The following is a 72,089-nucleotide window of genomic DNA, read 5'->3' on the forward strand; positions in this document are numbered from 1 at the left end:
TGATTTTAGCTCATCTACTGTAGCATACTGCTTCCCTTCAGCATAAATCTTGCGAACCATAATTCCCCACAGGTTTTCCACAGGATTCAAATCTGGGGAGCGAGCTGGCCAATCGAGTATATCGATTTTACGGTCCCTGATCCACCCCTTGGTTTCCTTGCTGGTATGAATTGCTGCATTATCCTGCTGAAACGTAAACTTTTTACGTCGAAATCGTCGCATAAATGGTTGCAGACACGTTTCTAGCACCTGGATGTAGTCCTTGCTATTCATTTTAAATGAAGTGAATGCAAGGTTGAGCTTTCCAGATGCACAGAATCCTGCCCACACCATACGTGAACCTCCCCCAAAGTTCCGCGTCGTGAAATACTGCTCATCTTTTCGCAGATCACGCCAATATCCATTGAAACCATCAGGTCCATCTAGGATGATTTTTTTCCCATCACTGAAGATCACCTGGAAGTGAACAAAACAGTTTTACAGCTTCCTGTTAATAACATACCATAATCATGTTCAAAATATTTCAAGATAATAACTCCTACGGAATACTTACCATAGTCCACTGTCGATTCATATTAGCTTTTGCAAAGTTCAAGCGCCTCTCAATGTGGGAAGAAGTAAGATTTGGAGCTTTTGCCTTCTTTGCTCTTTTTATGTAGGGACTTTTAACCAGAACCTGACGAATAGTCTCCCATCTAACGTCCAAATTCAGTTCTTGCTTAATATTCTTTAACGATTTCGTAGAGTTCGAAGCGATTCTAACAATTTTCCGTTTTTCTCTTCCGGAAAGTTTTGATTTACGGGGTTTCTTTGAAACTGTGCCATATTTTGCAGGATTTTTTAAGTAATTCAATACCACTTGATGCGACCGACTAATCCGACGGGCTATTTTCCTGATTCTAACATTTTCTCCATGTAATGCTTCTATTTTTGCCTTTTTCCTAATCCGTTAGAGCTCTTCCCTTCGACATAATGGTAGTTTGTAAGCCACAAAACACAAAACACTTGCAAACACTAACTGGTCTTAAATTATCTGGACACCGTAAAATGCGATTGTTTGTTTATAAACATCAATGTGAGTATGGGTAGCAGGCACCACTGGCTCATACGACCGCTGTTACCAATACAACTAAAATGGCATATAGTAGGCAAAAAGTATTAATGTATCTCTTATTAGATTAGAGAAATAGTAGGTGGTCTTAAGCTAATTGGACAGTGTAGTTATTAAACTAACATTTGCTTCCCTTTGGCGATCGTAAGGACATGGCCAGGTGTGCAGTAAACTATACTATTGTATAAAAAGATGTCACTGTATCAGCCACCCATAATGAGTGCGGTCGTTTTTGCTATGCTATGCTAAAGTTACATCTAATGGAAGTATTTTCGAAAATTCATTGATTTTCATTAAAGCCCCCACCAAACCGAATCTCTGGCTACGCCACTGATTCTAGTCGTCAAGGAATACCTAGGTTGTTCGAATTGCCTAATCTAAATAGGTTGCAGTATTTTTAGAAAATGTCTATTGAATTACTATGACGTAACACCATTTTCAAAAGAAAGCTAAAATTTCACCTCAATAGACCATATATTCTACATGCCGAATTTAACATCAGCGGTGGACATGAATGCCGATTATGGTTTTTATTATATTTATTTATATTTCATGGAATTTTTTTATCAAAAGAAATGGTTTCAATATCCTTGGAATACTTGGCAGGTCAAGCTTCTGTGAAGTCTGTTCTGAATTTAACAGATCTTGACTAGATTTGGCTACCTGTCTGTTTTACCCCATCCCCCCCCCCCTTCTTGACAAAATGGGTACTAATTCACGGATTCTTCATAAAAGACATTACTGGAACCTTAAACAGAAATATTTCTGAGTGTAAATAGTCCGATAGTCAGTGGAAAGTACATAATATCCCAAACAGATAAAACATAACAAGTTTCATCTGAATCAAAGATATCATGCCTATTACATGATATCTTTGATTCAGATGATACTTATTATGTTTCATCTGGCTGGAATTGCCCTAGAGGTTCACTGTCGTTATACGCCGAATTGTTTCACGTTCTTCACGATTCCCTATATACCTACATAGGAAACTTATGCGTGGGACGGCTGTACAATAAAATCACAAATTCTTCCATAACGCAAATGACAACACTGCTACAGCATCATGTTGCTACTCGCCAAAATTTACATAACATTCGACAACCAGGCGAACTTTCACGGAATTGCGTTGCGGTGGAAGTACGGTCGAATTCGCGGAAAGGCATCAGAGTTCAGAAACAATTGAATTCGCACGCGGCCAAATTTTCTTGTAGGACCACTTTCGGCTGTTCGGTAATAATTTCGCAATGAAACCGAGTGGGAACATGACAACACGCACCTTTCGCTGCCCACTTCGCTCGAGGGCAGTTTTTTATTGTTGTTGAGAGTAGGGAACTAGGGCAAACTTGACGAGGGTGGCCAGGGTGACTGGTGAGAATCATTCATTGTGCGTTGAACTGGGTGACCAGGAAAATTTCACGACCTTTTTTCGCCCACTCTGCTAGGGTTTTCAAAGGGTCATTAATCTATGGAACCTTGCTCGGAGGTTTGATAATTCGTTATGTCAGCAGAGTTGAAGGGATTACACAGTGACACAATCGTTGTCTAATTTCTAGAGACAAGGTTGCTGGTCCAATTCGGAGTCCATTTTGAACTAATTGGATTGATCAATTGATCGCACGAACGACTGTTAGGTAAGCTGAAGTCATGTAATTAAATAACAACAGCGATTCAGGAAACTGTTACGCCAAATGATAGCCGAAAGATTTGTGACTCAACTTTGCAGTACAATCAACGGAAAAAAGGCCGACCGAACGTCTCGGAGCACAGTGCTGCATAATTATCGCGGACAAATTCGCCAACTTTTTGTACATCATTCGAGGAAAGACACCGAAAAAGCTTTTCTTTGCAAGCCTCTTCTAGCACCGTGAAGCGGTGGTGAGGGGACTGTGCTTTCGAGTAACGACGATTAATTTGCAAACAGTTAGACTGTGGCGGATTGACCGCAAAGATTATTAGGAAGGAGTATATCTGATTTGCACCTCTTACGGTGTAGCTGAAAGTTTCCATCTTCTTTGACTCACCGCCGGATGTTATTTTTGGGCGCACAAAAAATAGTGCGAAATCGCACAGATGAACGGCAAGTGAAAGGGACTTGGTCTATTTTTTCAAAATCATGAAAATGACGTAATTCTCTTAGTAAAAACCAAAAAAGATAGGATTGTCGCTATTCCAACTATGCTCAGTCATAATGATTTTACAGTCGAACTTTCCTTGATTGAAACGTCAAAAGGGAGAAGTATGTGGTCTTGCGATTCTAGCTTCTTATGACTTAGTATTTCAGAATCCTAAGCTTTAAGCATTCCGTTTGACCCTTTAGCCCCCCTCCGGTTTGATGGATAAGTTGGAGTATATCAGACCAGGAACTACACAGAGTGAATATTTTCTTTCTTCTCATACGGGACGTGAGTAGTTTCCCATCCTGCCAACAAAGGAAGCCCGACAATTGCTGAGTTGCTGAGCACCGAGCAGGCTGTTGTTAATTGTTACCGCATCGCTGGGAGAAAATTTGTGCAAAATTTACAACGTATTCATTCAGTGTAATTCGCAAAATCCGGATTTTGGCACACACCAAACCTGGGCAGTCATCGGCTTAACAATGGTGGTTTATCGTTTGCAAAGATGAATATCAGGCAAACTTTCACTTTCCCGTGGCGGCCAGTCGCAGTTCTCGGTTTACGTTTCTGGGTCGGAATGACTGCTCACGTAACGATTTGTAAAGGCTTTGTTTTCTTTACTAGGGGAGAACAGGGTAAAATGCACCCTCTAAGAAATTATGATCATAGCTTAGCTATAGACCGTTGATTGGGAGCATTTGATTAATGATATTGTTTAGCCAACAATTTACAGTTAACTACTACAATCATATTGCTTTGTGAAATATTCGAAAACATGAAATATATTCAATTTTTCAAAATCATTTAAAATTACTCTTTGCGCGTTGCATAAACTTGCAATTTAAGGAAATAAACTTGTTTTATGGCTAATCTTTCAAAGTAATCAATTTACAAACCGAATGAACAGGGCCTACAGAACACATTTTGAGTTAAATTTCTGCGAATAAAAACTTATTAACTCAGAATTTTATACAATGATCGGTAAATGGGTCTTTGAAAATATGTACACGGAAACAAATTGTTCCCAAAATAGTGAATAAAGTGCCATGAATTCTGGATCAATCACGTTTTTACGTTACGAAAACAGGACCATGAACAAAAATCATGGCTTTTATAATTTTGTTCAATTTCCCTTCAGTAACGCCCGCATAACGCTTTCATTAGTGGAAATATTTGTGCTTTGTCAAATTCGGTCACGGTTTCCGTTACGAACTAGTTCACAACTTTATGAATATTATTCATAAAACCAAAGGTTGACTCATGATTTTTTCATAGATATAGGAACATAAGTTCACAAAATCAAAATATTCTGGCTATTTTTTCATGAACTATTTCACTAAATTCGGAATTTTATTCATAAATCCATTCAATCCTCGTGAACTAATCCATGATCCCTAATATATTAGTCACGATCCAATATCCGTGCTCGTGAAATGGTTTTCAAAATCATCCAACATTATTCATACATTCGTGCGCTGCTTCATGATTCCTAATCTATTAGTTACGATCCAATATCCGTGCTCATGAAATAGTTCACGAAATCATGAAATATTATTCATGTATTCGTATTCCGTTTCATGATACCTAGAACAATAGTTACAACTTATAATTCGTTTTCGTGAATTAGTTCACGAAATCAAAAAATATTCATGCATTCGTGAACTGGTTCATGATTTCTAACATATTAGATACGATCCAATATCCGTGCTCGTAAAATAGTTCACGAAATCATGAAATATTATTCATGTATTCGTGAACTGGTTCATGATACCTAGTACAATAGTCATAACTAGTTCGTTTTTGTGAAAAAGTTCACGAAATCATAAAATATTATTCATGTATACGGGAACTGATTCATGATTCCTAATGCATGATTTACGATCTATCTAGTATCTATTTGCGTGCTTTTGATATTTAGAAGATATCCCTAATCATTTACAATTTTCATGCAACATTGTAATAAAAATTTTACGTGAACTCTTTCACAAAATTTGAAGTATTATTCGTAGAATCATTTTTGTTCCATGCACTTTTTCTTAAAATACCCAGCTGCTAGCGACGAGTAATAGGTACGAGCAGTAGATATAAAAAAAACTATTAGAACCTCTAACATCGTTATTCATTTGATAAGGTTCATTGTGATGTCCGGACAAAAAACAAAAACAGCACTGAGAACTCCAAATAGTGTGTGTGACATAGTTCACAAAACCAGATATCGTGAATGAGTCTTATTTTAATGAACCAGTTCATATTGTCACATTATTCCGGGTAAAAAACGTTAGTAACCACAAAATAACAGATCACGATAAGGCGAAAAGAATTTACGACTACCATGATCAAAATGGTGATATCATGAACATTAGTTACATTGCTCTTTGAAAGTAAGCTCTAAAATAAAATATCATGATAACATGAACAGAATTTACGAAAATCGTGACTAAGATCCAGAAATCATGAACACAAATCACACAGCTCGTGACAAAAATATCAAAAACCGCATCTAAGATCCTGAAATCATGAACATGAATTGCTCTATTCATGACTAAAATATCACGGTAACATGAACAAAAGTTACAAAAATTGTGACTAAAATCCTGAAGTCATGAAAATGAAATGCTCTATTCATAACTAAAATATCACGATAACATGAACAGAAGTTACAAAAATCGGGACTAAGATCCAAGCATGGAGACAAATCACACAACTCAAGACACACGTATTTAAAATCATGACAAAGATCTTGAAATCATGAACATGAATCACTCTACTCATGACTAAAGTATCACGAAAACGTAAAAATTACGAATATCGCGACTAATATCTTGAAATCTTGAACTTTAATCCCGCTAACGTCATGAGAATTCACAAGAATCGCGGAAAAGCTCATGAAATCATGAACAACGTTTTACTGTCGACTAAGTGTTCCCAAATCATGAACAAGAATCACAACAAAAACTAAACATGTCCACTGAACAACAACAGTAACCCAACCAAACATTCTAATGTAACGCCATGTATATATTTGGGGCGAACTAGTTTTAAAAAACACATAGTTTCATGAATACGAGGTTTATTATTTATAATTTCAGGAACTTGGTCACGGTTTTCGTAAATCGTTCAGTTCACGAAATCGTGACCTTTTGTTCATGAATTTATGAACGGATTTTTTCTTCTATTTACCGATCACGAAATAATTTTTTTTTTATTTTCAAAGATATTGGAAATTTTTTGAAGAACTATAGTTTTTTTTCAAATCAGATATAACACTGCTGGAGACAACGAGAGACAAGTGCTTTTAATACTTTAAAAAAAATGTATCAAATATCTCACTTCAAGGGGGGTTGAACTATAGCTTAGAGTGACAGAAAAAAATGACCCCTATCGGCCCACCCCTGAGTCGATTCCTAGTCCCACCAGGAGTACTTCCACCAAATTTGAAGCAAATTGGACAAGTCTAGCTACCGGACCAACGTACCTGAAGTTTGTATGGGATTTGTCAACCATTTACATGGAGAAAACCCACTAGCTCGCATTTTCACCGCTAGGTGGCACTGTATGCATCGTATTATCAGTGTAAGTGAAAATAAGAAAGATAATTTAATTGTCTACAACTTTGCCGTAGACTGCTAGTCAATCCGGCTTTGTTAAAAGAAGTTATTGAACTTTTAACGAAGTGATGGTGCATGGTAGTGTATCAGTACTCGATTTGCACGAACTAAACATTTTTGTGAAGTAATCGGCAGGTTTAGCTCAATGGTATGTTCATTTGAATTATAGTAAATAATACGAGTCATGTTTTGATTAGAAAATTTTAGTTCCACATGTTACCGCATAGAGGGCGCCAACACTAACTTTTCAACGGAAAGAGATAGAAAATTGGTGTCTTCTACAAAGTTATAGAACAGGCATTTTTCAGTATTTCTTCCGAGCATCGTGATACTCTATCTCTCCTCTATAAAAAGTTAGTGTTGGCGCCCTCTATGCGGTCACATGTGGAACTAAAATTTTCTAACCAAAACATAACTCGCATTATTTACTACAATTCTTGTAAACTACTATTCAGCTAAATCTTACCATTATTTCACAAAAATGTATATTTCGCGGGACTCGAGTATTGATACCAGAGTCGGAAAATGTTTTTTTCATTTGCCAAAATCAGGCGAAAATGACGAAAGAACGAAGCTTCTTTCCATACCACTAGCACTTTGCGAAATCGAAAATGAGACAACAGGCTAGGACAAAGCAAGCATGTAGCAGAGCGTTTTCATTATTTTCTCCACACGCTCGTTTTCACTTTGAGATTCAGAATGATATTGGTACATTCGATATTGAACTTACTGCTGGGGAAACGAACATACACTAGCAATGATATTTATTTGTCGATGCTCGATTCTGTAGATTTGCGAGCTAATGATGGTATTGTAAGACGGAAGCCTGATCGGTGTGCATATTTCTTATTTTAACTATGTTCTAGTTGCATTATTAGATGCACATTGCATTAATTTCATTTAATGAATGAAAATCGCAAATTACTGACCATGCATCAAAACGAAATTGCAACTTCGGATTGTCATAGGAAAACGAAAGTCGCTGCTTCTGCTACTCGTTTTCATAGAATCGAGAGAGGAGGGGACATCGCCTTTATTGTTTTATTTTTTCATGCAGTTAGCAACGAAAGAGGCAGGGAAAGGACGCAAATGAATTCTCTGAATTTCGTCGTTCATTGAATAGGTATGAGAATTTTAGGCTCTGATTGATACACAACCATGCACTGCGAGGCCCCATGCAAAACTGACTCACACATCACTTCATTAAATGTTTAATAAATTCTTTTAACAAAGCCAGATTGACTAGCAATCTTCGACAAAGTTGTAGACAATTAAATTATCTTTCTTATTTTCACTTACAGCGATAATATGATACATACAGTGCCACCTAGCGGCTAAAATACGAACTAGTAGGTTTTCTCCATGTAAATTGTTGAAAAATCCCATACAAAGTGCAGGCACGTTGGTCCGGTAGTTACACTCGTCTGATTTGCTTTGTCTGAAATCAACTCAGGGGTGGGCCGATTGAGTTTTCAAAAATTCATCATTTTTCTGGGCAGTCTACTATAGTTATATCACCATAATGAAAGTCTTGGATCATTATAAAACATCCCAGAAGACATCATTTTGCTTCAAAAATTTTTCGAACTTTTTTGGCGAAAAAAATCCACTTTGCAATGCACTATTGCTAAAAACTTCAAAAGAGGAAGAAAAGAGTTCTGTTTTCTCACATCTAATGATAAAAATCAAGCCATAATATTATTATGCACATGGTAAAAAACCTTTCAATTTTTCATGTTGTGTTTGTAGTACTCAAAATTATATGTGATGAGAGATATGTTGAAAACAATTAATACAATAAACATAATTTGTTGGACCAAAGGCAAACCAATAAATCTTACAAAAAACATTTGTTCTTCGTGCTGATATGACTGCCGCAGATTGGTTTCTGGCTTTCGATTCTTCTTACGAATTGGCAAATCTCCAATGTAACACATGATTCAATAGCCAATATTCCACTTAAACAAGACCATGCGTATTCCCAATGCACATGAAATGCTATATGGATTTTTTTCCTAATTGAACAAAGAAACAAAACACAAGCAAAGAAAACCCCACCTACGTATTTGTCCACGAACCACGGTCTGACACTTTAGCGGATATAAAAGTTTTCTTCTGCGCTCACACACATGTCATTTCGTGGACTCCATTGTTCAGCAGGGAATCGTTCACAATCGAAAAATGCACTGAGCTCTAGCGTAATCCGAAACTAAGTGTTTAACTCCGATTGCAGCCTCACGCAAAACAAACGAATACTACCTTTCACCCCCGAAGCCTTCATCGTCGTTTGCTAAACTCCCTGTTGAGTTCTTTTTCGCAATAAGAGAAGAATCGGAGGCAGGCCCCTTCACAAAAACTCAAACAAAGTAAATGTGGACGATTAGTAGGAAAAGCAGACAGCATTATGTTGCATATACAATACACTCTACGGAGTGTATGGTACAAAAGTAGGTTTCTTCCACACAATGCCTGACGGATTACAAATGTCAATATTGACATGATCAAATATGAAGTAGGTATTTCACTCAGGCAAAACAATGCGCATTTTCCCCGCATATTCAGCACCTATATCTCTAGTTGGTCAAATAAACACTGCACAGACAAACTAAATATTAATAGATATTTTAGGTATACTCATTCATCACTATTATGTGAGTTAGCTGTTTTAAAAAATGAGTTTTCGGATAATTTATTTTTTTTATGTTATAACCCCTATCAGAATGCAATAATAAGATTGTAACAGAATTGAATTTATTATTAGGAATAATTACACAGTACTTAACACAAAAGCTTCAAATCTGATCACGTTAGTAGTTAAAATAACAGAAAATTTTAACAAGCAACAGCACGAGATACAGCTTTAAAAAGTTTTTGTTGTGTGTTTCTTATCAGGACGTCATTCAATTCTTTTGGTAATATAAAGTATGCATTGCCATTTCCACACTAAGCATTTCTGCATCGTTGAAACCCTTGAGCGACGGTATGAGGGATGGTACTAAGCTATTATATATTGTCCGGGCATGTCGCAGACTCAGGTGATTCGCGTTTGATAAAAATCCCAAAACATCCTAACTCCTGCGGTAGAAGACAAAGGGTTAAGTCGTCAAGATACTCTAAACTAGCTCATATCACTCTATGGCACGCTTTTCTAAACTTTCTTCCTCCACCTCCTTACTCTTGCTAGAATTCTATTATTCTTAAGGGGTTGTGTATGTTACGGATCGAAATTTTTAGGAATTTTCATCATTTTCTTCAATACAGGTAGCCACATTTTATTAAACAAACCTTACGTTATAATGTTGGGTATATTATAAAGTACTTGGAAATAATTCCTCAACGAAAAATTTCCACTATCATCGAAGATATAAACTTTGCCTCAAACCACTGCTTTTTCATCGCTTGCGGTTCCCACGACATCTTGGGAATCACTGAACTGAAAATTATAGGATTTGGTAACTCATTAGTTCGCAAGGGACTGGAAGATGTGAAATATTTTTCAATATTAAGAGCCATAGTATTTAAGGAAGAGCAAGAACTTGAAGGAAGAAAGTTTAGAAGAGCAGCTAATTGGGTCATATGAGTAAGCTTAGAGTTTTCCAACGACTTCACCCTTTGTCTTGTACCGCAGGAGTCAGGATATTTTGGCATTATTAAATGCAAATTACAGTACTATGTCTCTTAATATTGAAAGAAAAAACGTATCTCATTAGGTTATAGCATTCTGGAGGTGTACAATCGTCGTAGTACAACACTAAACACAAATGAGCCATTCCTATCCCGACAAGTATAAAAGTATCCGAAAGCATTGCCTCTTCTCGCTGTGGTTAATAATTCAATTAACCAAAATCTTTGCTACAGCCAATCGCCAAGAGGATTGAAGCAAAGTGGAATTAAAGGTCCTCCTTGGGTGATAACTGCATAGACTTATGGGATCGCTTGTGGTTAGCAAGCCGATCGGACAATATTTCGTCACCATTTTTAGAAAGGTTACAAAGAATTTTGATCATTTTTTTAAGTTAAAACTAAAGGATCTTTGATAAACAACGGAAACACAACTAGTTAGAGTGCAATCGAATACCATTTCCGTCGCCAATGTCAATCGAAAATGTAGGAAAAAATTATCCTAGCTCTTGAAAAAAGAAGAACATATTTTGAAGTATGAGAATCTCGTTGTTTGGCGAAATAAATTAGGTTTTAGATTACGACAAACGCAACAATTCAGCCTCCATCTCTGTCCGCGTAATCGAATCCATCTTCTACCGAATCATTCAATATGTATGCTAGCTGCCAACACCAACAGAGCGGAATTGGATCAGACTTTTGGACTCGTCACAGCACCGCCCGGCTCGAACGGTGGCTCTATGGGTGTGTAACGCCGGGAACGCGGTTTCGGTTGACAGCAGTTTTCCCACGCGACGCGCAAAATACCATTGTTTTGTTCTCCGCCGTCTTGATTTGACGAAAATTGGAGGCAAAAATCAGCAAAGCTTTCAGTTATATATACAACCGCAGCCAACGGCAGGATTTTTAGTTTAAACTGAGAATCCTAACCGTGAACAAGTTTCGTTGTGTCACCCAACCAACTGTTTGGTGTAAAATTTCACAGGAAGTTTGTGCTGTGCTCCAATGCAAATTTAAAGGACTGCTCTCTGTGTTATAGTGATCCGTAAACTGCGACGACCATGATTCTCCAGCACGTACCTCTACTCGGAGTAGTCGGATCATGGCTGCTGGTGCATCAAACATTACTGAAACAGCCAGCATCCGCCGAGTTGGAAACGTTCGACTACTGCATCAAGGCGAATCCATCGGTAGGGTTACTGCAGTGTGCCGGGCAGCAGGCACTATCCTCGTTGCAGTTTCTCGAAGAAGCCAACAACCTAACGCTGGCCAATGGGCTGCTGATGATCAAGGATGAGTCGAATCCCTCGGCTCGGATATTGCCAAACTTCATCGACCATGATCCGTTGGATTTTCGGTAAGTGATTTTCTGTTTTTTTTTGTATCGATTACATAGCTTTTTTTGGGTTAGAAAAATTCTAAACCCTAAACTGGAAATCAAACCAAAAATCAAATTGTTCTTGTGTTGCCTTTTTTGGTCGCTGAAAACTGATGTGTCCACTACCAGGGGGCTCTCTGTGCGAGCCTTTTGGTGTGGGGGTGAGAGACGGGCCATTAAAAAAAATACGTATCCGTATAACGTAGTTAGTTAACTAAACTTCTCAATTGTGACTGATTCTATAGAATAAAATCAGCAAATCACCCAAATTGCATCAATAACCAATACTTCACCACTGGTATCGAGTGCAAATCACGTTTCCTATTCTTCTGCCAGCAAATTTACTCACATATGTAACCAAACAAAACCATAAGCGGGCAGCGCGAATCGTAACGGATTATCTCTGACATTTACCGATTCCAGTCACGAACCAAATCTAATGTGATTGAATGTAGCTTCCGTGCTGAATTCCAATCCCAATGCACACCAGAACCACACAGTACGGGTCAGTCTGGCTACTACTGTGGAAGAGGGTTGATTTTCAAAACAAGCTAAACTGCATTTCCGCCGGCTTCGGTTTACCCTGATGGTTGTTGTTCCATCACCAACTGAGCGGCCGTAGCTCTGATTCTATTTTTGTAGCACTGTACAACATACGTGGTGTACCACCGCGATGCGGGCACGATTCAGAGGAAAGGGGGTGGCCGGATCGACGGTGTGTTCGATTTTTGATTTAGCACACTTTCGGATGGATGGTTTCCAATTTCGGACCAGGCCATGAACCGTGCTGGTCTATGGCGAACAGGTGGAAGCGCTACTCATAGTTTGCTAATCGAGGGTAAACACGATCACGGGCAAGGAAACCGAAGCGTGCCCGGGGGGTAATGTGCAATCAGTGATAATCGGGAACCGTTTTGGCACTGTCTAATTCTTCGCGGTTTATTGGAAGCAAATTTGAGAATTATCGCTGATTGGAAGCATGTTTACTGTAATTGCGATTGTTGATTGAGAACCATTCGAGGCGTTCTTTGGTGCAGCAAGCGTTTGAAATATTTGGGCATAGTTTTTGAATAATTTGGAATTTTGGTTGTGATTATCGATAAAATTTACAATTGAGTCATTAAATGAAGAATAATTTTTTTCTTTTATTTCATAAACCTATAGAGCTCATGTTTCTAAATTTTACAACACCTTTTAAACTTCTGAATGATTTTTAATTGATTTTCTAAAAAAATGTAAACTAGGGTGACCATACGTCCTGGTTTCCCAGGACATGTCCTGGTTTTCCATTGACTTTTCTGGTGTCCTGGGAAGTCGAGTAAAATGCTTGATTTGTCCTGGTTTTTCTCCTGTTAGCCTAATATATTTCTTATTATTCAGTCTTCGCTTATGCTCCAGATCACAGTTAGGACCGACCGCAACCATAACTGCTATCTCAATCGGAATGCGACATACAAAACTTAATGCAGTCGAATCTGCCAATTGTACCTTCCGATGGTTTTTTTTTAATCTCTCAAGAGTGCCTCGTCAATTTCGATGAAACAATGGTTATCCGCGCTTCTTCTCGGCTTAAATCGTCTTTCAATCCGGGACACGAAAATTTCCCTTTGGTATCTCTGAAAAGACACATCAGCGCTTTGGTGATTCTGCTTCTACTTGAGTTCTCTTGCTAGTGGCTTTTTTTCGTCTTACTGGAATAATCGAGCGGGGATTATGGAATTACTACAGGGTTGATACCAGTTCCTAATCAGTCGCTCTGCTTGTTAACAGTGCAGTGATTCAAACGAACGTTTCTACCTAAAGTCTGCTGTCTATATATACCGTATATATTCGTCCCAAGCCAGTGTGAACAATAAAGCAGCGTTACTTTCATCGGTGCGATATCGATCATTCATTTCAAGATGTTTGAAACTCAACAGCAAATTTGCAAATGCAGTTTAGACTAACGGAAGTCGTCGTTATACAAGCCCACCACACTCGTTACAGATAACGTTTGAAACTTTGGCCATAACGGAAAGCTACGCTATGGAAGACAACATGTAATACGTCGTTGAGCATGATAATGTTAGAACCAAGATACCCGTTTATATTGACAATGACAAGATTGATATGCGTCTGCACGATCTACACCTGGGTACTATTAATAAATTTATTACAACCATCACGTCGGAATACGTAACGGTGGAATCCTTTAAATTTGAAACCTGGAGAAATTTTTTCTAGGTATTTCCAACGGTGTTTGTTTCATGAGAATACGAGTGACGGAACCTATTCCTTCATATCTGAACTTTCAATTCAAAGCAAAACGCGTGACCAAATCTCAAATTACGCTGTGCACGTATGAAGGACAGACCCCTGCGTGCCCTACGTTGTTACACAAGAAGACATACTACGAGAAACCATGTACACAAACCTCTATCGAAGCAATATCAATATCAATAGCTAATGGACGATTATCATGCATTCACGCCTGGACGCTGAACGGCGACAAACTGCCGAGTCTAGCATACAACATAATAGGGAGTATGGAATGTCTCGCTCATACCGGTGTTGCGAAATTTCAAAATCAGTTACTTATTTCTGCTTGTATTTACCGAAACCAAAATTCAGATTCACCGCCTCCCTCATTCATTAACTTCACAACGGACTGAAACTTCATGCAGAATGAAATGCTTGAGTGCAGAGGAAATATAAATACCTTCACTAACCAAAGCATAAGTGAACTGCATAATCTATATCTGGTGCACTTTTGCTCAAGAAGCCCTCTCATAGGTAGAATGGAAACAAAATTCAGTTTGCTTCTGAAACCGAACATGCCCAAACCTGAATGCGCTCTGTCGGGAGAACGAATGACGAGGGAAGCTAATCAAACATTTCATTCATTGCGACGGGCATGAACTGAATTTTGTTTTCTTTCAAGCTCACGCAGGGATGTCTATTTTTTCAAGCTCGGGCTCAAACTGATATTATTTACACCAACTTATCCGCCAGTTTTCATATAACAATCGATTAAACGGAGAAAATTTTGGTAACAACGATAGGTTTTGCAGCTCTCAAATCGAGAGATAATGGTTGTCATTGGAGATTGTCAGGCATAGCGCAGGGATCGCTGATGTTTCTGATTTACGTCAATGTCGCGTTTTTAGTACTGAAAACTCCTCACCGGTCCTGCACATACCATCTCAGCATGAAACGTTTGTTGATGGTGGTGTAGCAAGAACTGCCTTTGTGTAAATCCGAAAAAGTTCTTGGTGATCGAATTCCGATGAAAGACTTTCTGGCAGAGCTCTTGCTCCCAGACTCCCAGAACTTTTTTACTGTCGAAGCTCTGCCTGCCAGACCCCAGAACCTTTTAACTGCCGAAAACTTGCGGAAAAGGCAATGTCGATTGACAGGTAACGGGGGGAAGCAGTACCCTTTCGACTGTCCTGGTTTTATACTCGTCTGATATGGTCACCCTATGTAAACACGTCTTCGTTTAACGCCATCGGTATTCCTTGGCAGTGAGTTTAGCCACATGGGTTGGAATTTTTGACAGTTATCCCAGCAAAAGGATAGGGATCAAGGTAGTTCAATAGAAGGTGTAGTCGTGAGAATTAAATTTTATAAAATAATTTTTATTTGCTATTTTGCGCACAAAAAGCGAAAAAAGTTCGATTACGTATCTTTACCGTCAGCTGAATCGAAAACAGTATATGGCTTAATGACCTAATTATGTCGATGAACCTGGGCAAATTCGCCGAAAATCTTTTCGATTTCGATTTAATTTTCCTTTTGCTAAAAATTATTTCTATGGTTGTAATCTAAAATAGAGGCTGTATTGATATTTGCTTACATATTTGAAGAGAGCATATACAATTTTTTGTTTAGAAATATCTGAAAATCAGTTAATCCTGTCATGCTTAACATTTTTTCTAGCACATGTAGGGTTCGAAAACAATTTTTCCCTAAACTTGTTGAACTCAAGGAACGCGAAAACCTTATTTTGGTCACGATAGATGCTCTTCTGGCATTACACGAAGCCTCTCAGTTTTTTCATTCTGATGGTTAATTCAATTCTCATAGAATTGTTGCAGTAGTCCAATTGCTTAAAAAAAGTAAATTGATAGGTTTTGTCAAGTTTCGATAATATTTAAAATCAACGAAGATATTTCAAAATTTCAAATTTTTCCGTTAACTGAAACTATCACTGGTAGCACTGCTCCAGTGGTATCTAATCAGAGTAAGTGCAATAACTTTAGTTCAATGCATAATACTAATAACTGATAGCGCTCAAATAGAAGGTAACAGTCCCTATTATAATACCAACTGGTTTTTGTGAGTCAATCTTGTACAAACCAAAAGTTAAAGCAGTTTTAAAAGACTGCTTTTCATAAACAACATGGGCATGATGGGGTTAAGCATCTCGTCCATGTAATACCGATTTGGCTAGAAAAGTACAGCTCATAATTCCAATTTAAAACAATTCCACCAAAAAAGATTTCTAATTTAAATAAGTTTTTTTCTTCAAGAACCCAAAAACTGGAACTTCCACAAATTGTATCTTTTATACGAGAATTTGTATCAATTGGTTTTTTCCGGGATAAATGGTTTACTTTGACCATTTGAAATGGGCGACAACACTGCCATGAAAATTTAACTACGTTCGTGTTAAATCTAATAAATAGTTAGATTTGCAATGAAAGTAGTCAAACACTAGTGTGGGGAATAAAGCCTGGGTATACGAAAGAAAGTGAAACGCATTACGTGTTGGCGTCATTATAGTCAATTTGCAGCTTGGTGAATATTGGCATTACGTTTCGCTTCTGCATTTGTATTTGTCCTCGTATTGCATATTATTTTATTAAATAAATCTCACTGAGAACAGCATACGATTAGCGAGCAGAAATGAATACGTTTCCGAAACTTGCATCGTTTCAATAGTTCCTCTAAACGCCGAATATATCGCCGCTTGCTTTTGGAACTGCGAATGTATGCGTTAAATAATCACATGAAGCGAACGGGTATGAACATGTCCACAGCTTGCTCCGAGAAAATAGCATGCGTGTTAACAATCTGCCTTTTGCACCTACGAGTGCATGTGTGTGTATACCCGATCAGAACGACATAACAGAAAGCTATCAAATTTATATCACATGTTGATATTTATTACTCACTGTGCTATTTTTGTGATATCCCAAGCAGCAAGGCAAGCAAACTTATATCAAGATTATATCTTCTGGTGATATCATTGAACTGCTAATATGATTTTAATGTACGCATATGACGATGATGTTATAATATATTACATATTCTTTCACAATTATCATTGAACGCTTACAGTAAACTGTAAAATGGGCAAATGACCAGTTGCTTAAAGCCCCAATAAACAAATCAATCAACTGTGAATGATTGTTATATTACACAAATGACTATTTGGTAATATGCTGAAGCCTCTTTTTATGCGTATTTATTCAACTTTTTAAAGCAAATTTTCGAACTTTTTAATGATTTGCTTATATTTGCGTTTTCTACATGGATATTCAAAGTTCCACGATTTTGAGAATAGATAAGTTTTAGATGCAAGTGGTCGGAAAACTTGAAAGTAAGGTGTTTAACTTACTTGGTTGCATTTTGATTAAGAGATTACCTATTTTCTGAGACACTCGTCTGATACGCAATTTCGAATATGTGGCATATGATTTCATTGTTGAAACCTTTATTCAAAAAGTTTTGGAATCGCAAAGTTATCAACAAGCTATTCTAAAGATTATAATTTTCATATAAAACTTATTTTAAAGAAGATGCAGGATAAGGATGAAATAAAGAAACGCGGATTCGAATAAAAAAGCTTTTTTTAAACTATTTGTTATGGTTTAGTAAAATGATTATATAAATAATTTTCTTTTAGTTAATTGTGCATATTGCGAAAACGAATTTTCAGAACTTAAAAAACTGTTTGATATATACTGATTTCCACAATGCCGTTATGAATTTTGAGGATCTTCAGTCCGATTTCTCCTATTTATGCGGGTTGTTCATAAACAACCGAAACCTGTATGTGGGTATCTGATTTTGTGCGTTCTCCGAATTACCAAAGCATTGTAATTTTTTTTATTTAAACCCCCGCATAAAAATAGTTGAGTTTGAGATTGTTGTATCTTTTCATTCCACCTAAGACAGTTTGACATTTACAATCAACTGACAATTACTTTGAATGCGCATATGTACTAATGTTTCCGTTGTATTCGATGGTGCTTCGATCGTTTAAAAAAAAAACATCGAGCTAACAAATTTTCGTAATAATCAAGATACTTGATTCATTTTGTAAAAAGTTAAAAAAAACTTCGTTCGTTTTAAAAAAAATATCGAACTATCAAATTTTCGTAATAATCAAGATACTTAATTCATTTTTAGAAAGTTAAAAAAAGGAATAATGCGACTTGTTCAAATTGTTGAAAGATTAATATTTGTGAGTATTTTTTTTTTTTTTTTATTCATTTCGTTTATTTGATAGGCACAAATGCGTTAGCTTGGCGGTGCCAAATGCTTTTGTTTTTACATTTTGATATCTTAAAACTAGGAGGTTACAATGTTGAAATATTTTTTTTTACAAAGGAAAAGAAAGTTTACAGCTATCTTAAGACTAGAAATAAGATTCAATATACAAAAGAGGGCCAAAAGATTTTTTTATGAAAAAATTTAAAACAAGGGATTCACTTTGATATACAAGAGGGGGACTGATAGTATTTTACGAAATATTTTACGGTTATCTTAAAACTAACAATATAGTTTAGTACACAAAAGGGGGGAACAAATATTTATGAGAAATTTCACAGAAATCTTAAAACTAGGGATTCAATTCTATTTACAAGATGGAGGACAAGAGTTTTAATAAAGAGTAAAAATTATAGCTATCTTAAAACTAGGAATACAGAATACTAATTTGAATTTTTTAACTAAAACTTATGCTTGGTCAAGATATTCAAAGGGTGGCTTATTTCCGCATCAGTGTAGCAGCAGTTGTATCAAGGACAGGGGAGAGACAGGGAAAGAAGAGCAAAACTTGCAACTTTCGCTCGAACGGGGGGGGGGAGGGGGGGGAGATCAGCGTATCAAATTTGCGCCTCAGTCTAGTAAGTCGTCGAGTACCGGATTGGCGGATGGTATTCTTCGGACCCGCGGGGAATCCTTCAAAAGTCATCGGACCTCGAGTCGCTCTCGCTTCAGTTTCCTTCTATGCAGGCGTAGTGGTAAGGGCGATGGCGGTTACATAGTGGCACTCTGGAGCTGATCGGTTCCACAAGGCAGGAGGAAACTCTAAAAACGAGAAATAAAAGAGAGGGGCTAAATTGGGATATTTATCGTTTTTATGAAGGTATAAATAAGGGACATATAGGGGAAATCACGAGTTGCCAGCATATCTCGGACTGGTACATTGGGTGGTCTACCTCGGGCCCGAAGGGATTCCTTTAACTGAGACCTGGCGTCACGATACCCGGCGCACACCCAGACAACGTGTTCGATGTCGTGATAGCCCTCGTCACAAGCGCACAGACTACTCTCCGCAAGCCCAATACGCCGCAAATGCGCATCCATGGTGTAGTGATTGGACATAAGTCGGGACATTACACGAATAAAATCCCGACCCACATCCATCCCCCCGAACCAAGGCTTCGTTGATACCTTTGGGATAATCGAATGTAGCCATCGTCCAAGTTCCCCATTGCTCCACGAGGTTTGCCAACTGTTGAGCGTCCTCTGACGACAAATACTAAAAAATTCGTTGAAGCAGATTGGTCTTTCGTATATGTCACCATTTAATGCGCCCGCCTTTGCTAATGAGTCGGCCTTTTCATTGCCCGGGATAGAACAATGAGAGGGGACCCAAACAAAGGTAATCTGATAAGATTTTTCAGATAACGTACACAAGGACTCCTGTATCTTCCCCAGAAAATACGGTAATTGCTTTTTAGGCTTCACCGCACGAAGAGCATCGATAGAGCTGAGGCTGTCCGAAACGATGAAGTAGTGATCTGTGGGCAGAGTGTCGATGATCCCAAGGGTGTACTGAATTGCAGCTAACTCTGCGACGTAAACTGAAGCGGGATCATTGAGCTTGAATGAAGCGGTGATAGTATTGTTGAAGATACCGAAGCCAGTGGACCCATCGAGATTTGATCCGTCAGTGTAAAACATTTTGTCGCAGTCGACTTCTCGGAATTTATTATAAAATATATTGGGGATCACCTGCGGGCGTATATGGTCCGGGATTCCACGAATCTCTTCCTTCATGGATGTGTCGAAGAATACAGTAGAATCAGAAGTATCTAGGGAACGGACACGGTTGGGATTGTACGAAGAAGGATTGATGCTCTGTGCCATGTAGTCGAAGTACAAGGACATAAAACGGGTTTGAGAATTAAGCTCGACGAGCCTCTCGAAGTTTTCAATTACCAACGGGTTCAGAATGTCGCATCGGATGAGCAATCGATATGAGAGTTCCCAAAATCGATTTTTTAGCGGAAGAACGCCCGCCAGCACTTCGAGACTCATCGTATGGGTCGAGTGCATGCAACCCAAGGCAATGCGCAAGCAACGATACTGGATTCTCTCCAGTTTGATGAAGTGTATGTTCGCAGCGGAGCGGAAACAGAAACACCCGTACTCCATCACCGACAATATCGTTGTTTGGTACAACCTGATCAGGTCTCCTGGGTGAGCACCCCACCATGTTCCAGTTATTGTTCGGAGAAAATTGATCCTTTGTTGGCATTTCTGTTTCAGATACCTAATGTGACATCCCCAGGTACCTTTAGAGTCGAACCAGACCCCGAGATATTTAAATGTGAAAACCTGGTTGATCGTTGCACCCATTAATAAAAGCTGGAGTTGCGCCGGCTCACGCTTCCTAGAAAAAACAACCAACTCAGTTTTCTCCGTGGAGAACTCAATACCCAGCTGAAGAGCCCAAGCAGACAAATTGTCCAAGGTATTTTGTAATGGTCCTTGCAAGTCGGCAGCTTTGGGCCCTGTAACAGAGACCACCCCGTCGTCTGCAAGTTGCCTTAGCGTGCATGAATTGGCAAGACAATCGTCAATGTCATTCACGTAAAAATTGTAGAGCAGGGGACTTAGACATGAGCCCTGGGGAAGACCCATGTAGCTAAATCGCGATGTTGTTAAATCGCCATGCGAAAAGTGCATGTGCTTTTCAGACAACAGGTTTAGCAAAAAGTTATTTAAAATTGGCGAAAGACCATGCTGGTGCAGCTTCTCTGACAGAATGTTGATAGAAACTGAGTCAAAAGCCCCCTTAATATCCAAGAAGACTGATGCCATCTGCTCTCTGTTAGCATAGGCCATTTGGATTTCTGTAGAAAGCAACGCAAGGCAATCGTTCGTCCCTTTGCCTTTGCGGAAGCCAAATTGTGTATCTGACAGTAAGCCATTTGCTTCAACCCAATTGTCGAGGCGAAACATGATCATTTTCTCGAACAACTTCCGAATACAGGACAGCATTGCAATCGGCCGATACGAGTTGTGGTCGGAGGCTGGTTTTCCTGTTTTTTGGATGGCGATGACCTTCACTTGCCTCCATTCATAAGGGACAATATTACCCTCAAGAAACTTGTTAAATAAATTCAACAGGCGCCTTTTTGCAGTGTCAGGCAGATTCTTCAGCAAGTTGAATTTGATTCTGTCTAACCCTGGGGCGTTATTGTTGCACGATAAGAGAGCAAGTGAGAACTCCATCATCGAAAACAGTGTTTCATTCGCGGTATCGTGAGAAGACGCGGCGCGGTACGTTTTCTGTACCGGGACAGAGTCCGGACAGATCTTCTTGGCGAAAGCGAATATCCAACGGTTTGAATATTCCACGTTCTCGTTGGTACTATTATGATTACGCATACGTCGAGCCGTACCCCAAAGAGTGCTCATCGCTGTTTCTCTCGTTAACCCGTCGACGAACCGGCGCCAATAACTGCGTTTTTTGGCTTTCATTAGACTCTTCATTCGCCTTTCTAACGACGCGTACTGTTGATAGCTAGCGGATAACCCGTCTTCCCGGAAGGCCTTATATGCAGTGGACTTTTCCGCGTACAGCTCTGAGCACTCTTTATCCCACCACAGGGTGGGAGACCGTCCATGGGTATTCGCGCTGGGTACTGGTTTAGTCTGAGCTTGATTCGCACTGTCGAGAATCAAGCCAGCCAAAAACCTGTACTCTTCCTCCGGAGGAAGTTCTTGAGTGGATTCGATTTTAACGGATATCGCGGTCGCGTAACTCTTCCAATCAATGTTCCGTGTGAGGTCATACGATACATTGATTGTTTCCTATGGTCTTGAACCGTTAGCAATTGAAATCGCGATAGGCAAATGATCGCTACCGTGGGGATCAGGGATCACCTTCCACATGCAATCTAACTGTAGCGATGTCGAGCAAAGCGATAAATCCAACGCGCTTGCGCGTGCTGGTGGTGTAGGAATCCGCGTCATTTCTCCCGTGTTTAAGATGGTCATGTTGAAATTATCGCAAAGATCTTGGATTAATGTTGATCTATTATCATCATGAAGACAGCCCCATACCGTACCGTGCGAGTTAAAGTCTCCCAGAACTAGCCGCGGTGCCGGTAAGGATTCCGTGATATTACAAAGCGTTCGGTGCCCTACCGAGGCTCTAGGAGGAATGTAGATGGAAGCAATGCAAAGGTCTTTACCTTTGATTAAAACTTGACAAGCGACAATTTCAATGCCTGGTGTCGAAGGGAGGTTAATTCGGTTGAAAGAATAGCACTTTTTGATCCCCAAAAGTACTCCTCCATAGGGGTTTTCTCGATCCAGACGAATTATATTAAAGTCGTGGAAGTTGAGATTTATATCGGAAGTTAACCAAGTTTCACATAATGCGAAAGCATCACATTTTAAACTATTTAGTAAAAATTTAAAGGAATCGATTTTCGGGAGGATACTTCTGCTGTTCCACTGTAGAACAGTGATCGAATCGGTGACCTCGTTCGATGACTTAGCCATCGAAGGATACGATCGCTGCAAGGAGGGGCCATTTAGTAGTCAACTGCTTCAAAAATGTTTGCACCATAGGGAGAAAACGTATCAGAAGGCTTTTAAGAGGATCAGTAACATTGAAAGCTGTGAAAATTAAGTCCACTATGTCAGAAAATTTCATTAGTCCGCTACTGGACTGAGTATCTGTTTGAAAAAAGGGGACACTTGGGGTTTTTGGTGTCCCTGGAAGTGGTGGGTACTCCTTGTTAGAATTAATATTTCCAAGTCCTGGAGCAAATTGCTTCGGCTTTTGTGCATCACTTCCGTTGGATTTATTGGTTGTAGATGGCGCACTCTGAGTGGACGTCACCTTGGCACCCTTACGGGGCAATGTAGGGGAGGCTGGATTTCTCCTCTTCCTGGATTCCCCTGGGTTAACCAAAGATGTTCCCTCTCGTGGGTCGTCAGATTCTTGCTCAACGTTAGCCAAACCAGCATAGGGATTTTCGGACAGGACAGATGGCGAAGCATTCTTTAGCATTTCTGCATAAGAACGCCTTGAGCGTTCCTTAAGGGAGCGCTTAATTTTATCCCCGCGCTGCTTGTACGCAGGGCATGATTTAAGAGCATGTGAAGGGCCCCCGCAGCAAATACACTTTTCAGTTTCTTTGTCGCAAGAGTCATCCTCATGCTCTCCTTCGCATTTGCCGCATCGTTTCTTATTTCCACAATATGTGGCTGTGTGGCCCAACTGCTTGCAATTGCTGCAGCTCATGACCCGCGGTACAAACAGGCGAACTGGTAGGCGAACCCTGTCAAGGAGGATGTAGTTGGGAAGAGAGGACCCGGCGAATGTCACCCGAAGCGAGCCTGATAGAGAGTAGGTAGTCTTACCTCCCTCGGTGTTTGCGGTATACAATTGTTTGCATTCTACGATCTTAATCTGTTCAAGAGAGGGGTCCTTAAAGCAGCCAACCCCGTGCTCCAACAGTTCTTCGCATTTCAGGCCCGGTTCGGACACTACCCCATCGATTTCACAGGCCACACAAGGCACGTACGCTTTAAATTCCCGCGTAAAGCGCTCACAGCAAGCAATCGCGTTTGCCTGGCCGAGATCATTCACTAGAACACGTATCTTGTTTGCCCGAACACGTGTTATCTGAGTTACGGCCGGGTAATTAGCAGTCAGATCTCGAGAAAGTTTCAAAATATTAACCGGTTTCTCTCCGGTCCGAAAATATACCACCCATGGCCCAGAGGAACCTTCTGGGTACTGCTTTATACGGGGAGCAATGCGAGTATTAGGGGGATCAGGGACTTCCATGATTACATCAGATGGTATTTCGCCCTCGGCCATTTAAGCACGAGGGCAGAGCGTTATATAAACGGGAATGTGTCTTATTATTTGATTACAAGGTAGAGTAAAAGTAGGGAAAAGGAAAGAAAGCAAACGAGGGAAAAAAAATAAAGCAAAACTTATCTGCAAACAACGTCGATTGTTCCGCACCAGCGAAAACAATGTGCTGGATTTACTTTCGGCACCAGCAGAACGGCAGCTAACGAACAAACAAAGGATGACCTTGACTCACTAAAATTTACAAACCGAACACCACTGTGAAATATAACGATCCGTTCCGTTCAAAGGTTGGGAGACGTATGATTTGTGAGTATTGTTTGCTGTTACAATTTAAATATGTGGTTTAGATAGTTCTTAAAATAGTTAAAAACTTTAATGTAAAAATATTGAATAATTTCCTCCTTAAAACTATATAAAATTTAGAAAAGAAAATGTATTTTAGAAAACATGAAATATTCCAAAATTTGTCACACCGAATAATCCTCAACAATTTCTCGAATTTTATGATTTTTTGTTATAATATTCGCAGTTGATAGATTGAACTATTGTAAAAAATTGTATTTCTGCGAATTTATTAGATGTGAGATAATTGTACTGGTTTGCTTAATCTTCCCGATATTAAAAATGCCAATAACAAAACCCCGAAAGCGACATTACTTGAAATTCTCAAAATGCAAGTCTCAAAACTTTGGTATTTGTTTCTTTGAATCTATTCGGAATCATAAGTAACATTTGTCGTTTTCTCCGTAAAATAATGTAGGTAAATTATCCGCTAAATGTTACCATATCGCATCGACATTATTTCTAAAAATCGTGTAAATCAGTTTAACGTACAAGAGAAGCACCGAAGCGCACTATTCAGAATCTAAAAATAGCCCCACTTGCCTAATCTGAAAAGATAGTATAAAGCTATTCAGTCTATCGTAATAAAGGCAAAACTGTATGAAAACATAGCGTATTATACAAGGAAAACAAACAGTCCTTAGGCTTTGGAGAAGTTGAATGTGTGCGTTCTGGAAACATCTTCTGCGTCTATAATCGTTTTGCCCTTGACGGATGCGTAGAATATTATGCTAACATTAAACATCGGTCGAAAGAAACGTCGTTGGTTCATGCAGGGAACATCCCCATAAAACTCAGAATACCCACGTTCAAATCGCTATATCCACAAAAAACAATCAGTGTGTCATATATTCATAATAACAATCAGCCAGCATGTATGCAATCATTTGACAAAACTATAAAAAACTTTTGCTACATGAAGCTTTTTGCTTCCAAACGAAAAACGCCTTAATGTATGTTATATTTTTCTATTCTATTCTATTTTTAGAATTGCACGCTAAATTCGTTGATACTATACAATAGGTAATAAAAGCTATATTGGCCGTGAGGAACTTAACAAAATTTGTTATAATTCTGATAGAAGCCTATCACAGGTTGTCATATTTTTGATATATAGTAGAAGAATTTCTGTTATGTTTTCTGTTATTTTACCAACTAACGAGACCAAAGTTATAACACAACTTGTTATCATAACAAAGTAACTTAGTCTGTAATAATTTTGTTATTTCTTTCTGATCGGGTAAGAATCGCGAGAGCAATATTCGGTTGAGTGCAAGCGGTGTAAGCGCCTGAAGCTGGCATCGGTGTAATGGCTTACCCACGTATGCGACTGTCCGATGTGCGTGTGGGCTGATTAACGAAAGAATTTCAGCGCCGTTCTTCATTCACCCGACAAAGTTTGACGCACACAAACGCAATTGTAAAGAGCGCGTACTTAGCTTCCGAAAATCACGACAACTAAGCACAAAAATCGTCCGTAGTGCGATTGGCTTAAGGGGAGGTTCCTTTTCTTTTGGGTGAAAATAAGACAAAATTTGTATATTTTTGTGGAATAATTAAAAGGCGTAGGAACTTCTGCTTTTGCGGATTTAATATGTTTATTATTCAAGAGAATTCGTAAAAACCAGAATTTGAATGAAATTTATACTGGCAATTTTCGTCTGCTTCTGCGCGCATAACACGGTCCGAAAAATACGAGCATGAAGTCTCACCCAGGAAACTGAATTCAAAATCCAATTATATTGAAGGTAATGAAATTCTGTACAACCTATACCTAGAACTTATATTAACAATTATTTATTTATTACATTTGAACGTGGTTCAAAGGAAAAAAAAGTGACAAAAACTTAATGTCATAATTCAAATATTTAATATTCAATCAATCAATCGTTAAGATTTATTTCGATAAGGTATAAGTCTGACAGAGTCTCATTGCCTTTAAAAAATCATAATCATTTTTGAGTTTAGTTTACTACGAGACAGGCCCGTGCACAGAAAGTTCTCAAGGGGAGGGTTTTCATTTTTTAAAATTTATTTTAGAAGAAAGGTACAGAAACCCTCAAAATCAAACCCTCAAGGTTTTTTTTCTGAGACCAGAAGACCTAGTCTTGTGTACCAATCGACTCAGCTCAACAGATTGGGTATATGTCTGTTATCGAGAAGGAGTCACTTACTTCTTACTTCTTTGCTTTGACATCAGATCTCGGCGGTTCATGCATTTAGAAATCATTTGGCATTATAATAAACTTTTTGACATCTGAATTTTAAAAAAATCGAAATCCTACTTTTTTTTAGAGTTGGAGCTAAATATACCCTAGTAAAATATACTGCAGCTACACCACTACTTAAGGCTAACTGTTGCGGGCCGTGATTTTGAATGTGATATTCATTGTACGGTTCAAGGTTCAAATTTGTGCGGGCGTACGGACTTTGCGATCGCGTGGATCATCGCGAAAGGCTCGAGCGTTTGTACGTTAATGCGTTCGATCGTGTGTGCGTTTGTATGTCGCGTTTGCTAACGTGTATAAATTCGATTTTATAACCGTGTGTCCATTCGCATGTAATCTTGGATGACTCTGATACTTATTTTTCGGTGTACGATTCAGATACTAGAAGAAAGTGAGTTCTTCCATATGACAAGAGTTCCTGATCATATCACCATGTTGTCCAGTGGATAAGAGCGTCATTTTTTTATTAGTTCAACTGAAGGCACGGACCTAGGCTGCTAGGACCAGTGATGTCACAAGTACAGATTTATCTAGAAAGGTACTGATTTTTAAAGCATTTTTGGTACATATTATGTACGGTACATATTACAGATTTTTGTAAAAAAGTGTAGATTGGCACAGAATTTTTTAACGCGACAGCTGTGTAAAATAATTAAACACCGCTAACCCAGTAAACAGCCTGTAACTATTGAGATAGACCGCTGACAAAATTACTGTTTGCAGCATATCAAATGGTGCTTGCCATAGTAAAAGCAGACAATCCGCGCAGATCTGCTCGGCCTTTATTAAGACAGCATTACTTTGATTTTCTACAAGCACGTTTCTCGCATATCGCATCTTAATGTCAATTCAAGCTCGTCAGTCCGAAATGAAAATATGTACATCAAATGATATTTTATTCAAATAACCTTGTTATTGTTTCGGTACACAATCCAGTACAGATTTTCTATATAAAAGTACAGATTAAAAAAATTTTTCAACTTCTAATACAGATTCAATTGTAGCAACACTGGCTAGGACCGAGAGTAGGGACTTCCAGTCGAAACAGATTCATGATCGCGCAAACACGGGCGCTTGTATGTCCACTTTTTAAGTCGCGTTTGTAAATTTATAAATGCCAAAATGTTCACTCAGTCACGAGATCGAGAAGAATTCGAGCGTTTTTATGTTAACCTGTTCGTCGGGTGTGCTAGTGTGCATGTAACACTGCGTGCATAAATTCGATTTTATATCCGTATAGCCATTCGCATTTTACCGCCTATTCTTGAATGATCGCATGCCGTGAAGCCGATACTTAAATTTTCGTATATGGTTCAGATACTGAAAGTAAGTGAACGTGTTGTGGAAATGAGCGTCTTTTTTTATTGAGTCAACTAAAGACATGGACCTAGGCTGCTAGAACCAAGGTAGAGATTTCCGAAGAGTGACCAATTCATTATCACGCGAACATGGGCGTTTGTAGGTTCCCGCTTGAGGACGCGTTTATAAGATTATTAGTGCTAAAACATTCATTTAATCATCGGCGGTTTTCATATTTGCAAGACTGCGGGCTTTGGTGTGCGTGGATGATCGTGAAGGTCTTAAGCGTTTGTATGTTAACGTGCTGATTGCTAGAAGAGCGTGAGATTCCCCATATCACTAGGATTCCCGGACTGGTTAAACTGAACGTATAGGCGCACGCTACTAGGGCCGAAGGTAAGGACTTTCGGACGTGACCGATTCATGATCGCGCGTGTTTATAAGTGCTAAACGTTCACTAAATTACCGGAATGTTTTCATGTTTGCGAGATCGCGGGCGTAGCTGTGCGTGAATGAAGCTCAAGCGTTTATATGTTAACGTGTTTGTCGCCTCTTCTAGCATGGATGTAACTTCGCGTGGATAAATTCGAGTTCATAACCGTCTGGCCGTTCTCATTTTTGCGTATTTTTTTAATGATCGCCGCATTGACAGTGGATTCTGATGCTCAATTTTCAGTGTACGGTTGTTATCTAGTGAATATGTGCGTCATTTTTTGATTGGTCTAACTGAAGGCATGAAGCTAGGCTACGGACGTCACCGATTCATGATCGTGCGAGCGGTGGGTTAATTCATGAGACCGCGTTTGTAAATTTATAAGTGCTAAAATCTTCACTTAATTACCGGGTCGTGTTAACGTCGAGATCGCCGGTGTAAGTATGTGTGAATGATTGCAATTGCATGCATACGTTTGTGACCAGGTTTGTATTATCGCGAAGAACGAGGGCGCTTGTACGTTTTGAATGGGAGAAATTGCGAGCGTACATGAGAGAATATGCAATTGATTGTGTTAGTGACTGTTAATATGAATCTTATTTAAAATATGGTGAGTAAAGGAAAAATAACATTGCGAATAAAGAAATAAAACATGCAAAGAGATTAATCAAAAGCGTAGAAATTGGCCGATTTTTTGTATTCATAAATAGTGAACACATTATTTGACCCGTTAAAATTAAAGCATCATTTTTGAAGCACCATAATGAAATGTAAAGCAGTTCCTTTCAACATTGGAAATAAAAGCATCATACCATAATTACTGTTGAAAAAATCATTTGACTCGTAGTGACAAAATACTTAGTTTTGAGCCACCCTAAGAAGTAGTAAAGTTAATTTCCGATGTATTTTATAACCAAAAAAGGATTTCAGCGTGCAAAAATATCTTTAAAAAAATCATGAGTCTTCACGCCAAATAATTCTTTGAGTCACGCTAATGAGCAGTAGGTGTTTTACAACAACTGTTAATTTCAGAAACGATTCAGTACAGTTTCGTCAAATATATATATTTTTGGGCCAACTTAATGAATAGTAAATGTTTATTTTGAATATGTTTAAATATCAAAACGGAATTCAGCGTACCATTATCTTATTTGAATTGATACAATGTTTCGATTTAGTCCTCTGTTCACTGATTGTGCCTCGCTCTCGCAACGTGGCTCCGTGAATATGTTACATCCATTGTTACACTAAAAGAGACTAGAATAACAATATCCAATTTAAAATATTTATTCAGCCAGTTGAATTGAAATTCCACAATAGAACATCGCGTGTCTTTGTAACTCCGGTCTCCTTACACGCAGAAAAAAATTGAAGGTTCAATAAAAATATGGATTAAATTCAATAAATAAAATTATTATCAAAAAATAAAAAAAAATATAAAGACAATAAATTTATTTATTGAATTCAATAAAATTTATGTATTGTTTCACTAAAAAATATTGCTCCATTTTTTAACAAAAATATTTTATTGAAATTAAAACAAAATTATTGAAATTAAAACTAGTTTTATTGAAAGCAAAAATTTATGGTTGCTCTATTAAATTTTTTTTTCCAGACCAATAAGTTTGTTGACTGAAGTAATGAACAACAAATGATTGCATTCAAAAACACATATTTTTGGTTTAGATATGCTTCATTTTTCTGCGTGTAGTCACAATCATCATTCCATCATGCTTGCTGCGATATCAAATGACACTCCATTTCACTGCACGATACCAATTAGCCATTCCCCAGCAGGGCAAACGGTTTTCAATCCACATTTAGGGGAATTGTGGGAAAAACCGACACTGTGGGTAAAACCGACATCCCACAACTTTGCCTAGAAATCAAATTTTTATTCATTTCATAATGATACATTATTATTAGTACGTTTATGTAGAGCATTTGAATAAAAATTGGATTTACGTTGGTGCGCCGAATGTCAGAAAAATAAACAAAACATACGACAGCAGCGTTCATACTCGTCTGGATGTAAAATTTCGTTGGTAGATTTTAAGGTTTTAACCGAACAAAAGCTTTTCAAATCACCCCATTTTTCAGTACCTATTATTATCGGCCTTTCCTATGATTAATTAGATGCATTGAAGACGAGTTTGAGAAATTCAATATTTTTAATTGCTTTTATAAAAAAATGTGCGCTATTCGGGTAAAACCGACACCCTTTGGTTAGGGTAAAACCGACACACTGTTAAGATGGTTGTGTTTACTTGCGATTCATTACAAAAGGCTGGGGATCTTCAGGAATCAGTAGCGTCTGGCTCAAATAGCTGAAATACACAGAAATACTTTTATTGTGATTATTTCTTATAAGTCTCTTTAAAAATCAAAAATTGGAATTTTTGCTTATCTAATTCTATCGAAGCTTTTGCTATTTCTCCAAAAAGCTCATCAAACCGAATTTCTAGTGTTTTCTTGGTTTGTCATAGACGAACTTTATCACAATGAGACAATGATATTATGTATACCCCAATAGATCGTTGATAATCAGAGTCCGAAAAATCAAATCTGAAAAAGATAGTTTTACTAAGAAATGTGTGTGTGTCACTTATAAGTGAATGAATCCAATTAGCAGAACGTAGAACGCTTGCAAATCTTCTCTTACGAAATAAAATGACACTGGAAGTTACAATGATGTGCGCAAGGATTATTTGGAAATACTCCTATCAATAAATAATCCTATAGCATAAAATACTCTTATTTATAGTACACCGCTTTCGAAATTTCTTCCCCTCACTACATGATGAAGCAATAAAAAGCACATATTTTGCATCATACATACTCACACTTTATTAATCACGCATATATCTAATTTTTAATAAAGATAAAGATTTTAATAAAGTGGAGAGAAAAGAAAAGGGGGTGTCGATCTTACCCCTATAGGGTGTCGGTTTTACCCGCAGTGGCTACAAAAAGTCACTTTGTTTTCCAAGTTTTACAACCAATAATTTTTAATGAAATTAATTTTTCGAAGCGCTGAAAAAATTAAGTCTTGTTAAGAATTTTCTGAAGAAGAATTGTGCATTAAAATTATAATTTTATTGGTTTTGTGGCAACTTAGAAAAAGTATTAAGCTTAAGGTGTCGGTTTTAACCATAATTCCCCTAACTCCTCTTTAACATGACTGCCGATACAACTTGATTTCTTTTTTTTTCTCTCCCACAACAGCGGAATCCTGGAAAATGCTGGCGCCGTGATATCGCAACGACAGCTCCTCTGGGATATGGGCATCATCTATCCAGGGCTGAAACTCAAGATCGGACCATCGCTCGGGACGGCCGGGGTGCTGGAGTTTGTGATGGATCCGGGCGCACGGAACGACGAGCGGACCTACTTCGAGGAGAAATCGACTGGTAAGATTTCGTTCAGTTCGAAAACTTAGGTAAGCTTTGAGGCAACGGGCGAAAAGCTTAGCGCGGAAATCGTGCTTCGGCAATCGCTTGGCTAATGTGCGGTGGGTGTTGAAAGTGTAATATGGAAAAAGGTTTTCGCTCTCGAAAAGTAATTTTCAGTCGATTGCAGTGCTTTGTGGGGCGAAGGCGTGAGAGCTTTTGAGCTTTGGTAATTTCTGGGGTGGTCCATTTTTGAAGAGGAAATTATCTGTTAAACGGCTAGTGATTTTGCTAGACACAGGCACATGCCAAACACGCAGTAATCGTGATGACTAGAAGTGAGGTGTTGTTTATGCAACTTCTCACATCGAACCAGTTTTTAATGAGTAGTATTCGTCAAAGTAAGAAACTTTCTTAAGTAGAATTTCAAATAATGAGTTTAATGTTTTAATTAATATATTACATAGTTTTCCCCGATTTGGATTATTTTATGGGTTTTATGTTGAATTCGAACCCGCAACATTATTTTTATCACATCATTTCTAATGCAAAAAACAACAATTTCGAACCCGCTACATTTTTGGTGATGCTGTATTACCTATTAAATTGCAACGAAATGAATAGAGATAGAGATAAAGTTATAGAGAATGTTAAGAGACATCAAATGAACAAACGCAACGATAAATTTTGTCGAATAATAATTAGAATAATTACAGAACTTCTCAAAAAACACTGAATTTTGAGTTAGTTTACTAGTAAAAAGTTATTTAGTACTCTTAACTAACAGATATTTCCACGTGAATCGGTTAGCAATTTTGTCAGTTTTCCAATGAAACCAAGGGAATAACTATATAAAGCATATTTTTAGACTACAGTCTTTTAAGCACTTGCAAGTCGACTACAGCAAAAGTTTAATAATAAAATTACAAAGAAATTAGAAGAGATAGGAATATGAGGTTGAAGAACAAATTACGAATCGTCGTAAAACTCAACTTTTGGATAACAGATATTGTTATTATCAAAATTCATTATTTTAGGAAAATTGACAAAAACCTTAACAAAACCACTAACTATTAAATACTTTACCACTAAAAGGTAACTAAATCTAATTAACAGACTGATGTGAGGTCACCATTCAATACGTTAACATTCAAATTTTCTCACCTTTCCAATGGAACTAAACGATTGAAAATTCAAAGTATACTTTTTGAGTTAGACAAATTTGTTATTTACATAAAAAGCTCAATAACCCAGTTTATAGTAACACAAATTTAAATTAAAAGAGTCTTTTCAGTACACTATGAACATCAAATGTGCAGAATTCAATAAGCTCATAAAATCGCATTAAAACATTAATAAAATTTAGGGTGCGGACCGGACATCGATCGGACATGGATTGAACACTGTTCGGACACAGACATGGACACGGATACGAAGACACGGAAACAAAGTACACCCAGGTTTTTTTACGCGGGGGATACGTACCGCGTAAAGTTTTTTTTTTGCGCGGATTTCGCAATTAACACGGTTTTTGCAAAAAATATTCTAAGTCCTTTTGAATGCAAATTTTCGGAAAGATGGAAGAGACGGGTCTGGAAGATCCCTTATGGCCCACACCCCAACAATATGGGTATTTTCGGAATGGTCTTGAAGAGTAGGTTCCAGAAATTGATTTTTGACGCCATTTTGAAATCAAATATGGCGACTTCCGATTTTAGCGAAATTCGCTATAACCCAATCAATATGGATATTTTTGGAATGGTCTTGAAGAGTAGGTGCAAGAAATTGACTTTTGACGCTATTTTGAAATCAAAGATGGCGACTTCCGATTTTAGCGAAATTCGCTATAAACCGGAAGTCGCCACCTTGGATTTCAAAATGGCGCCAAGCATAAATTTCTGGTACCTACACTTCAAGACCATTTCGATAATACCCATATTGATTGGGTTGTATGGAATTTCCGCTAAACCGGATGTCGTCATCTTGGATTTTAAAATGGCGTCAAACATAAATTTCTATCTAATCTAATCTTGGATTTCAAAATGACGCCAAAAATCAATTTCTGGCACTTACTCTTGAAGTCCATTCCGAAAATACTCATATTTATTGGGTTATAGCGAATTTCACTGAACCGGAAGTCGTCATCTTTGATTTCAAAATGGCGTCAAAAATCAATTTCTGGCGCCTACTCTTCAAGTCCCTTCCGAAAATACCCACATTGATTGGGTTATAGCGAATTTAGCAAAACCGGAAGTCACCATCTTTGATTTCAAAATGGCGTCAAAAATCAATTTCTGGCACCTACTCTTCAAGACCATTCCGAAAATACCCATATTGATTGGGTTATAGCGAATTTCACCAAACCGGAAGTCGCCATCTTGGATTTCAAAATGGCGTCAAAAATCAATTTCTGGCGCCTACTCTTCATGTCCATTCCGAAAATACCCATATTGATTGGGTTATAGCGAATTTAGCAAAACCGGAAGTCGCCATCTTGGATTTCAAAATGGCGTCAAAAATCAATTTCTGGCGCCTACTCTTCATGTCCATTCCGAAAATACCCATATTGATTGGTTTATAGCGAATTTCACTAAACCGGAAGTCGCCATCTTTGATTTCAAAATGGTGTCAAAAATCAATTTCTGGCGCCTACTCTTCAAGTCCATTCCGAAAATATCCATATTGATTGAGTTATAGCGAATTTCGCTAAACCGAAAGTGGCCATCTTTGATTTCAAAATGGCGTCAACAATCAATTTCTGAAACCTACTCTTCAAGACCATTCCGAAAATACCCATATTGTTAGGGTGCGGGCCATAAGGAATCTTCCAGACCCGTCTCTTCCATCTTTCCGAAAATCTTCCGCGCAAAATAAAAACTGCCAAAATTCTTCAAAGTTCTTTGCACTTAAAAGGACTTAGAAATTTTTTTCAGGAAAAAGTCTTTTGCATTCAAAAGGACTCAGAATATTTTTGCAAAAACCGCGTTAATTGGAAAATCCGCGTAAAAAACCTCGTAAAAACCGCGCAAAAAACCGCTTAAAAAAACCTAGGTGTAACACGGACTCGAAGACAGGGACACGGAGACACTTACAAGACACGGAGACGCGGACATGGAGACGACACGAATACACCGAGTCACGGAACACGAACACGAAAACAGGCACCGATACGGATAATAAGATGAACACAGACACCGACAAGACACAGATCCGACGCGTAGCGGGTACGGATCGCACATGGATTAGACACGTATCGAATGGGGGCACATGGATACACACACGGAGATATCGTCTAGGGGATGTAGGGTATGAGACATGGTTGAAAAAAAAATATCAAGAAGGCGCGATGGGAGTAAAATAGGAGACATCTCTAATATTTGAAAATAGCCCCAATGAACCAAGCATGACTGAACGAAGGTGCATTCGTAAGTGCGATAACCCAAGCGCACCGTCACTGAATTTGTATGCGAATCTCTAGATATTGAAAGCTCAGAACATTATGAGAAACGAAAGAGAGATACATTGATTGAGAGAAGAGTAAAAGTGAGTGATGAGTGATAGCATACCATGCATTGAAGTGGCAGCTGAGCGAAAGTTTTGCTGTAGTTGGCGATAGGACTGCGAAAATGAAAAATTGCCAACAAACTAACGAACCTGTGTACAAGTGTGTTTCCAAACAGGAATGCAGATATGCGAATTGCGATGGTGAGTCAGTGGTTCGAGGACTTTGACAGGATAGCGCGTTTCCGCGAATGAAACTCGTATTACGATGGTTCGATTATCGGAAATTCTGTTATGTTCCGCGAGAGAAGCGACAAGGGACACGGACACGGTAACACGGACTCGGAGACACAGGTATGGACACGAAGCCACTGACATGGTGAATCGGGCTCGGAGACTCGAGCATGGAGATAAGATCTTGGAAAAGTGGACAAAGGCACGGAGACACGATCACGGACACACGGACACACGGAGACACGGACACGGATGTGGACACAGAGACGGACGAGAGCACGGGGACAGACGCAGATACGGAAATCAACACGAACACATGTCTTGTCTTTGGGTACGAAAGTGACCCCGTTGGCTTCGTATTACTCCAGCACAACATTTGAATCGTGGCACGAAGCTAGATCCGGCCAATCGTTCGTGGGGCCGTTGTGTTGCTTGACCAGGGAAAGCAGACGCTTCTGTAGACACTTCTTGAGGTAGATCTCCCCGTTTACAGTCGCGGTAGTCACGAATGGCGCACTTCGTTTGCCACATGAGCAGATCGCTTGCCAAATTATGTATTTATTGGCAAACTTAGAAAGTTTATGCTTTCTTACTTCCTCTTGAGCTGGGCTGTGAAGAACAGTAGCCCCGGAAGCTGCCGGAAGTCTGCCTACACCAACAGGCAATTCAAAGCCCCAATGATGTCTTAATGCTAAACTTATTGCTAACAGTCAAATCGTTACCAACTTTGGTAAATATGATAACAATACAGTGTAGGGTTGGGCGAAACAAATTAAAGTCGATAGATGATGCGGTTGAAGATCCTTTTTAGGCTAGTAATGGGGTCTATGGGCGACATTTAAGTTAATTTGTTCCAAGATGCCATTGCTGCATTCCTTCGAACTAATCAGCTGGTATCGGCTTTCGTAACTTGGCAGACGGACGGAATCTTTCCACGGCAACCTACGCAAGATGTAAAAAGCTTCGTTATACGGACTCAATTCTCTTAACACCGTTGTTATGGTTTGGGCTCCAAACTTCGCAACAGTACTCCATGATTGACCGCGACAAAGAGGAGAACAGCGATTTGAGAAAATAAATATTCGTAAAATTTTTCGCTATCCTGAAGATGCATCCCAGCATTCGAGATGCTTTGCTAACTGTATAGGAGACGTGCTGTTTAAACGTAAGTTGCGAATCCAGTATCACTCCTAGATCCTTCATCTGACTAAAGCGCTCAATTTCATTATCCAGTAGACGATAGTTAAAACAAAACGGGTCTTTTTTCGTGAGAACGCTATCACGGAGAACTTCTTTTGATTTCCACACATACGGTTTGTGTTATAGCAGTCAGCGAAGGTTTCAAAGTGTCGTTGGGGTAATCTACAATCTTCTCTGGGGTACTCCTTACATAGAAGTAAATGTGGGTGCTTGGTAATCTCCAATGACAACCACTATATCTCGATCTGAAAGGTAGGATCGAAACCACTGCAGCAGACTACCATTAACTCCAAATCTCTCCATTTTAGCGATTGTTATGTCATGGTGCACTTTGTCAACAGTGGCAGATAGGTCTGTGTAGATAACATGGGTTTGAGCACGACGTTCCATACTCTCAGTTATGTTGGATGTTAGGCAAAGCACTGCTGTCGCTGTCGAACGCCCAGACGTGAAACCATCTTAATCGTCACTTAGGTACTGATTGCAGTGAGCCTGAAGAGGTTCCATAATCACAAGCTCGAACAACTTCAGGACAGCACTCAAGGAAGTAATTCCACGGTAATTATTGACATCTCGCTTATTACCCTTTTTATGGACTTCGTGGATGTTCATGGACTTCCAGCAGGATGGAAAAATGCCACTGGTCATAGATGCTCTCAAGAGGTGAAGAAGTGGAGTCGCTGAAACGTCGATGTGCCTTTTCAAAAGTACTGAAGGGAAGCTATCGGGTCCCTGATTAAAAGACGATTTTGACCGAGACCAAGCTCTGGTAATCATCGTTTCATTGATATCGATAGCGCTTAGAGTTTGACTCACGACCGGAACTTGACTTACAGCGAGGTTAATAGCAAGTTAAGGCCTCATCTATGAACACATTCGCGAATTTCTCCGAAAAAAGTCTGCACATATCTTGGGATGAGGTAGCTGTGCGGCCGTTGAAAGTCATAGATGTCGACAGTCCGGATCCCTTGCGATGCTCCTTCACATATTTCCAGAAACGTTTTGGGTGCGACTTGAGATTACGCTGAACGTTTTGCTGATACCGAAAGAAATAATCTTGACTAGCTCGTTAATAAGCATGGTTGAGACTGACGTAATAGTTTCTAAGTGGGATTGTGCGATGCTTAGTAAACATCGTGCTCGTTTGCCAAGGAGGGCCGGTTCGTTGTTGAAGATCTTTCTTCGGGACGTGCCAGTCAATAACATAACCCAAAATGTTGGAAAATGTTTTAACTGCGGTATCAACATATACGGGGTCCAGAATATTTGGCCAATCGAGAGTAGAGAAGAGGTTTGCGATACTGTGATGTGCTTTGTGGAAGTCGTATGAGACGAGAACTGGAGCAACATTGTGATCGTGGGCCAGGGTGCGATCGATCCTGGCGTGCTACTAGTTTCCCTAGAGGAGAGGGAGCCATCACTACTGATGTAGCAGAAACCTGATCACTGACAAAACAAAGATCAAGGTGGCGGTTATTCTCGTCAGCAATAGGAGCTGTAGCTGTCAAGAAGCCTCGCCGCCTCTGAGTGAAGAACGGAGTATTCGGAATCAGGGTGAACAAATCCATTGCGGGAAGATTTCCACGAATTGCTGGGGAGATTGAAATCTTCTAGCACGATGATCTCATCAACCGATTTAGCGTCTTCGAGCATAGTAAAGACTGAGCAGCAGTGTGCGTCAACATATTCGATGTCACGGACTCGGTCGGGTGGGACATACAACGCATACAAGTACAACTTACGGCCGCCAAGCTCGATTATTGTCCAGATCTGTTCGAGGCAATCCCAGCAAGTCTTCTCAACAACTCATGCCTTCAAGCTGCGATTAACAGCTACTAATACACCACATCCAGTAGACTTACAACTATTTCTTGTAAGTAGGGGTTTGCTGACTACTTAGGTTCTGATCGCCCGTTGGACCCTTTTTTTCAGGGCGGCCTAGGTGCCTCTACAAGAATTTCGGATTTTCGTAAGTACACAAATAAAAAAGTAAACCAATAAATTACTTTTGCCATGTATTCTCCCACAATTCTTAACTGCTGGTCGTTTTTACGGTCCACTGCTGCTGGCGATGGCGGGAAGGCGGACGGTTTCTTCCGACCGGCCGGGTACCCAACGGCCGTATTCTACGTTGGTGAAATTTCGCCGGGTCCACTCACTCCTCGTTAATGGCCCAGGTAGACACCGCAGTGACCTACCTCAGGGGGAACCTTTGTCCGTCCTGCTTCGTTCTCCTTTGCGTTTGACTGTGGAGTCGATCGACTGATTATCCACAGTAACGGTACTGGTGTCACTTGGTTCCTTTTTATTTAGTCGCGGAAGCGAGCGGCTCCTTGGCGATTAGCTTCCGATATCCGGCGACCCAATATCACAAAACACTGAGCACCCAGACCACGGGCCGGCACTTTCGACGGGAATCTACCGTCGCACATGCGCATTGAACGTTTGTCATGGTGGCGGGAAACTGTCCCGAAAAAAAACACAATTTTCTAGATGTCTTTTCGTTGCCGTGGTCCGTCACTATTTGTCGCATCACTCGATGGTCGCCTTCATCACGACCAGAACAACCCGTTCAACTGTCTCGCCTTATAACTGTCATCCCGATGCGCAGCATAGTCAGCACACTTATTGCAGCAAGAGGAGAGCGGTGGCTTATCTAAGCTCTATGTTACTTATACACAAATGTTTAACAAAATTTCTCTGCACAAAAAAAACCGTTCACAAACGCGAAAATGAACAAAAATTTATAACGAAACGTCAACGGTACAAAACAGCGGTGAGCATAATTTACTAAAGACGCTGAATCCCTCTGGATAAAGACTCGACACATCAATCGTTTGTTTACCATTTATCTGTCAGTGTCATTCCAATCGAGCACGAGACGTGTCAATGGCCCTCGTTCCAGAAGGATTCAAAGCGATTTTCTTCGGATTGACTGCTTTTAACAGGTCTCGTGCTCGATTGGAATGACACTTACAGATAAATAATAAGAATAAGATAGAGATGGCGAGTCTTTATCCAGAGGGATTCAGCTTCTTTATAATTTACGTAAACAAATACACTCTACGGAGAGAGTGCGCAAAAACGGGTATATTTCCACGCAGTGCTGAATTATTACCCTGACGGGTTGCGTTCTAAGGTTTCGGTCACAACGAAAAACCTCATATTTAGTACTAAACACCTGACTGGAAAGCGTGTCATCGTTTAAGCATTTTGATATCAAAACTGTTATCGAAGACTGCAAGGAGATATTCCTCAACGGTTGAATCGATACCACCAACATTTTGATAGTATAGTAGCAGCTTGTCCATGATGAGACAATGAGACTTCGTTATTTTCTACAGCGTTTTTTTCCGTGATGCAATTTCTTTGATGGACTATGTAGTAGAACGTTGCTTTTGTTCTGCACTTTGTTTGGCGATTTTCTGCTTTTTATGGTACTTCAGATATATTAAAACGTTAGATCATGCCGAGGCTCGTTGTGCTTTTGCTATCGGAGTTATTCTTCCTAATTAGAGATATAGTTTCGGGTAGGAAGGTGAAGGTTCTCTACCTTCTTCAAACAAAGAATAGTTTTCCCGTAACTCGGTAATGATAGATTTTACACTCGCAGGATGAATCCTAAAGCACTTCACTTCACTTTCGAACAGTCTTTTCACTTAACCATGTGTCCACAACATTCATTTTTGCTTCATTTTGAAGAAACGAATAATTCAAACCGAAAATAAAAGTAAACAAAAGAAAGATGACAGTTAAGCGCACAGCACTCTATAATTAGCACATCAAACCCGTCACAAATACGAGCGCACAACGCAAATGTATCTGGATAGCTCATACACGACACAGTCCTCACAGGGTACTTGCATCATGGTTAAGAATCTCTCAAGAGGTGATTGAGTGTCATATTTGCGGGAAAAATCGCTGCACACCTATCATCACATTTCAACCGATTTGTCTTTTAAAATATCTTAAAAAATATACTTTGATTTGCCATTATTTTAGTTCCATTTGGGTTTTTTCTACTAAATTAAGTTCTCGTATTTGTCACATAATGGAATTAACCGCTGCATGCCCATGTTGTTTATAAACAACAACGCCTTTAAACAGCTATTACTCTTGGTATAAGCAAAATTTGCTCAGAAACGCAAGTAAACCAAACAACTGGGACTATTACCTTTCATTTGAGTATTAACAAATATAAATATTATCCGCAGAACTTAAGTTATTTAAATTAATCTGATTGTATTCCACTGGAGCAGTGCTGCCAGGGACTTTTTCAGTTAATTATGAAAAATTAAACTTTGATATATCTTCGTCGCTTTGAAATATTATCCAAAACAGGTAAAACATATTGATTTGAACTGTCTTCGGCTACCCTTTTATGCAATAGGACTGTTGGAGAAACTCAAGGTGAATAGTATTCAGCAGTTTCTTGAAAAAAAAAGTTTTGGTACCCTAACGGCGCACCAAAAAAGGTGAGCATGAAAGAGTTAAGTAACCTTTTAGTGGTAAAGTATTCGAAAGTTAGTCTTTTGATACGGTTTTCTCAATATAACAAATTGTACATACAACAATTATCAATTATTAAAATCGCACATTACTGCAGGACAGTAATTTCGCCTCGCTTTTCCCAGCCAACAAACAGGCGAAAGCTCTCACCAACTTGCACACAACTTCTAACTATAAAACTTTCCTCTACCTTTCTCCAACTCATCCATTATAGCACGCATCTTAAAGCGCAACTTTATCGTCCCCTTCCTGCTCGGACTCAAGTTCAACATGGCCACGCTGCTGCCGCTGGTGTTCGGCGGTTTGATACTGTTGAGCAAGAAAGCTCTGATACTGGGCAAAATAGCTCTGTTCGTGTCGGGCCTGTTCGGCTACGGTAGCATCTTTTCGCCCGGGATCGGTTATGGGTTCGTACCACCGGGACTGGGAGCGGGCTTCGGAAGCTTCGGTGGATTCCCCCAGAGACCGTACCGGTACAGTGACGCTCTCAGTGATAAACCGGACTGGAGCGGTCAGCATTCTCCGCACCATCACCCTCCCACTTTACAGAGTGACAGTGGCTATCATCAGGATAGTCATTTGCAAAGCGGTGATGGCACCAGCGGAGGTTATCCTTCCTTTGGCAAAAAGACGGACAAATTTTTGAATCTGGATGAACGATTGGAACCGCAAGCTTCCAGTTTAGTTGATAAATTTTACGAATTTGAAAAGCAGCAAATGTTGAAGGATCGAACTGCGAGGTTATTCGAAAGAAAGTTTTACGAAGCCGATCGTGAGAAGGTAGGCGATGGTGGTGGTGGTGGGACAGGAAGTGCAGTTGGCACTAGCGAAACAACGAAAGGCGATGGTTACACATTCGTGACGGCAGCCATTGATAACGGAGACCGGAATGGACGGTCCCTTCCAATGGATGGTGGACACAGGAACTTCGCATGGAGCGAAGCTTGATAATTGTTTCAATAGCATTTCGTCGCGTGTCGCGTTCTAATTTATGCCAAATATTTATTACCAAATGATATCATTAGATGTTAGGTTGAAGTAAGATTTTCTTTAATAAAAGTTAATGTATTATACATTTTTCAACTTTCGTATTACTATCCGGAATCGGGTTAGTAACCCACCGATCCTACAGGTGCATAGAAACTAAAAGTATTGAAAAGTAGGACTCACCGTTGGAAGTATGCGGAATTTAATCGCTCGGCTGAATAATTAATTCACCTAGGCATGTTTATAGCTACGCCTCACCCAAGAAGTGCCCTGAAGCATTTGTGCCAGCGAATCGGTTGAAACGGACTATGTCCCGCACATCTAATACACACACACGCTTGTATGTGTGATTATCTTTCTTTCCCAGCGGCGCGGTTATGCTTCGTGAATAACGCAAATTTCGTTTTCTAGTGCTATGCGGCAGAACTGTGCGCCAAAGGGAGCAATTTTCCGTCTGTTGATTTTGAGGTTGAAACTCTCTCGGTGAGAATGTCGGTGATACCTATGTGTATACTTTCATTACCGTGAACTTTCCGATATCGTTTAGGCGATATCCGACTGAGCTTCCATGATTTTGGTAATTCAGTAACAAAAGGTAATTATTCCGGTAATTAGAACAAGACCCCTTCCGTACGTACGGTTGAACTCTATAAAAGACAAATGTCACGCAAAAATGTTAAACATTCGGCAACCGACTCGTTTCCAGTGAAACATGTTGTGCTCTTGAGGATTTATTTAAAATGATCGTACTGCTCGCTATCGCTGTGTTAGGAAGTGTTTTTCCATCCGCTGAACTAATGGTAATCGATGCAGGCGTCGCGGAAACAGTGCAAAACGCCAGTGCTTCACTATCTGTATTGACCAATTTTCGGGACTGTTTCAACTCGATCGGTTTCGTGGACTGTCTGAAGAGTGTCGCGCTTCGTAGTTTAAACAACGCCATCAACAGCAACGTATCGGTGCGCGTGACTCGGTTTCTAGTGATCAAGAAAAATCCAGAGTTCGATGTGGTTCAAGTGGATGAACGAACTCCGACAGATTGGGGTACAATCTTCGCAAAAATCGGCGACTTCATCAGCTCCCGAACTATCCAACTCACGCTGGCGACTCCGGATGGACGTGGGCTGATTCCGCACCCACTGCTGCTGGAAGGCCGCGGCAAAAAGCACAAACACAAGCAACAGGGCGGAATGTACATGATGGGTGGGGTGGCCTTCATGGCGATGATGGCTCAGCTGGTGCTCGGCAAGGTCGCCCTACTGGCAGCGGTCGCACTGATCATGGCCAAGATCGCACTCATCTTCTCCACTTTGGTAAATAACCTTGGCTTTCTTTACCGGTCGCTATTATCGTCCTCCAGCGGTCATCACCGATAGCGACGCGTGGCTGTTGAAGGTCGGTTCGGAAGGGAAATGACAAATGGAATTTGTTTGTTTCGCGAAATTTCGTTTCAGAACGGATTCAAAAAGGCAGCCAGCGGCAGTGGGGGCGGAGCGGAACATCTGGTCTACGAACACTCCGGCCATGGGTCGGGTGGCGGTGGAGGAACTGGCTGGCAGCGAAGTATCGAACCAAAGAGAACGGCCAGCGGAGGTGAGCAGTATGACGATGACAATTTGCCGTACCGGAAGCGGCGGCCAGATTACGACTACCGGGATCCTCTGGATGGAGCGTGAGGGATGATGGTTAGGCGCGGCAGAAGAATGAAGCTAAATTTATGTATATATATAATATCAAATATTTATTTTGACACCATGGAGTATTTTGAGGGTAATCGAATGAGGAGAAGCTAAATAGACTCAGATATTGTTTGTAGTTCTTCATGTGAGATCAATAAAGAAATCTTTCCATCATACTCACTCCAGAAGTTTTATAATCAATACCCGTAAAGTATTAATCGACTTACCAAATATGAGGCTATGCTTTCACAATTGAGTCAACTTCAGTCGCGAGGGAATTCATTGTAACCTTCTGGCGCAGACCCGGTCTAGCATTGTGAGAAACCGGTCAAATAAAATTTTCTCGCTATTTTTACATTCTAGACGAGTGGTATATTCTGCAAAATGTCTAGAACAGAAGATAAGAACCGACTACAGAGTATCGTAACGATTTCAAAACTTGTACAAACAAGACAGAATTCTCGCTTGTTTCTGTCAGGAATCTGGTAGAAATTAGCTGGAATTTCAACTGTTTTGACTGGGTATTAATGCAGTCACAGGAGTCGATCGAATTACCCCACATCTGGTCCAAAGATAATAAATGAGCTGCGGAAACTAATTCTCAGACGATCTGTCAAAAGAACCAAAATTTTCCACCTTTTTTCGAACAAAGCCATCCATATGGAGCACCAGTAGAACAGAAATTTTAAATACAATTTCACTGCATATTTGTCTGTAATATCATTACTGCGGTGATTGAAGATGGACGGAGCATTTTTTCGAAAGTTTTTGTGAAATCAGTTGACGCTAGATGTTTAAAAGCGACGGAAGGAGCATTTTCCGGGAGACTGTACATGTAGGAAAAAGGTGAATAAAAATTAATAGAAACGAAGAGTATTGGTACTTATCCGTCCCCAGGCGGAAAGCGTGGGTAGTATGGGTAGTACTACCCACTCGAAAATAACCGAGTGGGTAATTACCCATTCGAAATTTTGAACCATTTCAAAAAATTTAGTTGCGCAATGCATGTATCTCGCACTACACACATTTGAAAAAATCGATGTACCACAATTCCACTTGCATAAACGAACGTGATTTAATGTGAATGTAATGTAAGCGTGTGCATTGCGGAAAGGGAAAAAATCCTTAATAATGGACCCCTCACACTATGCTTTCCACCCACTCGGGCGTAAAGTGTTTCGCCGCCCCTGTCCGTCAGTAGTTGATATAAAATGTCCAGAGTTTCAATATGAATGGAACGGTGATAAAACCGGGATGGAAGAGATACGAAACAGAGTCAAAACAGGGGCGGAACAGGGGTTTAAGAGCCGCGGAACTTGGACGGAACTAGGGCAGAATAACAGCAAAACATGGTGACGGAGAAGTAGCAGACCAGGGACATAATAGTGGCGGAACACACGTGGAACAAGGACGGCACAGGAACAGAACAGTGGCGAAAACGCGTCGGAACAAAAACGGGACAGAGACGAAACAGCAATCGAACACAAATGTAACATCGACGACAGAACAGCGACAGAATAACGACGGAAAAAGTGACGGAACAGGGAATTGAACAGTGACGGAACAGTGAGGAAACGGCGAGAGAAAGGGTATGGAATTGCGACGAAACAGTAACGGAATAGCAACGGACAAGCGACTGGACAGGGGCGGGAAAACGAGAAGGATGGTACTTCGACGGAACAAGTATGTAACCGGGACGGAATGTGGACGAAACAGCGACGGGACAGCGACGGAATGGCGTCAGAACAACGACGAAACAGCGATAGAGCAGGGACGGAACAACGTCAGCACAAGGACGGAATAGCGATAGACCAGAGATGGGGCAGGTTCCCGGACAAACTGACGCGATTAGTGAAGGCGACGATGGATCGGGTGATGTGCGTAGTACGTGTCTCAGGGACGCTCTCGAGTCCCTTCGAATCACGCAGAGGGTTACGGCAAGGTGATGGTCTCTCGTGTCTGTTATTCAACATCGCGCTGGAAGGTGTAATAAGAAGAGCAGGGATCGACACGAGTGGTACGATTTTCACAAAATCCGTTCAGCTACTTGGCTTCGCCGATGACGTTGATATTATTGCACGAAGCTTTGAGAAGATGGAGGAAGCCTACATCAGACTGAAAAGAGAAGCCAAGCGCGTCGGACTTGCCATTAACACGTCGAAGACAAAGTACATGATAGGAAGAGGTTCACGAGAAGAGAATGAGAACCGCCCGCTTCGAGTTTGCATCGGTGGCGACTAAATCGAGGTGGTTGAAGAGTTCGTGTACTTGGGCTCACTGGTGACCGCCGACAATGATACCAACAGAGAGATTCGTAGACGCATCGTGGCAGAAAATCGTGCTTACTTTGGCCTCCGCAAGACACTTCGGTCGAACAGAGTTCGCCGTCGTACGAAGTTGACCATCTACAAGACTCTGATTAGACCGGTAGTTCTCTACGGGCACGAGACCTGGACCATGCTCGTGGCTGACCAACGCGCACTTGGTGTCTTCGAACGGAAAGTGCTGCGTACCATCTACGGTGGAGTGCAGATGGAAGACGGCACATGGAGACGGCGAATGAACCAATAGCCCGGTGAAAACGGTTCTCAATTGCAATCCGACCGGTACAAGAAGACGTGGCGCGCAGCGAGCACGATGGATCGACCAGGTGGAAGACGATTTGCGGACCCTTCGCAGACTGCGTGGCTGGCGACGCGCGGCCATGGACCGAGTGGAATGGAGGAATCTTTTGTATACGGCACAGGCCACTTCGGCCTTAATCTGTTAATAAATAAATAAAAAGAGATGGGGCAGATACTGAACAACAAGTACGAAGCAGGCACGGAATAATGATAGAACGAAGACGAAAAAAGGACAGAAAAGCAATGGAATAGTGATTCAATATGGACAGAACCATGATGGACCAGCGACGAAATAACGACGGAATATGGACAAAACTGTGACGAAGTAGCGACGGAACTGATATGGGGCAGGGATGGAATAGTGACTGAACAGCGTCGGAACAAGGGTGGAATGACGACGGCACAGCGATAGAACTGCGACGGGACATGGACGGAACAGTGACGGAATAATGACGGAAAGCGGATTTAGTAGCGACGTAACAAGGATGGAATATGGACTGAAGTGCGATGGAACAGGGACGAAACAATGACGGAACGCTCAAAAACAGGGACGAAATAACGACAAAACAGAGACGAAATGGGAAATAACGGCGACGGAACAGCAACGGAGCAGTGATGGAACAGCGGCGAACCAAGTACGGAATAGTAACGGAACAACGGGGCTTATGTAGAATAGCGTCGAAACAGAGAGGAACACGGTCTTAGTAGGACGGAATATGAACTGAACAGCGATGGAAAAATGACGAGGCCGAGACGAAACGACGACAGGGAGGAAACAAGGAAAAACGGGGAAAGGTAATGTGGGGCAGAACAGGTACGGAACAACAACAAAACAGCAACGGAACGACGATTTGACACAGACGGAGCGACGAAACTGCGACGGAAAAGAGTCGGGACAGCGACGGAACAACAGGCAGCGATTGTACGTGGATGGAACAGAAACGGCACGGGACCGAAACTGGGATGGTACAGCGACGAAGCAATTATTGAATAGTAACGAAACAACAACGGGACAACGACGGAACAATGAAGGAAGAAAGACGGAAAAATACGAAACAAAGACGAAAGCAAGACGGAACAAAAACGGAACAAAGTCGGTACATCCACGAAATAACGAGGGATTATGGATGGAACAGGAACAGAACAGGGAGCACGACAACCGTGAAGCAGCAGAGGACGAAGGCGGTATGGCAACGGATCTTGGAGCACGCGCAAAAGGCGATAGGCTGCCGGCCCCTGATCTCCAAGAAGTCAAGTGTGGATCAACTACCCAGCGAGTTATTAAAATACGGTGGTGAAATACTGGCTAGAGCGCTGCACTGGGTAATCGCCAACATTTGAAAGGAGGAGACTCTTCCGGAGGAGTGGATGGAGGGTTTCGTTTGCCCAATTTACAAAAAGGGTGACAAGTTGGATTGCTGCAACTAACGCGCGATCACACTACTTAGCGTCGCCTATAAGGACCTCTCCCAAATTTTTTGCCGTCGATTGTCACCATTTGCAAGGGAGTTCGTGGGGCACTACCAAGCGGGATTTATGGGCTCCCACTCCACCATGGACCAAATATTCGCGATTCGGCAGGTTCTGCAGAAGTGCCGCGAATACAACGTGCCCACACATCATTTGTTCATCGATTTCAAATGGGCATGTGACACAATCGATCGAGATCAGTTATGGCAGATAATGCACGAGTACGGTTTTCCGGATAAGCTTATACTCTCGAGTCCCTTTGAATCTCGAATAGGGTAGCGGTAAGGTGATGGCCTATCATGCCAGCTGTTCAACGTTGCGTTAGAAGGAGTAATAAGGAGAGCGGGGATTGACACGAGTGGCGAAAACAAAATTCATGAGAGGAAGAAGTTCTATAGACGACAATGTGAACCTCCCATCCCAAGTTCGGATTGACGGTCGAGATGGTCGACGAATTCGTGTATTTGGGCTCACTGGTAACCGCCGACAATGATACCAGCAGAGAAATACAGAGACGGATCTTGGCGGGAAATTGTGCCTACTGTGTACTCCGGAGGACGCTCCGGTTGAACAAAATTCGCCGCCGCACGATGTTGATTATCTACAAGACGCTGATTAGACCGGTGGTCCTCTACGGCCACGAGACCTGGGCTATGCTCGTGGACCAACGCGCCACTAGGAGTTTTCGAACGAAAGGTGTTGCGTACCATCTATAGTGGCGTGCAGATGGAAGACGGAACGTGGCACAGGCAAATGAATCATTAGTTGCATCAGCTGCTGGAAGAACTATCCATCGCGCATACCGCAAAAATAGAACGCTTGCGATGGGCTCAGGGGTGCCAACCTTCCAGATTTATCTGAATTCTTCAAGATTTTTAAGCGTCGTCCAGACATACAGATTTATGTTTGTCTGATCCAGATTTCAGAAAATTTGTGCAGATTTATCCAGACAATTTGAAAAATAACAAAATGAGATAGAAGAATTCATCGTTGATTTTTATAACAACTTTTCGAGCTACGATTTTGAAAACAAAACTTTTTAGAATAGCTGGAAAAACAAAATAGCAATGGTTTTTTCGCTAAAAGAGAATAAATTTTGTTGAATTGTCATCAGCTGGAAATTTCAGCAATCCAAGATGCTGAAAACTCACAGCCTCAAATTTAATCCTCAAGCTTTTTCAAAAAAATTGGGCTATCCAGACAACTCCAGACTTTTTCAAGAATTATTACAGACTTCTTGGAAAAACACTTCCCCAGTAACAATTGAGGTTTTATGGCGGTTTTATAGCCAATCATAAAACTTAGATTGCACTTGTAGCGTGCTATAAAACTTCAATTGTTACTTGGGTTGGCATTCCTGGATGGGCTGGACACGTCGTAAGAATGTCGGACAACGCCCCGGTGAAGATGGTTCTTGTGGGCGACCCTACAGGAACAAGAAGACGGGCGCACAGCGAGCACGGTGGATCGACCAGATAGAGGGCGACCTGCGGACCCTTCGAAGACTGCGAGGCTGGCGACAAGCAGCAATGGACCGAGTGGAGTGGAGACGGCTTCTGCATACAGCAAGAGACAACAAGGCTCTAGCCTGAACGGTAAGGTAAGTACGGTACCGTTCTCATCCCTGATTTGTTACGTCACCTAAAAAATAAGTAGGGTGTGGAGACTATTTTCGCCCTATTTCTATTATCGCCCTACCCATTTGAAGCCGTTAGTTAGAGCAGCGTCTGCCATCTTTGTTCAACGCATTGGCTCAAATGGTAGTGCGAAAATAGAAGCATTCGATTCGAGTTTTAGTGGCGCTCAAACAGAAGTATTTCCCCATTTTCAGGACATTTTTGTTATTATATTGGTGCTTGGGAACGAAGCAAGGATACTGATGCCAATTTATGCGCATTTCAACGATTATAGGCTGCGTAAATAATAGAATAATGGGGCCAAAATTATGTCTTTACCCTATCTCTGATGCTTGAAAAAAATTCCGAAAAATACCGATTTCTGAAAGACTTTTCGACTGTGAAATTAGTTGACGCTAGGTGTTTGGGACGGAGGGATAAATTCAGTATACTTCATATCAAGACCAGTATACTAAGGAAATGTCTAGTAGCTGTGATCTGGTTGATGGATTGTTGTTTACGGTGCTTAATATTAGAGTTTAATTACTACTCCAAATATCGTCTCATCGTTCTTTTTGCACAAACGAGTAAAAAGAGACGCTTTCTTGAACTGATTTTACACAGTCTTCTGGCCATTTCCCGATCAGATGCTTATAACAAAAATTGATCAAAGCTATATCTCGTGTTGATACTTGCTATAATTTTCTATTATTTTACCACTAACGAGACCAGATTTATAACACAGTTTGACACGAAAATTGCATTCTGTTATAATTTTGTTATTTCATTCTGATCGGGTTGCTATCGGTTAGGCCATTCGGTATCGGTAGCATCCAGTCATTCATCGAGAAAGATACGGCATTGCAAAAACGTCACTGAAGATCATTTCGATCGATACAACCCTCACTGTCGGAACGAGAATAGCGGACTTCTATAGCACAGAAGCGGGAATAACGGTACTTGGATTTCTATGGCAGAAGTGTGCATGTATGTACCTATCGCGAATAGTTAACGGTATATTTCTTCGGTTTGTTATTCGTGACCGATGTCTTCGGCGCTGGATGAAAGCAAACTGATTTCATGTAAGTGTGCATTACAGGCGATGGAACTGTTTTAGAACATTTGTGTCGTATGGAAATGATGCAAAAAGTCATCTTCATCGGCAAATAAATTTCGATGCGATGAGTTTCTGTTTGCTTGTTTCGTCGGGGGTCTTGCTGCCTTTATTTCCTTGAAATAGGCAATGTTCTCGGAGGAAGTCGAAGTACTACCACTGCTCTCTCAGACTGCTTTTCGCGATCGATGGCTTTGATGGTTTATTGCCTGGCAGGATAATAATTAAAATTGTATCTGAAACCAACGAGAAAACCAGAACAATGGTTAAAATGCGAGCCAACACGCATGAAAGCAACAAAACGTTAAGATTTTTAAGATCACGAAAATCACATTTTTTTATTTATTTAAAGGTGCTCAACACATATAGGTTATCTGCACCTGTTATCTAATACAGAGTTTACAAATTTTAGAGTACATCGTATATCATAAACTAATCTAAATATAATAATTTATTTTATATTATCCTCTAGTGGTTAATCTTAATTGAAACTATCTATAATTGGTTATATAATTTGGACTCCTTCAGGAAATTCAAAAGATCCCTGTGATTTCCTTTCTCCTTCAAAGAATTAAGGGAAATTTGGTATTTAATACTAAGATCCAGATATTTTATACCATTAGAAAGTAAATGGGTTATATTTAGTGGGGATTGGCATGTTACGTATCATCGGGCTGGCTCACGTTCAAAAAGGTGTTTGTGTATCAATTTTGTATGACCGATACGTATCCGAGTTAGCACAACAGCATCTCTTCTTGAGAAGCAATTAATGCCTCTCCATTCGTATGTTGTTGTTTGGTTTTGTCGAAGTTTGTTTTCTGTTAGGCTATTCCAATTTTCTTGCCGTTGATCATAAACAATTCTTTTGATGGTTGATATCATATCATAGGATGTTGGTCTCACGGGGTAAATTGGAGCAACAGCTGCAGAACGTGCTAAATGATCGGCTTGTTCATTACCTTCTATTCCTATATGGTTAGGAATCCATGCGAATGTGGTTATTTTGTTCGGGGATAATCTAATTTGATCCAAAATATGTTGAACTATGGGGTTGTCATTGAATGGATTTTGAAGAGCGTGGATTGAACTCAAGGAATCAGTAAGAATGAGAAATTTGTATTGTAAGTCTGTGCTTATGGCAAGTTTGACAGCGTCATGGATAGCAAGTAATTCCGCAGTGAAGTATGAAACATAGGAAGGTAGCCGTATGATGATGTTTTGTGATTGCTCTATAACAGCGTAACCGACAGCACTTTCTGTTTTAGAACCATCTGTGTAGATAAAATTGTAATCTTCATATTTTGAACACAACTCTCGAAACGCGGACATAAAGACGGTTGGATTTGTCTCCGATTTATTAAACCTTGTAAGTCTGTTATCAAATTGTGGGGTCGAACCGGTCCAGGGTGGGTATTGTGTGTGTTCGCGAGGAAAGGGACTTCGAAGAATGATACCGTACTTTTCGAAGCAGTCTAGGCAACGCTGGTAGAATGGTTTGGAGGTTGAGTTAAAGGCATTTGGGTGGAGTGTGCCATCAATCATCGGCATGAAAATTTTGTATAAAGGGTGTTTTTCCAGGGAACATATCTTTAGACCTATTGAAATCATTTGAAAATTTCGCCGAAGACATATAGGTAGAATTCCAGATTCAGCGTGTAAACTCTCGACAGGGCTAGTCCTGAATGCGCCTGTTGCTAAGCGAATTCCCATATGTTGAATTGTGTCTAGTTGACGAAGTATGGTCTTCCTTCCTATGCTATAGATGGCACTCCCGTAGTCTAGTTTAGACATCACAAGAGACTTATACATAGTAAGGAGAATTTTACGATGGGAGCCCCAGGTGGTGTTAGAGAGAGTTCTTATAATTCGGATAGGTTAGTCTACATTTCGTTTCAATTGCTTGATATGTGCAGTCCAATTAAGCCTTCGATCGAGCATTCCCAGGAACTTATGTGCATTAACAAACAGGAGAGATTCGCCGTATAGCTTCAATTCTGGGTCGGAGGTACAGTCTGTTCTTCTACAAAAGTGAATGACCTTTGTCCTTGTAGTTGAGAATCAAAAACCTGTGGTTTTGCACCATTCTTCGTGTCTTAGTAGAAAATCTTGGAGTGTATCTTGGATAAGTGGTAGTGATTTACCTGATGTGAACGCTACTGTATCGTCGACAAATTTGAACCCTTTGATGGTGACAGGAAAGCAAAGTCGCATTGAGTTTATCGCTAATAGGAACAGAGTGACGCTTAATACGGATCCTTGGGGTATACCATTTTCTTGAACAAATATAGATGAAGAATGGTTACCAACACGGACTCTAAATGTTCGGTTTTGTAAAAAGTTATATATAAAATATAGCATGTTACCCCGAACTCCGATTTTAGAAAGTGTTTGAAGTATTTGGGGACACCAAGTCATGTAATACGCTTTTTCAAGATCAAAAAATATGCAGACTAAGTGTTCCTTTTTATTATAGGCTTCTTGGATAGCAGATTCCAGCGATATTAGATTATCCATTGTGTTTCCATATTTTCGAAACCCTGATTGCGTAGGGTCGATAATTCGGTGGTTCTCAAGAAACCACAGCAATCTTCGATTTACTAGTTTTTCTAGAAGCTTGCATAGACAGGATGTTAGTGAAATTGGTCGGTAACTTTCGGGGTTAAGGGGGCTAGCTCCTTGTTTCAAAATCGAGATGATGATTGATTCTCTCCACTTTTCCGGTAACACATGTTGTATCCAAATGTTATTATAAATCTCGAGAAGATAGAACATACCATCGATAGGTAAATGTTGGAGCATATGGTAATGGATATCGTCGGTTCCGGTTGACGAACCTTTGCAACTGGCGAGAGCTATTTGCAGTTCTATCATACTGAATGGGATATTGAGGTCATTATTTTCTAAATCTTCGAAATCAATATTGTCAAACTGGGTTCTCCTTCTAAGAAAATCATTTGAATAGTTGGAGGTACTTGAAACATAAGCAAACTGTTTGCCCAATTCTTCTGCTATTTCAACCGGAGATGTTATTAGTATGTCACCTACTTTCAAAGATGGTTTTATGTTTGGTTTAATTTTTCCGCAACCTTGTTCCAAACGGTTCTGGTTGGAGTAGTGGGTGTGATGGTCGATACGAATTCTTTTCATTTGTCAGACGAGTATTTCCGAGTTAATCTTCTTGCTTTAGCCTTAGTTAAGTTGTATTGAAGAAGTGTTTCAGTGTTCATATGGGCATTATACTTTTTAAAAGCTTACCTTCTTTCTTTAATACTAAGAGCTACTTTCTGATTCCACCATGGGGGTTTGAATCGTTTTATGGTGGATGAGGTCTTGCGGATGGTTTCTATGGCTGAATCTATGATTGCCTTCGCAAAATGTTCTACTTGTGCAAGGGCCTGGGATGGTTTATCATTATTGATATTAACTGTGACGAGTGATTTGAAATTCCCCCAATTTGCAGTACCAGTTATCCAACGTGGATGTTTTGAACCTTCGTTAGATCTTCCCACTGGCGTGAGAACAATAGGGAAGTGGTCACTAGAATAAAGGTCTATGGAAGAATACGAGTTATGAGCAACACTGTAATGGGTTGGCGAACCATCATTAAGGCAGTTAAGATCTAGTTCTTCAAACAATTCTTCTAGTATTTTCCCCCTGCTGTTGTTATCTTTACATCCCCAACATATATTATGAGCATTACTGTCGGTGGTAATTAGAAACGGGGCTGGGAGGTTGACTATTAGGCTTTCAAGTTCTTTTTTGGAGATTGGTTCTCCTGGAGGCAAGTAAAGATTGCACAATGTATATTCAATCGGGTAGAACATCCTCACTGCAATAGCTTGCAATGAGGTGTTACGCTCAATTTCTTCGACTGCGAATCCATCTCGGACACATATTGCTGCACCGCCGGATGCTCTCGCATGGAGCTAATCCATCGTAGAAAATATTTGAAAATTTTTCAGGGAGGGGGTAGAATCGGGTTTAAAGTGTGATTCTTGAATGCTTATAGCGCACGGATTGTATTTAGTTATCAGGAGTTTTAGTTCTTGGGAATGTTGACAAAAACCATTGCAATTCCACTGTATTAATGTGAAGGCGACTGATGGGTATTAGAAAGCATTCGTGGGATCCTCATATGGCTTAAATACTATCTGGGCTATCTGCGTCTTTTAAGAATATCGCTGCATGGGAAAGGAAATCGTAATGGAATTGTTTATCTAGGGGATTATGTTCTGGTCCATCGACCTTATTATCGTTTTTATCAACCATGGATGGTTGTGCTGTGCTAGTGTGAGAACTTGCAAATGTAATTTTCTCAGAAGTTGTTTTCTCTTCGTTCTTTCTCTCGGAATTATCTGTGTATTGTTATCACTAACACGGTACGTAAAACCGTTGCGAATGTTTGTGTGAGTGGGGGTGATTTAAGTAGCGATAGCGGGACCTGGAGTCGACGTTTTCTCATGGCTTCTCTCATTGTAGTTCTCTCAGATACTCTGATTTTCTGGATCTCCATCTCGTCTTCGAATATTGGGCATGATCTTGTCAGTGCGTTGTGATTACCTCTACAGTTGACACATGTAGTCATTTCCATGCATAGGGTTTGATCGTGTTAGAGCTCTGCACAGTTTGCACAGACACGATTTCCTCTGCAGTTCTCTTTTTTATGTCCAAACCGTAGACACTCCGTACATCGCATGGGGTTGGGAATATACATCATCAGTTTACATTTGTAAAACCCAACGTCAATATTAGTAGGTAAGAAAGTCAAGTTGAATGTTAGAATAAACGGGCCAGTGTCTTCAAGGGGTCCGCTTTTGGGTTTTCGCTGCATTCTCTTCACCTGAGTAACTCCGAAAATTTTGAGGTTATCTAGAATTTCTTCATCACTTAATCCTTTCAAGTCAGGACAATATATTGTGCCTTTTGTTGTATTAAGAGTAGGGTACTCGCTAACTATGACATTGACGCCATCGCAAAAGATTGTGACTTTTGTAAGTTTTTCAGCCTGCTGACGATCTATCGGTTTTAAGAGCAGCGTTCCGTCCTTTGACCTTGATATTTCCACTCCTCTGGAGATGTTATCCACGCATTTTTTTATTATAAACGGGTTCAGTTCATCCATCGTCTTTCCTTGGTCAGTCCTGGTGACCACTAGATACCTTCCGCCATTATCTGTTCCATCCATCCGTTGTTGTTTAATGAATTGGTTTTCGTTGGCTGCATCACGTTGTGCTACTCTCTTCGATTGTTTCGATTTTCTGCCAGACACGACAGTAGCTCCAGGCGGCTGTTCGTGATTCGATAGCGCTTCATATCGAGATCCGAACATCCGGGATGGAGGTCCGCCACCTGGATCGGTGGCCATACCTTGTGTTGTCCTCAGTTGAATTAAACAATAGTAATGACCTCCGACAAAAGAAATTGAACAAAGAACCTTAACTTTGTATAAAGTGGAGGGGGTGCTGATCGAGAACTGGCTATAATACGTGTGGTTTGATCGACGTTCAAATCCAAACTGAAAATCACATTTTATTTCCCTAAATCATTCATACACATCTAATACTCAGTTTAGGCATATTTACTCGCTGTCTATCGATGATTTATGAGAAAGTACCAATCACTGAAATTTAGAAAATCACTTTGGGGCTGATTTTGAACACTGTGTTCGACAAAGAAAATGTGAACAGATGTTTTCGGTTTGAAGTGTACTGAATAACTAACTTTTGCTAAGATGTAACGCTGCGCAAAGTTTCACAGCGCTAGCTGGACGCAATTGTCAAAAATGGCGGGTGGACAATAAACGTGGTCGGCCCACAACTGAGGACACTTCATCATTCCCTATCATTTTGATACTTCATATTTAAATTTTGAATTATTATTATTCTCCTGATAGTGCCTGCGCAGCCATTCCATCTGCATTTCCCAGCATCGAATACCATCCCAGCGTGTCGTAACAAACTCTCGAATCCCATCATACCGCTCGCCTACGGTGTAGCAAACCGGATTTTCGTGACAGAGCATAGGAAATACAGTCCTCCACTCCTGGTGGTAACTCACTCACCCGAAAGCCATTCGATTGGCATCATCGAATTGAGTAGGTATTACGAAACAATTTTCCGCTTTTCCCCGCTGTCTTATCGTAGCCTCATCGCAGAGCTTGCGCCTCGGCGTGGGTTGTTCACCTTCGTTCCTTTGCACCGCCGGTGTAAGCAGATGACGTACCACTATAGGAGGACCAATCAGTTCACCCCATATACAGTCCAACCCACTACTGGCTGATAATTGAAGAAGGGCTGGTGGTGGCAGTGGATTTTTTTGCAAGCTCAAAGGAAAATTACTGCATGATCATCTTCTTGCCGCGGGATGTGATCGCGGGAGAGATGTTGTACGTTGAAAGAAAAGTGAAAAATATTTTCCTCTCACAGAGTTTGCTGCTGCCGCCTGCACCATCACCGCTATGCCACCGTATTATTAAGTTGAATGTAAATAACTGCATTTGAAAAGACAGTCTGCTGATGATGCCGCCGAAGCAAAAAAAAAAAGTCGAAGAAAAAGCACACATTTACTCCGACGCCTGCCAGCATATCTTGCAGTTATGGCCGTGTGGCAGATGAGCATCTTTCGAATCGGAGGAAAAAAAAAAAGCGTCAGACCTAGGGAAAATGAATAATGCGCGAGGTGTTTCCACTATTTTAGCCACTTTCACCTTACACGACGCTCCCTAGGGGTGGCTGGTGGCGCAAGCTCAGTAACGTGAAGGTGATTGTCGGAAAAACGAATTGTAGTAGGGGAAGATGGGGTAATACGCACCCCCTAAGGAAATATGCTCATAACTAGGCTATAGAACATCAATTGGGAGAATTTAATTAATGATATCGTTTAGCCAACATTTTCCTCTGTAATCAAAATCATAACGCTTTGCAAAATATTCAAAAACATGAAAATAATTCAATTCTTCAAAATAAATAAAAATCACCTTTTGAAAAATAAGCGGGGCAAAACGCTCCTGTGCGGGGGCAAAATGCACCACAACAACGGGGCATAAAGCACTACAACAACGGGGTAGAATGCACCGCAACAACGGGGCATAATGCTCGGCGAACAAGCAAGTAGTTTTGTTTTCTGACGAGATTTCACAAAAGTGTGCCATTAAATAGCCTTAGGTTATGCAATTGGTAGGTTTTCAGAACAATTTTTCTGCTTTCGATTAAAAATCAGCAAAATCAGAGAAGAAGGGCATTTTGCCTCCGATAGAGCAGAGATATAAATTTAGCAAAAAGTGTATTATTTTGTAGATTTTTCATATGTAGTGCGACAGAATAATGAACAACGATATTAATAAAACTAGAATCCTCAAATATAATAGTGAAACAGTATATATAAGAGCGGAATTTCCTTGTTGCACGAGACACAATAATTACATGACAAGAGCACGTTATTGTTTTTTATTTATTTCTCGAGCTGCTATTGATGTACGGTTATCAAACTTTGACAGTGTATGTTTACTATGGCGGACTTCCGACTGGTGCTACTGTTTTCTAGAAATTTTCAGCTGTTTTCGATATAAGCAAGGGGTGCATTTTGCCCCGGGGGTGCGTTTTACCCCATCTTCCCCTAATACCTGAAGGGGGCGCAGAAGAAACTGAATGTAACTCGTCTCATCATTCTTGCCGATAGCCATATTCATCCGGTGGCTTAGCGCTGTTGTTGTTGTTGCTGCTGCTGCTGGTCTTGCCTTTTCCCGGATCTAAGCGCATCTGGCAAGAGGGTGGTTGAGGTTTTTGCATTACGTCGTAAGAGCGGCTGGGTTTGTTTGTTTTTTTTGCTGCGATCTATTCGGTAATGGTTACATCCTACTATGAAAGGAGACGGAAGGATTGTCGTAATCGCAGGCCCACCTTTTGTTCAAAGTATTTAGCGTCCATTCTTCTCTGGCGTCGTTCTGTCTAGCATTGAATATAATACGTTGCTGCAGTGATTTTATGCTTTTCAAATGATGTAGCATAGGCTGTAGTTCTCATCTAATGCAACACGAAATGATATATGGAATTTTTAATGCCCTCAAAATATTGATTTTTATTGATAAATTCTTTGAATTTGGTAGCATTTCGTAAGGACGATGCCGTTAACAACTCTTCTCCGAACAGGATTATACATTGTTTTTCTATTCCTTTATGTTTTTGGTCGCAAAACGGTTATTTATATATATTGGCAAAGGCGATGAAATTTTAAATATATTTTATGACAACATATGAGCTTAAAGCTATATAAAGCGTAGTTCCCTGTCATACCTTAATCCTTGAACCACGCCAGTATGTTGAATACTAATTGCTCGCGCAGGTTTCACAAAAGAAGTATAGAGGAAAAAAAGGCTTGTTTAGCTGAGTTTGTCCAGATATGTAAGTCATATGAGTCTCCATCAAATTCGCTAGACGTATTTGATCCGAATCTCACCCATTCCATTCAAAACTTAGTATCTCCTAGAATGTAATGAATTCAGCACTCACATTTTATGTGCATAATATTTGAAAATCAGTTAGCAAAAATCGTGTTATCATTGCTCTAGATAGTATTCCTTAAAAGTTACTAAATCATTTTTGACCTTCAGATTTTTTTTTTTGAATTTTACCGATTACTTTAAAGTTAGTAATACTTCTCTGCTACTTGTGAGACATACTGTACATAAAGCATGCAAAAGTTTTTGGTCAAAATTTCCTAATTTTGTGGAGTTAACTGTGAGTTTCAGAAATTTACTTAAGGTTCGTTGTAATTTATTTGTTTGTAGTAATATTGTAAAACTTGAAGACACCCCTTGAATTTTGAATTTGCATTTTTTTCCATGAATCCTTTAAATACTCTTGAAATTTCGAAAGTTTCCAGAAATTCTAAAGATTTCGATCATGATCACAGAATTTTTTGAAGTTCGCAGAATTACCCCGAGTTTGGTAAAAGATGAGTGAATATCGTGACACTCTGCTGTTTATGTAAACTGTTTGAGTCCATTAATAGTCTCTGAAGTTTGAATTAAATTCCTAAATTTTATACAACCGGCGAATTGTCATCCTTAAAGCTCATTGAGATTCTCTGATGTTTGACAAAAAACTATGAATGATAGGAATATCGTACAAATTGTCTGAAGTTCTAAGAATTTCCTTGTGAGTTAGCAAGCTCCTAAAAATTTATAATACTTTCAAGATACTTGTAGGACGTTCCTGAAGCTCGTAGAATTCTTTTCATACTAGGTAGAATTTCATGATGCATTTATGGTTTACTTAAACTTTGGAATACTTTGCTGTAGTTTGCAAAACTACTCTGAGTAGCACAGAACCCTTGACATAACCTCTCCAGTGCTGTAGTTGCGGTTAGTCACGGTTAGTCGGCGACTAACCAGCTCCTGGAACCGAAAAAAATATTTTTTGAGCCAAAAAAAAAAAAAATTCCGTTGGCCTTATCATTCTGGAAGGCAAATTTAATGATCCCAGCTAATTGGAATTTTGTGAATCTATTCAAACTCGTAGGGTATTGTCAAACTCCCTGCCGCGCTAGTATGATATTTTCATAACTCACATGGCGATCCCAGACTGTATGGGGCACTGGTATGATATGCTCATAGGATACTCTCAGATACTTGAAAGCACTAGTATGATATTCCCACACCGCGCAGAGCGTTTCAACATTAGTTTGATACTTACAAATCACGCAAGGCGCTCTCAGATTCTCTCGGACGATAGTCTGATGTTCCCATCGCTTGCAGGGCGCTTCCACACTCTCTGGGGCGCCAATATGATATTTGCAAAACTCATAGGACGCTAGTATGATATTCCGATAGCTCGCAGGGTGCTCTCAGACTCGCAGGGGCACTAGTTTGTCATTTTCAAAGCTCTCAGGGCGCTCTCAAGCTCTTCAGGGTGCTAGTATGATATTCACAAAACTCTCTAATATGTTATCTTAATTTACCGGACGCTTACAAATTCTCTGGGGCGCTAGTCTAATATTCTCATAGATTGCAGGGCGCTCTTAGATTCTCTCGAGCGCTTTTACGATATTCACATAATTCGCAGGGCGCTCTCAAACTTGCTAGGGCGCTAGTCTAATATTCTCATAGTTCGTAGGGCGCTCTAAGATTCTCTGGAGCGCTAGTATAATATTACCATAGCTCGGAGAGCGCTTCCGCACTCGCTGGGGTGCTTTTCACAGCTCACAGGGCGTTAATATGACTCTATGGGGCGCCAGTATGATATTCGCAGGGTGCTCTCAGACTCGCAAGGGCACTAGTTTGTCATTTTCAAAGCTCGCAGGGCGCTCCGAGACCCTATGGGGTGCTATTGTGATAACCACATAGCTCGGAGAGCGCTTCCACACTCGCTGGGGTGCTATTACGATATTCTCATAGCTCGCTGGGCACTCTCAGTCTCTCCAGGGCGCTAGTATGACTCTATGGGGCGCAAGTATGGTATTCACATAGCTCGCAGGTTCTCTAGAGCGCCAGCATAACATTCCCATAGCACGCTGGGCGTTCTCAAACTCTCTAGGATATTATGAAACTCTCATCGTCCGCAGGGCGCTCTCAGATTCTTCTTTTTCGGACTCTCTGGGGCGCTACATGATACTCGGAGAGCGCATCCTTGGTCGCTGGGGCGCTAGTATAATATTCTCATAGCTCGCAGATCGATTTCAAGCTTTCTAGGGCGCTAATATGATTATAGGGCGCTAATAAAATATTAACATAGCTCGCGAGGCGCTCTCAGATTCACTCGAGCGCCAACATGATATTCCCATAGCTTGCAGGACGCTCTCGAGCTCTCTTGGGCGCTAGTTCGATGTTCTCTTAGTTTGCAGGGCGCTCACGAATTTTCTGGAGCGCTAGCATAAACACTCTCAAACTCACTAGGGTGCTAGTTCGATATTCTCATAGCTCTCTAGGGCGCTCGTATAACTGTATGGGGAGCTAGTATGGTATTCCCATAGCTCGCAGGGCGCTCTCAGATTCTCTCGAGCGTCAGTATGATATTCCAATAGCTCGCAGGGCGCGCCCAAACTCTTCAGGCGGTAGTTCGATATTTTCATAGTTCGCAGGGCGCTCACAGCTTCTTTGGGGCGTTAGTCTAATATTCCTATAGTTCGCAGTGCGCTCTCGGATTCTCTGGGGCGCCAGTACGATATTCCCATAGCTCGCATGGCACTCCAAAACTTACTAGGGCGCTAGTTTAATATTCTCATAGCTCCAGGCCGATTTCAAACTCTCTAGGGCGTTAGTATGGCTCTATTGGGCGCTAGTATGATATTCCCATTGCTCGCAGGGCGCTCTCAGATTCTCTCTGGCGCAAACATTTTGTTCCCATAGCTCGTAGGGTAATCTCAAACTCTTGAGAGCGCTAGTCTGATATTATCATTGTTCGCTGGGCGCTTTCGGACTCTCTAAAATGCCAGTATGATATTCCCATAGCTCGGAGAGCGCTTTGACACTCGCTGACGCGCTAGTATGGTATTCTTATAGCTCGCAGGGCGCTAGTATGGCTATATGGGGTGCTAGAATGATATTCACATATCTCGCAGCCAGCATATCATGGCGCTCTCAGATTCTCTCGAGCGCCAGCATGATATTCCCATAGCTCGTAGGGCACTCTCGAACTCACTAAGGGCTAGTTTGATATTTTCATTGTTCGTAGGGTGCTTTCAGACTCTCTGGGCTGCTCGTATGATATTCCCATAGCTCGGAGAGCGCTTCCATGCTCGTTAGGGCGCTAGTATACTATTCTCATAGCTCGCAAATCGATTTTAAGCTCTCTAGGACGCTAGTATGACTATGGGGCGCTAGTATGATATTCGCATAGCGCGCGAGGCGCTCTCAGATTCTCTCGAGCGCCAGCATGATATTCCAATAGCTCGCAGGGTGCTCTCAAACTCTGTAGGGTAGTCTGATATTCTCATAGTTTGCAGGGCGCTCTCAGATTCTCTGGGGCGCCAGTGTGATATTCCCATAGCTCGCCGGGTACTTTAAAACTCACATTGGCGCTAGTCTGATATTTTCATTGCCCGCAGTACGCTCCGAGACCCTATGGGGTGCTATTGTGATATCCAGATAGCTTGGAGAGCGCTTCCACGCTGGGGTGTTATAATGATATTCTCATAGCTCGCTGGACGCTCTCAGGCTATCTAGGGCGCTAGTATGACTCTATAGGGCGCAAGTATGATATTCACATAGCTCGTAGGGCGCTCTTTGATTCTCTCGAGCGCCAGCATAACATTCGCATAGCACGCTGGGCGCTCTCGAACTCTCTAGATTAGCTTTATATTCTCAGCGCTCGCATGGCGCTCTCAGATTCTCTCTGGCGCCAGTATAATATTTCCATAGCTCGCAGGGCGCTCCCAAACTCGCTAGGACGCTAATCTGACATTCCCATAGTTCGTAGGGTGCTCTCAGATTCTCTGGGGTACCAGTATCATATTCCCATAGTTCGAAGAGTGGTTCCATGCTCGCTAGGGCCTCAGTGTGATACGTAGTATCATAGCTCACAGGGCGCTCTCAAGCTCTTCAGGGCGCTAGGATGATATTCACAAAACTCTCTATGTTACTAGTCTGATGTTATCTTAATTTGCCGGGCGCTTACAAATTCTCTGGGGCGCTAGTCTAATATTCTCATAGATTGCAGGGCGCTCTTAGATTCTCTCGAGCGCTTTTACGATATTCACATAATTCGCAGGACGCTCTCAAACTCGCTATTCTAATATTCTCATAGTTCGTAGGGCGCTCTAAGATTCTCTGGAGCGCTAGTATAATATTACCATAGCTCGGAGAGCGCTTCCGCACTCGATGGGGTGCTTTTCATAGCTCACAGGGCGCTAATATGACTCTATGGGGCGCTAGTATGATATTCACATTGCTCGCAGGGCGCTCTCAGAGTATCTCGGGCATCGCATAGGTTGCAGGGCTGTCTTAAACTCCCTAGGGCGCAAGTCCGATATTCTCATAGTTCGCACGGCGCTCCGAGACTCTAAGATTTTCTAGAGCGCTAGTATGATATTCCCATAGCTCGGAGAGCGCTTCCGCACTCGCTGTGGTGCTTCTCATAGCTCACAGGGTGCTCAAAGCTCCCTATGGTGCTAATATGACCCTATGAGGCGCCAGCATGATATTCACATTGCTCGCAGGGCGCTCTCAGTCTCTCGGGCACCAGTTTAATATTCGCATAGGTCGCAGGGCTCTCTTTAACTCCCTAGGGCGCAAGTCCGATATTCTCATAGCTCGCAGGGCGCATTCAAATTCTCTAGGTTACTAGTCTGATGTTCTCTTAGTTTACTGGGCACTTACAAATTCTCTGGGGCGCTAGTTTAATATTCTCATGGATTGCAGGGTGGTCTTAGATTCTCTCGAGTGCTTTTACCATTTTCACATAGTTCGCAGGGCGCTCTTAAACTCGCTAGGGCGCTAGTCTAATATTCTCATAGTTCGTAGGGCGCTGTAAGATTCTCTGGAGTACTAGTCTGATATTCCCATAGTTCGGAGAGCGCTTCCGCACTCGCTGGGGTGCTTCTCATAGCTCACAGCGACTATATGGGACGCCAGCATGATATTCATATTGCTCGCAGGGCGCTCTCAGAGCCTCTCGGGCACTTGTTTGATATTCGCATAGGTCGCAGGGCTCTCTTAAACTACCTAGGGCGCAAGTCCGATATTCTCATAGTTCGCACGGCACTCCGAGACTGTATTGGGCGCTAGTATGAATTTCCCATATATTGCAGAGCACTTCCACACTTGCTGGAGAGGTAGTATGATATTCCCATGGCTCGTCTGGCAATTAGATAGGTGGACAATAAACTTTCCAAAATTACAAGGCGCTTTCAACCGGTTTCAGTATCGTTGGGGCGCATATAAATGAGTATTTAAGCTTATGAGGCGGTAATAATCTATCCTAAGTTGCAGGGCGTTTTCAGGCTCTATGGGTCAGTAGTATGAGTATGTTGAGCTAACGGGTAGGTAGTATGCTCATGGGGCGTTATGCGAATAGTCTATCCTAACTTGCCGGGCGCTTTCAGATTTTCTGGGGCGCATATACTGTATCTCTTTGGGGCGTTGGTATGAGTATTTGAGCTCATGAGATGGTAGTGGATAGTCTATCCTAACTCGTAGGGCGCTTCTAAGCTCTCTGAGGTGCATATGGCGTATTTCTGTGGTATATTTTCTAGCTCAGGAGCAATGAAAAATCAAACTGATTAAAAAGAATTCTTTTTAGGTGCTTTTATGGTGTTCATAGTGAATAGTTTGAATGTTTGTGGGGGCAGTAGATGATACGCTAGCCAAACACGCAGGGTACAAATAAACTGATTCGACCATCATGTAGGTTTGTCGTGCACTTTTATAAACATACTATAAATGCTTTTAAAATTTAATCATTGGCTTGCGTGTAACACCCGTTTTTTGTGCGAATTTTAATACTGTACTGACGAATGAAGCCATCATATTGATAACGATTTTAACGCAATCCATTTTTTGCATGCCGAGGTATTAATAAAATTTACTTGAACCTTTATTATGTGATTAATAAAGACCATGTCTTAGCCCCTCCACTAAATCGCTCAAAAAGCTTTGATTTTTTTGTTAATTGTAGAAGATCATGTCTCTTAAGGCACGCATCTGCTCTCATTGCATAATCACTGATACACTGATTTCAAAATATCCCTTTTTCAAAACAACTTTAATGATGAATACAATAATTACTCATCTGTCAAACGTTCTATCATATCATTTATGTGTTGTATACCATGTTTAAAATATATGTATTAATAATATTCTTTAACCCTCAGAAAGGCAAGTAGTCTCAGAGGCACGGCTGGTTACAATAATTATCCTCTAATTTGAATAAACTTGTAATTATGAACAGAAATGATGGAGCTTATTCGGGCTTTCAATTCTCTCACTGATTGAAAGCCAAAAAAGACTTAATATCACCGGGTCTTAGGAGCAATGCTTGTTGAAGCCACGATTTTAGCTTGCCTTTTTGAGGATTAAGACCGTCCAAAGAAAAAATAGACTGCACAATGATGCGTGGGCGGCACTTGAAAACTTAATTTGCTGTAATGAACACATAAAAAGTCGAGATGCACAGTAAACTGGCTTGAGCTATTTTAGCTTTAAAAAAATCGCAATATAAAAAACGAGAGAAAACATAGATTTGAACTCACGTCCTTTAAGTAGATTTGCTATAACGTTACTAAATAAACTATATATACATTTCGAAATCCACACAATATAGCCCATCAAGTAAAGTATGAAAGTATTTTATCATTCATTCATTTCAGGTGTTCGGCAAGGGAGAGCTGAATAGTAACAGCAACTAAATAATACGAAAGTTTAGCAACTTTGATAACCATTGAAGTATCTAGTTATTCAAACGCGAAGACGCGACAATTGCCGATGATCAGCAGTTCTATCAACTTCAAGTTCTTCCTGTGATGATGTAATATTGTAACTTACAACTTGTAAGGCAATGCAGCAATGTTGTTCTTACAGAATAGTTTTGTCTCTTACTGGCTCGATCGACAGTCACTCGGTTTTCATGTTTTCTCGAGCATCTGATGCTTAGAGCACTTGTCAATTTTTCCCATTGTTACAACGTCTTTCGTTGCGATTTTAAGTTCCAATTCTGGGTGTTCAACATATTGAATGTAAAATGAATTCTAGGAAAAATATATCCAGTATATCCATCTACAAGAAGGCCCACTACCATTACTTTTACAAACGGTAAATTGCCTATTTACACCCTATTAAGGAAGGTACCTCACTAATTCATTAATTACTCGGCCTACAATCGATGGAATGCGTATGAATTGGCATCAAGAGCTTTGCTTCGTTGATTAGAATCAATCTAATAACACAAATGCCCTGAAAACAATGAAATGCTCGTGTTTGAGCGCAACGAAAATTCGGATTTAGTGCCTCAATTGTCGCCCAATGCGTTGAACAAAGATGGCAAATAGAAACATGGTGAAAATAAGCTCATTACCCTATAAGTTAATGATAGGGTAACGGGGCGTTGGAGCGGGACAGAACGGTTCGAACGGTACATATTAGAGACAGCAACGCTATGTTCGCGCTAAAATTATAAAGGTGAGGGCGATTGAATCCCAATAACGACCAACAAAAAAAAATTAATTTAATTTTTTTTTTCAGGGTGAATAGGCAATTTTGTTACCCTAAAGGGTGAATTTTTAGTCGGTTTGATCGTATCTCTAACCGTTTCTGCAGAATTCCACAAATGGCGCGCAGTATCTCAAAAGGTAGACAATCAGTGTTTGCCTCTAGTAACGTTAGGAGAAAGGTGACTTTTTTAGCCTCACAAAATCATGTTTCCATAAAATCATTTTAACTGACTGATTCTATTTAATAAACCAATTGTTATTTGGAATATTAAATACGACCTAGGCCTACTATTTCGATACTGTAGACTAATTATTGTGATATGACAATCTGATAAAATTAGAAGTTAACAAAAAGAATACTGGGCAAATTCGAAAAATTTGATTCCTCAAAGTACAATGTCAGTCAATTAGATCAGTTTGAAGGTATTTGTAATTAATAAACAATTTCGCAAATGCAAAAATATATTACATAACATCACATTAATATATTGACTTGCGGTTTGAATATTGAAAAAATCATAATTTTGTCATAAAGCCCTAAAGCTTTGGCGGTCTGAGGGAGTGGGAGCTAGAAAACTGGAACTTGTGCTTCTAATCAAACAAAACATTACGCTGCTCACTACACTACAGTGATTAAATCATGACAATATTTTAACCGATTTGGTTAACCCAACATTTATTCATACATAGAATCTCGACATCAACATACCATGATCAGCCTCTTCATGACTTTACAAGTGTTCTCAACAAATTCCTTTGTTGGTATTAGAATTAGCTACAACTTTACTGAATAGAGTAAGTCTCTATTTGAATTTGTTTGGAATCGAAAAAACGTGTTTGGAAATAACGAAAATTTTCCGAACTAACCGCAAAACCAATGGTTTAGACGCTATTAATACAGAGCACAAAAATAACATTTTAAAACTCAACACTGTTTATGTTCACTAACCAACCAAAAGTTTACAATTTCGTTTACCATAAGCAATTTCGAAAAAATTCAGCCAAACTGCAGCAAGTTCTACTGCCCATGATCACAAATCATTTAGATAAAAATTAATAATCCCAAATATATGACAAATATGTGATCATGAGCAGTATATTGCAGGTGAGTAAGTTTGGCGATATCTGTCATTAAACACCAGAAAGACAGAGTCTGCGAACCTGGAGCGCATTTTGATTGAACCCAAAAATGTTTGAACGGAGCATCCAGCGATAATGATAGTAATACCAAATACAAATTCACAAAACATATTTGTATTTGGTAATACCATCATAAACCTAAAAGCTTAGAATATAACTTTGTCAAAAATGCAATAAAGCGTGCAACACACCAGAAATAACAGATATGCCATAACCGGGAACTTTCCCTTATTAATTAATACTATCGATTCCGCTTACAGGCAGCAAAAAAATCAAGAGCCAAAACTAATACCCTTCAAATCTGGCTGTTTATGACGATAACATCTGAACATTAAGGCCACTTATGTTGCTATGCTAGTTGCATCAGTCATTTTACATCAATTTGAAAGAAACCTGTAAATTTTCATTGAATCTGATGTAGTAAAACGTGTCGTTCAAATATATCTAACAAAAAGCATCTTTCAAATATAACATCGCGATATGAACATCATATCGTAATTAGAAAAAAAAAAAAGAACCAGAAAAAAACATTGAGGTAGCGGAATGGGCTTGAACCGGCCAATTACCACCAACCATTTGTTTACTCCGTAGCGCGTTTTCGAACCATACCGTACCAACAGACAGTCACTTGGTTGAAATATAACATACATGAACTTCTTCTGAGTGCCATAAGTTCACCGAGTTACGACTAGTAATTTTAGGGGAATTACGAATAAAACCGATCCCCTGCGACTTTTTCCATAAATACATTTTTTCTTCACTTTATTATGACAGGTTATTATTTGTACGATTATGTACAGCATTTGAAGACAAATTAAACTTTCATTAGTACGTCAAATGTCACAAAAAAACAAAACAAACGACAGCAATGTTAATCGTCCGGATGTTAGATTTTACTGGTGGATGTTATGGTTTTAATCAAATTAACCCTCTAGTTCCTAACACCGCCTCTAGGCTGTCTCTTTAAAAATCTAAATAAAACTACTAAAACATGATTGTCTGTTGTCATCCGCACTAGTATTTCTTCCCAACGCTCACACCTTTCATACACACACATTGTTTGAATAATCGTAGCTTTCTGTTAAAGAAAATTGAAGCTGAAAGTGTTTGTGTTTAGTGGTAATCTTCATTAAACAAATTTTAACTATTGTTGGAAATTTTAACAACAAATTTTTTTTTTGGGTAGCCTGTAGCATTTTACTTTTTTTTTGTTTTGCTGAGCTGTAACAAAAACATGCTATCGTCGAAAGCAATCATCCCTGCAAAGTTCCATCTGGTGATTAGGAACCATTCATAAATTACGTAACGCGTTTAGGGGGGTACGAAAAGTTGTGACATATGGGGGAGAGGGAGTAAGCCAGATCGTTACGAAACAATTTTTTTCGAGGAATTTGTTACGTAATAGGGGAGGGGGGATAGAGAAATTTATGACAACTTGTTACATGGGGGGAGGAAGGAGACAATTTTGGGCAATTTTTGCGTTACGTAATTTATGAATGGTCCCTTACCTATCATTGAGAATGGCATTGGCTTTAAATTTCCAAGCACAAACGTGATTGGAACACTTCAGTGAACCACCTGTTTCTTCTCTTTTTTCTTTTAGACAATACGGTGCACATGCGCCGGGCATGTCATGCTTGTGGATAATAAATAAATAATACGTAATACGTAATAAATTACGTAACGTAAAAATTGCCCAAAATTGACTCCCCCCATGTAACAAATTGTCACAAATGTCTCCATCCCCCCCTCTTCTATTATGTTGTTCATTGAAATTTTTTTTCTTCGGTGAAAACATATTACGTAACTATCTAGCTTACTCCCCCTCCCCCTATGTCACAACATGTCACAACTTGTCGTACCCCCTCCCTCCTAAAAGCGTTATGTAATTTATGAATCGTCCCTAAACAACTGTTTTCTTCGTTCCTTAGAGCGTTGTAGTAGTTCTGTGTAAGGGTGGGGGTTTAGAAATAAAAAGAGGCATGAGTTCTCGCTCCTCCGAGTTTTGTTAATATTTTTTTCATCAGCTTATATGTCAAACATAAAATTTCAGAAACAAATAATATAGGGGAGCCCGGGGCTAGTTGGCGGTTGGGGTATGTTGGCGGAACTCCTTTTTCTCCGTTTCTATTAGACATAAAGCGTTGTCTCTCGTTGTGTACCTTAAGTAATGTGAAACGCATTATCCAATGTGTTTTTGTTGCGAAACATTATGTTTTGTAGAAGCTGTGGACGAAATTGTGTTTTTGAGCATAATTTGTAAATTTTCTTAATTTTAAACATTTTGTGTAATTTAAGGTCCCGAACGATTATATTTTTCGGTAGTGCGTGAAAAGAGGCTTCAGCATCCGTATAGATATTATGCCTATTCATACCCAAAAGTAATTTTTTAAATCCTTTTTTATAAAATATACGGTTGGGGTAAGTTGGCGGTAACGCACACGGGGTAAGTAGGCGGTACTATTAATAGTGCAAAAATAGTCATAATATATTTTTATTTCTGGAATTCACTCCAAAGTAAGAGAAACTTTTTCTTATGTCTCTCGTCAATGAAATGGACAATTATTTCAGCCAAACGCCTGAAGAATTTCGTAAATTTACTTTTGAATATGGAGTACGCGTCGACAGGCCCGACGAGAGGGGGGGGTCAGGGGGTGCAACTACCCTGGGGCCCGGGTCTGTTTTGGGGGCCCGCATTTTAATTTAATTGTTGAAGTTTATTGTTTCTGTTGACACTGCAAATATATTACAATCAAATACGTTCCAATGGTTTTCTGAAGTAGGTGAACGTAACCCAATCAGATTCATTTAACAGTGCAATTGAACCATTCTGGTTTCATTTATCGCAAGTGTTTTTCAAAGTGTGCAGTATGAAGTAGTATACAATTTATCATATTCCTAGCTAACTGTCACTAATAAAAGTTGGATATTCTCGGAATAGGATTGATGAGTAGATGACGAAAATCAATGTATTTTGAAAATCAAGATGGCGAAATCCAGTTAAGACATCATTATAACCTAAAATATTGACGTTTTCGAAATAAGATAATCATATAATCGATATAGGTATAGTGATTTGTGATGCGAATGATATGATTATAGAAAACTTTTCTCAACCAGAAGACGCTATATTGGCCTTCAAAAGGGCATCGCTCATCTACTCATCAAACCCGCTTAAAAATACCCTCATAGTTTATATGGATATTGTTCGAAATAGCTCTAAGCTACCGTTTCTATCATCTACTCGTCAAGCCCTTTTCAAAAATTCCCAAATTGTTAGGGTTATCGAGATTATTGTTCAATCGGAAGTCTCCATCCTGGATTTCAAAAAGGTACCAAATATTTTCATCATGTACTTGTCAAGCCCGTTCCGGAAATACCCATATTGGCTTGGTTCGTAAATGGAGGTTGCAGTGTACACATTTGATGCAGAAAATATGGGAATTTAACTAGATACTTATTCTACCCATTAGTTTCCACCAAAAGTTGAAATTCTTTCTCTCACAACTCTCTGTCTCAGTCTTTTAACAGCAGATTTCGCTGTTGGATCCCAGTCATCGCATTCGGAATGTTTTCTCTCTGAATGTCAGCGCAAATGTAACAACTGATTCCAAAACCGATTTCCAATGGGTGACATACAATTTCATCTCAGTCCAGATTATCGTATGAAAGTTAGCTTCAGGGCAAAAAAGATTATGCATAAAATTGCTGCCTTCACCACAGTCTGAAATATTTGAAAATATCCAGCGGGTTATGCACCCATTGGAAAATCAATCAATATCAGTGTTAACCTTCCGGTAGACGCACTAGTACACAGAGTGCGCGTCACTCAGGAAATCAAGCGAAAGCGTCTTTGAACACCAGCGCCTACTCGTTCAGTGAGCCATGCACGCGACTTCAGGAAGGCCAGACATAAAGGAAGGCCAGACATAAAGTGTATAACTTTTGAACGGGTGCTTATGGACAAACAATTTTACCTTTGTTTTGTAGGTGAAACCTAGTCCTA

The 72,089-nt window shown here is 40.2% G+C and overlaps 1 protein-coding gene across 1 annotated transcript; it reads left to right on the forward strand.

Annotated features, from left to right (window-relative positions):
* Positions 1–11,518: 11,518 nt before the first annotated feature.
* Positions 11,519–42,261, forward strand: LOC131694913 (uncharacterized). The gene is made up of 3 exons (XM_058983434.1): positions 11,519–11,814; positions 31,706–31,890; positions 41,528–42,261. The coding sequence occupies exons 1-3, from the start codon at positions 11,519–11,521 to the stop codon at positions 42,259–42,261; spliced, it is 1,215 nt and encodes a 404-aa protein (XP_058839417.1).
* The last annotated feature ends 29,828 nt before the right edge of the window (positions 42,262–72,089 follow it).

Source organism: Topomyia yanbarensis, chromosome 1 (assembly GCF_030247195.1).
Source record: "Topomyia yanbarensis strain Yona2022 chromosome 1, ASM3024719v1, whole genome shotgun sequence".
In the NCBI taxonomy this organism is placed as follows: Eukaryota; Metazoa; Arthropoda; class Insecta; order Diptera; family Culicidae; genus Topomyia; species Topomyia yanbarensis.

Excerpts from the sequence above, each read along its gene's own strand:
- LOC131694913 (XM_058983434.1), top strand. The coding sequence starts at position 11,519 with ATGATTCTCCAGCACGTACCTCTACTCGGAGTAGTCGGATCATGGCTG. Across the intron at positions 11,815-31,705 it reads CATGATCCGTTGGATTTTCG|CGGAATCCTGGAAAATGCTG; the intron begins GTAAGTGATTTT and ends CTCCCACAACAG. Across the intron at positions 31,891-41,527 it reads CTTCGAGGAGAAATCGACTG|CACGCATCTTAAAGCGCAAC; the intron begins GTAAGATTTCGT and ends CATCCATTATAG.